Source organism: Mugil cephalus, chromosome 6, assembly GCF_022458985.1.
Source record: "Mugil cephalus isolate CIBA_MC_2020 chromosome 6, CIBA_Mcephalus_1.1, whole genome shotgun sequence".
Classification (NCBI taxonomy): Eukaryota; Metazoa; Chordata; class Actinopteri; order Mugiliformes; family Mugilidae; genus Mugil; species Mugil cephalus.
This window is the reverse complement of record NC_061775.1, coordinates 7,534,681-7,606,769: the sequence shown is the minus strand read 5'-3', so window position 1 is coordinate 7,606,769 and position 72,089 is coordinate 7,534,681. Positions and strand designations below refer to the sequence as shown.

Genomic DNA, 72,089 nt, shown 5'->3' with positions numbered 1-72,089 from the left:
ACAGAGAGGGGTGTCGGACTACAGGGTGGCAGAGGTGGAGACGGCGTCGTGCTTGTCTGAATGCAGCCAAGGTGTCGGTCCGCTGCCTCCTCGAGGCGGAGGGACGGTGAGGCTGCGGGGAAGGGGGAGGGAAGAGAGGGGGACGAGCGAGGAGCAGGGCAAGGAGGGCAATGATGTGATGAGTAATAGAAAGTAGGACCACCAGCTGTTCATCCCCACAAAGCAAAGTTTTCCATCTTTCTCGTGTAAAACGTGACTAACTAACAAAGAAGGTGCTTCTGAGTAAAGTCAAAGGATTTATAGACAATAACCAGCATGGGAATGTTTTTGGTAGTTTTGAGCTGATACACACAAATGCGTGCACGGTGTATAAACTCTCCCAACCACACACAGAGACTGCCAAGAAGATTTAAACAAATAGCCTCCCATTTGCAAGCCCTGCAAATGTACGTGCATGTGTGTGTGTGTGTTGCATCCACGGGAACGAGGGAGCATACTGTATGTGGGGGAGGGCGTGCCGCTGCTGCTGCTAGTGGGGATTTGATGCTGATGAGGTCTGTAATGGGAGTGAACAGAGAGCGTGAGGGGAATAGATTGGGACTTCATTGGCAGGCCCACTCTCCCTATGCACTGCAGTATGCTTGCCTATTTATTCCCCCATTTCTATGCGCCTTTGCTTTGACCTTTTCTCCAGCCAATGACAGTAAAATCACATTGCCACTAGAGAGCTACACATCAGCTACTGAGCACCCATATATGATTTCCTCATTTATTTTTTTTCCCCCATATCGTTCCCCGCAGACACACGGACCTGGACCGTCAGTGCTTTATCCAGGGGAGGGAGTGACTCTGTGCTGTCATGTAAATGGCCGCTGCTTTGGCTATGCAAATTCGGGGGTAGAGAGAATGAGACGCAGATGGAAGGTGAGGGTGATTAAAAGAAGACGTTCATTCATATGCAGTCACGTTCATTTACAGTATGTGGTGATGACGCTCCATCCACAACACGTGACCATGAGCAATCGAGTCACAAGAAAAATGAAAGATGAAAGATGAAAAGCTTTGTTTTTCTGTTATGTTCCGATATTTAAGTTTCCAAAAGGTCACATGACTGTTTCTGGGTTACGATTATGTGACTGCTGGATTTGGATGCTTTAGAATGTCTTGTAGTGAACATTAAAGCACATGTCTGCACTGAAAGACCATAATAAATTAATAAAAATCAGCGTTATATATAAACAGGCATTATAGTTTATTTTAAGACATCACCAAATACACTGTGTTGGTGAAAAATCTTTAATGCACACCTCCACAGGAAAGGTTGCACAGATCTGACAACCAGCAGGCAACTGTAGCCTGCTCCTGATCCCTGTTTCACCTCCTGACACCTGAGCTTTTGTTTGCTATGCATTTCAAATTTCTCCATTTGTCATTATTTGGGATTAGTAGGACCTAAGAACTATAACAGGAACAGAAAGTAGTTCTTGGAAAATATTGTGTCCTCATGTATGGACGCAGGGATCATTTCACTCGGTATTATAATAAAGTCACCAATATGTAAAAATATATTAAATATATAAACCTGTTGATTTTCATGTCTGAACATGGCTGTGCAAAAGCAGAATTGCAAATGCCTTCAATCGAGTACTTGCTAATTAGCGAAGTTACAGCTCGTTACTGCTAATGGAATGTGGGTGTCATATTAAACTAGAAAAGTTAATAATCATAAATAAACAAATTTCAACAGTATAATTTGATGAGGTTTTGAACCGGGTCCACTTTTGTTACGTGATCGGCTGTAGAATGGATCCATGTTCTTACACCAACTAGTTTCTAGTTATGAGGATAAAAGTTTAAATAAAGCAGAATAAGAGCTGACACAAACCTAAAACTTAATGTCCCCATATGAGGACGCAGGGCCTCAGGAGGTTAAGGCTAGAGGAATGAGGCTACATGCTGTGTGGCAATTTTGGAACAGTGGCCAGACTGTGTTTACTTCATCTTACTAATATAATACATATAATAAAATACATCCACTCTCAGTGTTTGTGGGTGTACTTCTTATGTTCTAACATTTCCATAAATTAGCAAATGGCCAACCTCCTGTGTGTGCTGTGTTACCCCCCAGTCATATGAGTAATAAAGAAGACGTCCATTTCACTCACACAAATGTAGCATAAACACAGACAAAGAAAGCATTCTGTTATAGGTAATGGCCCAGATGGTGAAACAACCATATTCAGAAACAAAACATGTTGCCCGGCATGATGGCCTCAAACGAAAAGAACGCATTAAGCTAAAAAAAAAAAAAAACAGATGGAAAACCCTCCCTCTGCCTCTTCTCCTCCCTCGTTGTCCTTCCTCTTGTCTCTCCTCCCCTCTTCCTAAGCCGTCTCTCTCAAACACAGACACACACACACGTTGCCACCATCCTCCCTTCTGGTTCTCCCATGTGGTTCTGTGGAGCAGATGCAGGCGGCACAACAGAAATAGACGAGGGTTAAGCAGTGCTCACCCACTAAGAAGAGACGGGAAGAATGAGACGACGCTAAAAATAAATGAATCCTCGGGTGAGAGAGAACTACCCAAAGGTCTTAAAATAGCCGGTCAAACAAAGGCACGAACGAACCACAATGAGTGCGAGGGATTTTATCATCATTTTTTCCTTTTTTCTAGAGGAAGCCCCTCTCCTCTTTCTCCCCTTTCCTCTCTTTCTCTCTTTCTCACTCCGTGCTCCCTCACGCAGCGACTTCCTGGTTGCTAGGTTACGACACTTGTGGCCGCCATCCATAGTCTGAAGGTGCTTTCTGCACTGGCACAAGGCAGCCTTCGTTTTCATCCGGCATTTGAAATTTAAAAGAGTAGCGATGGAAACATGTGCATTGTCAATTAGGGGAACACCAGGCACAGTATGAGGGACATCCGACGGATCAATTTGTACAAAGACAGCTTGTATTTCAGATGTACCATGGAAACAGAGACGACTCCAAATTACCTCAGCTAACAGCCTCAGCGGGAGGAATTGAAGGGAAGTGGAAAATTTATAATCCCACTTGTGCGTTTCTGTGTTGTCTTTTATTAATAGTGACTTTCAGTATCAATTTCAACTGCCATCCGTCACCGAGGCAGCACCAACGTTAGCATATATTACAATGTGAATCCATTCTACACTAAGTTATTACCAGTGGTGTATTTAGAAACAACATATTTTCCTGTAGCGAACGCGCAGAAGCTGCGTATCCATCTTCTGCTTTGTTGTGCTATTACCGCAAACTGGCAGCCTATTTTACAGAATGCTGAAATAAATGAAATGAGGGCTGACTTCGACATATGACTTCGTTGGACAAACTCGTGCGTGTAAAATGTCACAGTTCAAGCCCGTATAGGGCTGTTTCACAAGTCATACATGCTCCATTTAAAAAAAAAAAAAAAAGAGTGAAAAGCTGCTCTTCAGTTTGGTAAAGGTCGTTGTGCTTTGCTGATGGATCATGTGCCAAGTATCATATTGAATATGAATGAACAGACTAACCGGTATTACGCACAGGTCATTTCCGAGCACATTTATCAAAGCACCAGTGAGGCCTGTGTAAACATTTCTCTTAGCACCTCTCAACCTCCATTCACTCACTCATCCTGATACTTTTCCCGTTGGCTCGTGACGGCATAAATTCATAATTAACACATCGGAGGACAAAAGTAACATACGTTCTGTGAAATTCAATTATATTCCTTTGCTTCCAAAATCAATATGGTGTTTAACTATTTACTCTCACTCACAGACTGAAACCTAAACCATTCGAAGGCCATTATTTCAAATGATGCAGAACCACAGTCGGAGCGCATTTTTCTCAGCAAACATGTTATTCAGTAATTCACAGAGTCATTACTGTGAGTTATTTGCAATCACGTAACTGTATTCTGTAACTCCCCAATGCGCACAAGCAAAAAGGCACAATAAAAGCTGTACACCCAAACACACACACACACACACACACACTTCGTGCCCATTAGAGACTTGAGTTCAAACAAGTCTGCACCACAGGGCAGGGTCCATATTTCATCAGGGAGGAGGGGTCAAAGTTGAAGCCCCAAGGACTTGCCGTTTCCTCTCCCTCCCAGGGTTGCAGAGGGTGAGGCGGACATTGTTTACTAGACGCCAAGTCCCCCGGGTCTCCCCCTGGACAGGGGGGAGCTGGCTCTCCTTTTTAGAGCTCAGCTGGTCAAGGTGATTTAAACCACCTAAAACCCAAGCATTATGAAGCAGGCCTGGCTCCCCATTCCTTTAGTTCCTGCCTTTCATTCGTCCCCCAGTAAAAAAAAAAAAAAAAAAGATCACAGTCCTTGTGTTTCTGTGTTTTTCAGGAGGTTGTTATCGTGTCCTTGGGATCTGATTTACAGGGTAACCTTGTGCACGGGGAGGCAGCTTTCTTTGGTTTGTTCCTCTGTCTTAAATTGAGGACTGGGGTACGGCAGCCCTGAGATGCAAAGAACATTTCAAGGATAAAAAATGGAAAACACATTATTTCTCAAATTATTCCGTTTGATTCCAAACATAACAGCGCATAAAAAGTCGCAGCGATTTCTCTTTTCTTTTTTCAAACTAGGTGAAAGTTTGGAGGCTGAGCCGGTCGACCTACACATACAGTGGAGCTCTGACTTTGAGAAGGCGGAAGTTCTAAGATCGGTGATTGCCTAACATTGAGGGAGCGAAACTAACACCGCTGTTTGTTATTTGGACTTGTGTTCTAAACTTAACCGTACTGTAGTTTCCATTCACCAGCGCTGTAGAAAGTCACAGCATTAACCAGAGTCCTGTGACACTAATATCATCATCTGATGACAGAAGGCATGGTGCACCAGTTCTTTTGTGAACTTCTCACAGAAATTTCCAGAGTCGCCCCTATGTATATATTTATTTATTTCTCAATATTCAATTTATTGCAGCACATTTCAATGTCTTGTGCAGTACTGCAGCCTCCAGCAGTGTTGTAGTATACAGTAACTACTGTAACCCCTTGTTCACACATACAGACTTTTATGTAACTTCCTGTTGTCTCTCACGAGCCCTCACCCCGTGGGCATGTGGAGCGCAGAGTTGCTACACTGGGCAGTTATTTCTTTCCACTGTATCAGTGCACGACAAAGAAGTTCATTTCCCCTGCAATCTGTTCCCATGCATAGTTTCTACCATTCAAGTGATTTGTCAAAGTTGCATATCGCAAAGGATCTGGTAGAAAACAAACATCTGCGGCTTATTTTGTGTGTTTAGAATCAGAAGGGCACAGCATTGCCGCAAAATCTTAGCGATCCATGTGGGGGCGTGGCGCAGGTCGTCCATTTAAATGATTTTTAATTACACATCTGAAACACTTCTCATCTGAAATCTTTGTATTTTTCTTCAGTGTTTGCGTGTGCGCTTTGTAAAACGTGGTTGTGCTTTGCGTTCCGCAAGGCACACACACAAACACACACACACACGTGTACAGGGCTCAGTGCCGCTGGCGTGTAGGCAGGTAATGCGGGAGATGAAATGTCTTATTAGGGGGCGAATGGGAACCAGGCGGGCCTGAGCTGAGCCAGGTCCTCTATTAACCTGTCCTTCCAGGGGAGAGGCTCGTAAACAAGGCCGAGATGGCAGGAAGTGCTGAGGGAGCAGGGGAGGAGGCGGAGGGAGATGGAGAGGTAAAGCAGAGGCCTTTATGTGGAGAGGGGGACTGCAGGGACAGCACTTGTCCCTTCAAAGGGAAGAGAAGAGAGCATTGATCTGTGTGATCCCTCTGATGTTGAGGACATCAACACAAAAAGGTACTAACACATAGAGATGCTCCGGATGAGACGCTGTCATACTCTTTTAAGTTTCCACGTTCGGAGATGTATTGTTTGAGGGAGTGGAGATGAATCTAACCCATTAGCCTGTGGCTAGGACTTTTTAGGGCCTATAAAAATCGCTCCAACAAACCTGTGATTGATTTCAAGCGAGTGGAAATGGCAGCCGGGCAGTTCCTCTCGTCTTTTTTTGTCTGACTTCTTCTTCTCTGACGTGCCAAAACACGGACATGAACGCACTCTCATTCCGCCAACATGCAATGTAGCCTCGAGGCACTGGGTTAATATGTGGCACAGGCAGAGGAGGACATTTCAGTCTACATCGCTGACTTGACTTACAAAGGCGGAGGCACACATGTAAATAGCGCCGGGGCCATCGAACGCTAAACCGAGGCTTTCGCTCCTTTTGCTGTAAATTTGCAGATGGGAGAACAAATACGGTAGAGCCAGGAAACCTGGATGTGACGGATACACAGCGAGCCGGGAAGACTGGGACGGTGATGGAGACGAGGAGCAAAATGGAAAACAAAGGTCCTCTCCTCTCTCCTCTTTCCTCTTTCCTCTCGCCCCCGCAGCCTCCTGAGCACAGCTGTCTACATGGCTGGGCTGTTTTCACTGACAGGCTGTGAGAGCCATGAAACAGGAGGGCACCAGGGACCTGGGCCACCTCGACAACATGCGCCCCCACAATCTGCTGTTCACAGCGTACCCCAACCCCTCTCTCTTTCTTTCCCTCCACACTAACAATCTCCTCGACTATTTCAACTATTTCATCCCTCAGGCTCCCTCTCTTTCCCTCCTGCACATTTTTCTTTTTTTTTTTTTTTGCCTCGTCTTAGTTCTATCAGATTTTCTGTTTGTGCCTGTCATTTGCTCTCCCTTATACTCCCCCTTTTCTCTCTGCCCTCCAGTGGCCCTCTCATACTGTCACATCTGCATGTTTTCATGGGTTTGGCTGTCATGTCCCTTGCTTTCGCCTCAGCCACACATCACTTCTCACAAACCGAAAGATGAAAGGAGGGAGGGGAGGGGAGAGAGAGAAATGGAGAAACCAGAAAGTCCAGGCCGATTCGGAGGAGGTTAAGAAAGCATGTGGAATAAGAGGGAGGCAGGGTGAATAAACCAACAACAAACAATTTCTTATTTTGACTGGCTGCACAGCACAATTGTGAGGCTGCCTGGGATTTAATAAGCACTTCTTTGGCATTAGGAGTCGGCTTGTTTTCCTTGGTGCCGAGGCGCTGCGTGGTTTCCCCCATTTTCAGCTCCAGACGGGGGTTGAAAAGAACACGGCCAAGGGCTATAGGAGGAGAGTCACTCTCTTTTCATTTTTTTTTCTTTTCCTCTCCTCCACGCTGTCTTTTCTGGCTGGGTGGAGCTTAACTGGGACATTTAGCTGGAGGGTAGGTGCAGGAGCTGAGGTAGTGATGGGGACAAGCTCCCCTGGAAAGCCCTGGAGGGAGACATCTTCTTTGCAGTAAATAAACAGCCCACTCTCCCCAAATGGAACAACTCCTCCTTTCATGCATCTCAGACCCTCAAGGACAGCTACACATCCCTGCAAACCGTCCTCCCTCCAGTTCTTTCTGTCCCTTTCTCTCATGTACTTTGCTTCCTTTTCTTGATAAACTCATGCAAACACTGTCACTCCCCTACACACACACACACACACACACACACACACACATGCGCACACGCACACACGCACACCAACTCAACTTCCCTTAACACACCAGATCAAAGAAAATGAAAATGTGATCTTTGTAATTCCATTTTTTCCTCCCGATCCCGGCCCACACCATTGTGATGTGTTTTTTTTTCCCTCTCTGCTTTTCTTTTCAAGGAGAAGCAAATAACAATGAACAATGTGGGATCTGTCGCATTCTTCCCATGGGAGAAGACTTCTAACGGCATCTTCTATTAGGGATGGAGAGGAAAGAAGAGAAGAAAAGAGGAACACCCCCACTGTGCAAACAAAATCAAAGTGAGAGCCATAACTCAGAACTTAACTTCACTGCGGTATCATATTTGCTCAGTATTTACTGTATGTGAAACTCATTCTGTATCCAGTAAAAAGCAGCAATAAAAAAGGAAAAGAAAAAAAAAGAACAAGAATGTGCACTTTGTAACGCGCTAAGTCAATGCAGGCTATGTTACTTGAGCGTGAAGCGGGTTATTTTTAAGTATAAATAGATACAAAGCAAAGGACTTTTATTGCTTCATGAAACGTTCCTCAGTGTGATACATCAGTCTGTTGCTTAAAGGGCTCTTTCGCTCTCAACCCCTTGACTTGTCCTTCAGAACACGTCTAAATCAAGCCACATGTGACAAGTCGTCAAGTGCTGCGGCACGAAAGTGAGATTCAAGGTCAACGGCAGATTTCTCACATATTCCGTGAGCAGCCGCGCTTTCACTCGATACACATAACACATCTGATTAGCTCGCTGCTCAGTCCACCCACATAGGCAGCACGCAGCATGTACGCTGCACACGCTGTATGTGCCTAGCCGCCGCCTTGAATGCTGCGTGCGATGCTGCCTCTGATTCACACAGGCCTCCGCCCCTCCTCCTCCGCCTTCTCCTTGCCTCTCACAGACCTGTCACTGCTCGACTATCGGCACAGTGGGATTGACCCACTTCTTACACTGGTGGGCTCCAGTGAAAGCCCTCGGAAAGGGCCACAGCAGCCACAAACACATCACATTATACATGTCTGCGTACAAAAGATGACATACGGTGATGAATACCTTGGAATTCGTGAAGGGTTGAATCTGCCTGGATCATTCGTGTCCACAGAAGCTGGAAAACTCCCGGAAGGGATTAGCACACATGTAAACACACACATACACTTCTACTCAAAGGAAAGCAAGGGTCGGGTTACGGGATAATTCATATCTATTATAGTTGTCATTCCTAATAATTTAGTCATCATAATTTTGTCTAATTACAGGTTATTTAATTTATACATTCAATTTGAACAGTAGTTCAAAGTTTTAAAATAAAATAAAAAAAATCTCACACCTCAGCTATTACTTTGTTCCATTTTCTCAACTGATAAAAATAAAAATAATACCACACCATATTGACAGGTTATAAGCCCCACATATAATGTGTATTACAGCGTTGTATCTGGAAGAGCTCATTTCATGAAAAAAAGCCCGGTCGCATTTCTAATACACGTGGTGGAAAAACTTTCCTGCTTGTTGAACAAATTGTCCAATACTTGCGTTGTGCCTCCACCCTGTTTTTAACCAACTGTTGTGTTTAAAGTACTCCATGGATCCATTAGCTTAATGACACAGAGGTCTGGCTGAACGAGATTAGAATGGGACCCAAACTATTTCCTGCCCAGCGTCTACTACATCTCCAGCCCCTATACAAAGACCAAAGGGGGATGTTGGTTAAGGCGTGGTCAAACCAAACTGGCATGAAAAAAAGGACAAACGGCATTAAAGGACAATGGTGACGTCACCAGTGTCGACTGCGTCTGGACCTAAAAGTTGCCCTTAAATACACCCAAAAGACTATAGCCAGCTAACGTTCAGAACCAGGTAGCAGTAATCTTTATTCCTAATTGAAAAGGGAAAACAGGAATCCTCCCCTGAATCATGCTGATCACTTGGTCTACAGTATATTCATTCCATATGACCAAGTCTTTGTGTAATATGTTCATGTATTCAGCATGCTGAAGTGATTGTAAAGCCACACTGGTCAAAACTAGGACTCCAATGAACTGCCTGCTACCAGCGCACCGTTGGGTTGGGATCTTCACCCATGTATCCTGACCTGAATATATGCATGGGGAGCACCGAGGATACCTCCAGCTACCCTACACATGGCAGGGCTGGTATCTGGACAGGATCTTTGATGTCAAAATGATGAGAGCAATCTGAGAGAATAGATAAACAAGTAGACAGCATAAAAGAGTCAGATCTACACAGGAGTAGGCCCGAGCAGAAGAGTCCCCCCTGGTTTAACTTATTCATCAGATGCACTGGGAATACTCAAAGCCACCGATGGTGATTCAGTGATTCAGAAGAGGAATGTGGTTGTGAGAGGGTGTGCTGTGGTACACTGCAGATTTTGGGATCAAAGGAAACATATGGCTTGCATATGGTAGACTCACACTACTGTTATTTTGTCTCAGTGGTGTGCACCCAGCATCAAATCTCTTTTTGTTTTCAACAAGATTAGCAATTATGGCTTAGGTACTATTCAAAACAAAGAGTTGGTTAGTTCATTCATGTTGCACCAAACCAGTTTTACTGGGAACTAAACTAAATGTCACAACTGACGTTAGCTTGCTAATCATCTTTATCCACCCATCCATTAGCAATGTTGGGCCAATGTCAGGCCATGTGGAGGCACCGTCAGTTAGCTGAGCATGTTGAATTGGTGGTGGCCTGTTGAGATCACTCAGACTGGTAGCATTGAAAGAAAGTAAAAAGCCAGGTTATAGAAGCCTCCTCGCGTTTTTCATGTTCAATTTGAACAACTGTACTTACAAAACTGAAAACTACCTTATGAGCATGATTTAGGAGAGGCCACATCCGCACGACAGTTTGTGTACCTGCAGTTGTAGCTCTTCCTTTCTCACTTTTTGGAAAACAAACACAAAATGCTGCCATGCTGGCATGGCAAAAAAAGTATGTGCTACTTAACCGTGGCCTTGTGTCTTTTGTATCTGAGCCTTTACCTTGCTATTAGCTCACTGATACTGTGTATATGATGAGGTGAAATCATCTGACCTGAAACTTGATCACAATGCTGTTCGATTATAAAGCACTTATTACCCCTTTCCCTTTCCCGAACATGACGTATAATTAACCTATTCCATTAACGATCGTGTAACAACAAATCTTGAATTGTTTGATTGAAAAAATGGAAAGAAATCTCTGCCCTTCAGAGAACGGCCTCTTATGGGAGTAGACCAAAGCAGCCCTGGAGCTTCTACAATGACACAGTCTGATAGACTATCCAGCGGCAAAATCCGAATGTGACAGACAGGTACATCAATGTCTTTGTGTAAATTAGTGGCTCGACGCTACATTCCCTCACATCAAGGCTGAACCGATAAAATCCAGGGTCGATTTTTCCTTACAACTTTTACATGTTTGTATATCTGTATAGTATAGTATAGTATAGTATTACTATGCAAGAGACATTTTTGATGGTTTAATCTTCCACGTATCAAAGCTACAGCGATAGTTTAGACCCCTACACAGACCCTAGAACGTAACTATGCGCAGCGGTGATGCAGAGCACAAGAGCTGTGATTGGTCCACTTGATTGTTGTTGTTGTTTCTAATTGATTGATTTGGATCAATACAGATGGAACACATCAAGGAAAGGTTAACTGAGGAGGTTCGGAGATAGAAACAACTGAACGACTCGTCTTCTGCGAAAATTCACCAAAATTTTCAGTCAACATTGTTGAAAGTAAAGCAGAAAGTGGAAACAAAAATTTCACAGGCTGCATCCATAAGTCAGAGCATCTAGGTCCCACAGTACCCTGAATGAGCCTTCAGGGCTTATTATTAACCAGTGTAACTCAGTCCTGATCAGGGTCTATTAACACTCCATAATGTCATATTACTTTTACACCACATGTAAAAGCCAGTCTTTTTCACGTAATTAAAGGCTACTGTATGTTTACAATTTTTTAAAAAAGTTTTGTTGATTGTTCTTATTGAATTTTCTTAAATGTAATATTTCATTGTCAATTAAAAAAAAATGAATATTGTGATTGTTGTTGATTGCTGCCTGAAATGTAATGAAACTGATTTCCTTTGTGCTGACACATGATACACTGTTCACACAATGTTTGCATGAAGCACGACAGCAGGCTGATGCAGGGATGCTCAGAAAGAGGTCATGGTTCAGTGGTAGCGTACCATGCCTGTAAAAAATAGAAATCCCGGCAGCATTGCTCAGCATGTCATCATTAGTACGTGGAAGTGAAACCCTTCTGTTCTTCCTGAGTGAACTAGCGGCTACGGATCAGCGTGAAGGTTCACTACAAACACAAACACTTAACAGTGCAGGACTAACTCCATCCTACGAGTTTCCTATAAGAGCTTCACAAGGCAAACAAGAAGAAAGGCTCGTGAGGGTCACACAACAAAGACAGGAGTGACAGAATAGCAGAAGGAGCTGAGGAGTGGGAGGAATCGAGGACGCAGGAAATGGAGTGAGAAAAACAGGGCATTGCTAAAACAATAATGACTTCCAGTAATTGTGTTTCCTATGGCCAGTGTGAGTGTGGTGACATTTCAGTTCTGTGTTTGTCGGTCAGAGGATGAGCTAATTAATATGATAATTTAGCCCCCAACGCCTCCAGTGACAACCACACCCCCTCGTTATCAGCCACAAGGACAAGGGTCGGATGCACCGGGGGGAGAGAGAGAGAGAACCCGAGAGGTCTTTTTCTGTCGTTGCCTTCTCAGCAGCCCCAGAGTCACACGACTCTGTCTCTGTAACGGGAACAAGTGATTATTTCTGAAAAATGGGGAACTTTGTCAAAATGTATCCCACCCACACACTATCTCTCGCTCTCTCTCTTTCTCAGCCGGGCTTTCACACACACACTGACACACACACACACACACACACACACAAGCACGCACAAACTCATGTAGAGCAAGCGTGGGCACACACATGCACTGCTGGGTATAAACACACACAGCTGTGCAAATATGCAAACACACACACAGAGACACACACTAACACTAACACACGCGCAGGAGTTACACTCAGAGGCATGTTGTTTGATTGATCCCACCAAGCCAAGGGCATCTCTCCTAGTGAGGAGTCATGTGGCATTCAGCATTATCCTGCCAGTAAATTGAGCATCAGGGATGGAGTCCAACTGTGCTGTGTTTACTTTAAAAGGCATTATAGAAACTCTACTGTACAGCAGAGTGCACGCCGTACCTGCCCTGCATTTGATATATATCACACAATGATATGGAGCAAGATAAAGCATTTACACCCTCAAAGCTGCAAAACAAATTTTGCAAAGTTTGTGGTTTGTAGTCCTATTAGTGTTTAATTCAATCCAGTTTAACAGCACTGAAAAAAAATAATCTGCAAAATGACCACACAGCTGAAATGCCACCTTAATTTACGCACCTTTAACATAAACTGAACATTGTGACAGCCTTGAAGGGAGATCTTGGTTTTTGTCAGCGTGCCTAATGAGCTTGCAAGTGTGTGTATTTTATTTCAGTAAATGTACTGTATCCATATCCCATCCTAAGTTGGGTCACCGTGGTAATAAGCTAAGCATGGCATTCCAGGCGTCTCCCCAGCAGGGTTTTCTCCTAAGCCTTACCCTAAGCCAGAGCCTGACGTGTGCCTCCTCAGAAACAAAGCTACACATCATAGTGACAGTGGCGCCATATGGGGGTGAAAAGTTAAAAGGGCCCCCAAAAGAGGGGTAAAAAAAGAGAGAGAGAAAATTATTGAACCATCATCAAAATATATATTTTGTAATATAATCATAAAATACAGTAGTAAACTAAGTGATCTTTTTGGCAGGAAGAGTTAAATATCCACTAACCAAAAGGTAAATAATATTGACCAACCACCCCCGTTATTCTGCATGAAATGGTTTGGTCCTGCCTTAGGTTGCGCAGGTAGCGGGTAGCGGTCTGTAGTTGCTAGATCCATAGACATAATAAATTATTACTATGGCTACATCAGTCACAATGCTGCCCAGTAAGGTTGTTAAATAAGGAAAGAGGGAAAGGAGAGAGAGAGGGGAGTGAGCCAGTTCTTCTGCAAGAAAAGTGTGTACCCTCTATAGTTTGCGAGTGGCACAAATTACCCTGTTGTTCATAGTGAAATAAGCTAGCTAGCTACAGGCTAGAGTTAGGCTACCATTCATTCATTTGAATTTCAATTCAGACCAGAAAACAATAAAATGGAAAACAGTTATTGTTATTTCATTATTTGAGTTTCAATGCAAAACAAAACTTCAATCTCTATTTCCAAAATTCAGTTGACTACATTGAAATCCCTTCACTGTACCTCATGAGGTACTCTGGCCCTGAAGTAGTTAGGCCTATCATGGATCAAATCTCTCCCTGTGTCCGCATGGGTTTTCTCCGGGTACTCTGGCTTCCTCCCACCTCCAAAGACATGCTCGTGAAGCTAATTAATGACCCTAAATTGACCCTAGGTGTGCATGTGAATGGTTGTTTTCTCTCTGTGTTAGCCCTGCAATACGCTGGCGACCTGTCCAGGGTGCACCCCGCCTCTCACCCGATGCCAGCTGGGATAGGCTCCAGCAACCATGGAAGATGAGAGATATCAAATCTATTTGTACACGACACAGAAGGATTGAAATGGTCATCTTCATTTATGAGGGAATTGCTGAGCTTCCAGCTGTTGAAGACTACTGGCCCATGGAGACCAGTGTCCAAGTTGTCAACCTGGTCTGAGATCTGAGGTTCAGATGACATTATCAGGTCAAATGTGATCTGCAGTGTCTGCAGGGTCCACCTCTACATGAACACTGAACATAACCGCTTCATGCAATACCACAGGCAGTGGTCTAATGTATATATTTGCATAATGTGTAAACAATGTTGCCATAATGTTTACAAGTATTCTAATTTAAAAAGTTTTAATAGTATACAATACAATTACTTTCATCTTCTATGTGTGTTTCTTGTATTTCTGATACATAGACTTCTTGGATGTAGTTTTACCAGATAAGGGCAAATTACCATATATGGTCCCTTCATTGACCTTGATTTTCTATATGAAAATGAAAATTTTAGAAAGTTTTCACAACAGTAAAAAAAAGTCTTGATATGTCCATTGTATTGATTTTCTGGTCTGAATTGAAATTCAAATGAATGAATGGTACACGATCTGACCCTTCAGTGTTTACAACGAGGGGGTGGGGCCCAAGTGTTTTTTTTTTCACAGGGCCCAAAATTCCTGGCGGCGCCCCTGCATAGTGACGCAGACCCTCCTTCTTCCTCACTCAGGTCATTTCACATACCCTCTAGTCTGGCATCTTCTCTCTTTTTTGAGTCATAGTCTTTTTTTAAAAGTTTACTATGACATCATGAGCAATTCATTTCAAGTCCCCCCATTATCTGAAGAAAAACACAGGAATCCCTCCACCAACTATAAGTATAAATACTCACATACGTACGTCAACATGCGTGGCCTTACGTGGCTGCCCACTGGTGGGTTAAATGCGGGGAGAGAACTCTCTGTATGCGTGTAAATGCATGTCTAGTAAAGCTGATTTGATTTGACATAGGCTGCGATGGAGGCTCCAAGTGAACGCGGCGCATCCAAGCATACTTCTGTTTTAAAGTTTGGAGGGGAGGCACCCAGGAGGCATCTTCGCCGGATGTCTAAACCAGCTCGACTGCTTTGAATGAAAAAGAACAGAAGCTTGACTCGGAAATCCCTCCTGCTCTTTGGGTAGATGCTCAAAGAATGGCATCACGTATACAGGAACTCCAAAGGAGTACCAATATTATATACCAAAATAGCCCATTAAAAGCCAGTTAAGTACACAATATTAAATGTGGTCGAAGCAGCATCCAAAGAAATACTGCTACCTCAGAATTGTTCTTATTTAGTTGTATATTCAACAGGCGTTTTCTGTAAAAGTATAGCCAAACATATTATTCTGGGGTGATTGAGCTGTCATGTTGTCATCGCTGTCATTGAGATGGATTTCTTGGATGTGCAGTTCGAGTCTCTCTCTAGCAGCTTTTGGGCTCCTGCCTCGGAGACAGAGGAGCAGGAGCCCGAATGTTGCCAAAAAACACTCAAGCATTCACTAATGCAAACAAGATGAGAAGGCCCAGCACTAGAAATCTGAAGAATCGCCTAAATGTTTGCACGTATACGTTCCAAACAGACGTTGCCGAAACACGGACTGTCATTTTGGAAATGTTATGTAAATGTCGTAAGGGGGAAAAATTTGTTTTGGAAACTTGTCAAACAAAGGCAGTCCAGAATCAATGTTTCATATTCAGATAGCTGTCTACCGTGACTTTTTCTTTTTACACAGATGTGTTTATGTTTCTGATTCCTTCCATATTACTTTGTCTCTTGTGTCCCTATTTATCTTGAGCGCCGAGAGTTTTGTTATTTTTGTGGCTGCATAAGTCGGAAAACGAACAATAACTCTTTGGTTGACATTCACGCAGATTCGCAGCCAGTAAACGAACTTCCAGCAGCTATGATGAGTATTTCTTTTATATCGCTAATGGAATTTGAGAGAATGTAAGAATTTATCCCCAGAGGCTGCACCTCCCCCTCGGATATTTTTAGCATCTTTACACTCCAGGAACCTGCCTCATATTTAAATATGACCAGCCATGTGATCTAATTCTTAAAATATTTAATTTTTAAATCGAGCAATGCATCAAAAGACAGTCCTCTAGGGGACAAGCTCCGGCACAAGCTCAATTTACTGTAAGTCAAAAAAATAAAATACAAAAAGAGCGGCCTGTCTGTCTGCGCCTCAGTGGCTATTTTAATGAGCAGACCCCTTCCTCTGCCACCCACCACATCATTCCTCTTTACCTCCCCTCTGTTCTCTCACCCCACCCTAACACACCTATCACGCAGCAGACACACACACACACAAACATTTGCTCGGCTCATTAATTAACAGCGCAAACAATTTACCAGAGCCAGCTCCTCCAGCTTCCAGAGGTAGAGCTTGTGTTTTTTTTTTCCCTCCTTCTTTGCCTGTTAATGGGGGAATGTTTGGGTGATCTGAGCTTTCTTGTTAATGTAAATAATTTACCTTTACCTCTATCCTGAAGGAATCTTAATTGCGCTTTCCCGGCTCGCCTCGCAGCAATTCATCAACGTCCTCCTTGACCAGAAAAAAAAAGATGCGCCGGCCGCCTCTGAGGAAGAAAGAAAATAAAATGTAGTGCTTTGAAATAAAAAAAAAGAAGAAGAAGAGACAATGAGAGGCGCACACACACATATATACACACATATATACACACGCAACGCACGAGGAGCACACACACACCGGTGAGGATTAATGACAACTCTCCACCAATTAAATGAGTCTTTGCTGTTTTCATCTGATGCTGCTGGTCATCTATTGTCTCTGATATTGATCTATATTTCAATGGAGCAAATGCAACAGAGAACAATAAGAGCATTAGGGGCTGGGGCCATGTTAGCTCAAGATCATTCGGAGCGTTATTGGCGAATCCATTCATTCCAGCGCGAGGTATTCTTTATTCTGTGAGACTGATAAATGTAGAAATGAGCTGCATACACATATAGAGCTGGAAGCCATTCAGAAGGCAAGATACTGGCAGTTTGTGTAAGTGTGTGTGTGTGTGTGTTTTTGTGCGTAAAAGGAGATTCAGAGTGGTGGAGGGGGTAGTGAGGGAGAAGGGGCCGGCTCTTTATTTTTCATTCTTGGCATATCAGCCTTGGAGGGCCTCTGTGGTGCAGTAAAAAGCCATGCATCTCGGTCATGTGACCCACAGAGTGTAATTGCTAGCCTCTCGGCTCGAAATGAAAGCAGCGTTCGGCCATTTCTCAACACGAAGGGCTAAGACGAGACCACAAAACCCCACCACTTCCCTTAGCGAGAAATGTCCCTGCACTCCCACAGCCGGCGCTCTTTACCAGAAGCAGCAGCAGCTGACAAGGCAACAGTAGCTCTGTGTGTGTGCGTGCGCATGAGTGTGTGTTCGAAGCCTGGGCCTACGCTGGTCTCTGCTGATTTATCTGTGCTTAATTATGTTGCGCTGCGGAGTCACGAGCCAATTATTTGCCCTTTCAAATCTTAAGAACACACTCAGAAAGAAAAGTACACGAGAGGCATATTTTAGCTGAAGTACACAGATGTGCTGTCGCCGGTGTGCGTTTGCACCACAAGTGTTACATTTCATTCTTGGTGGGATTTTATAGGTATGACTGGCTCCAGAGTAGAGAAAGTAGAGCAGCCATTACAGTTATGTGTAAAAGGGTGTATTTACCCCACCTCCTCCCCTCATCGATGCGTCGAAGCACGGGACTGTTAGAAGGAAAAGAGATGTTGTCAGCCTGCGTGGTAATAAACCAGCGAGGTGAAAGGTCGGTTTGCGTGCGTGCGTGTGTACCTGAGCGAGTGTGAGTCTGCGAGACAGGTGACAAAGTGAGCGTGTGTCCCGGTGATGAAGGGTCAGCTGAGGGTCACAGCGATCCAGTTACACCCACCTCTCCTCTCCATTGATCCCTTTGATTCCTCTGATACACTGCTGTTTCTATATTGACATTTAAACATACAGACAGATGCTGCGAGGCATACAGTCTTCCAGCGTCTGAGCTCTTTATTGAGCTGCGCGAGAGGCGCTAATGACCGAGGTAGCTTCCAGCGAAGCTTGCGTGCTGTTTTTTTTTTTTTTTTTTTTTTCCACATACTTTGACCTCTGTTCCCCTCTCGGTGGCATGGGTCTGTTTTTCAGTCTTTTTTCATCAATACTCACCTCTGCGCGTCTGCAGTTTGTCTTTTCTCCTCTTTTTCGTGCCTACAACAGTTTCCATTTCCCTGACTGCCCCTCCTCCCCTTTGTGTTCCTCCACCCTGCACACCTGCTCGGGGACCCGGCCCCGTGCCTCCCAGCCCAGGCAGGGTGGAGAACAGACGGCCCCTGTGTTTTTCTGATAATCATCACATAGCTTGCATGCCTGCTCCTCTTCTGTGTCTCTCTCTGTTCTTTCTCCTCTGCTCTGTGCCCCGCCTGCCAGCTTACCTCAGACAAGCCTGTAGCTACCCCCCGCCCCCCTCCACATCTGCCCCGCCATGCATCAGCCCCGTGACAGGCTCGCTCAGCACCCACAATGCCTCGGTTTCATTCTTTTCACCTTTCGTCATCAATTTCATAGATTGCAGCTGTCAATGGCAAAGCGGACACGGGGGATAAGCGTTCTCTCCGGGAAGTGAGAGCAAACAAGTGCATTTACGCGAACAGCTCAACTTTGTGAAACATGCTTGTTTACTATTCTCGCCCAGATTTGCAAAGGAGGATGTTTTATCGCTAATCTCTATTAACTATCAGGTTACAGCAAGGGACTGTTCAGCTTAGTTTAGCTAAAAAATAAAAACGGAACTAATTAGCATGGGGTTTTTTTATTACTACTATTATTACTACTGTTGCTACTAGTGAACTCGGCACAGAGTCAAGCCAGCTGTTTCCTCTTGTTAGCAGTCTTTGTGCTAGCTGAGCTAACTAGCTACTTCCTGTAGCCTTGAATCTGCTGGACAGAAATATACCGTATGTGAACATGCACTGCGCATCGATTGTCTTTCTCTTGGCAGGAAAGCAAATGTCTTTCTCTGTTTCTTTCGTTTACCTTGTGACCCCGCGTCATCACCTATTTCCACCGCCTAACCTTGACACTCTTATTTCCTCTATATCCACCCCCCCACCCACCACGCCTGCCTCTCGGTGCAGGTGTTCCCATTGCCAGGGGTGAAAAGCAAAGAAGCGCGGGGAGACTGAGCTGTGGTTCATTCAGCTATTGAGTTAATGGTTCCTCATTCACCACCCACACTGCTTATTAGGCCCGCTCTAAATAACCGAAAAAAGAAACAGAGAAGCGGCAGTCTGTTGCCTCCCAAATGCTATTCATAGATCCCACACTGTGTGTTACACCGACGGCTACATGAGTGAGGACATCAGCTCTTGGTGTCATTATGTGATCAAGTGGTTCTCCATCGTCCAGCGGCCTGTGAAGCTAGTACTTGAGGGAATGAACACCCCGGTGGGCCCCTCTAAGTGTCTATTGTGTCTGTGTAAAGAAAACCCAGATGGAACAGGGGCCCTTGTTGTAGAAGAAATTGTTCATTTATTAATTCATGCTATCAGGTTGCTGGGTTTCATGTTTTACAAAAAAGCTCCAGCAATGGGCAGATTAGCTATCAACACCAGCTGTCCAGACTAGACTGGCTGGACTCTCTCTGTGTGTCCCCTCCTACAGCTCCTGATGTACCATCCTGTCTGTGTTCATATCTGTTTATCTTCTCTTTGCTATGCTTTTCCACCCACCCCGTGTCTGTACTCTGCGGCATTAAGGTCTGGATCAAGCAGATGGACAGAGCCCCTAAATCAATCAGGGAGATCAATACTTCCCAGACTGGCTGAGAAGATCTGCGCAGACTGACAGACATCTGACGGCTCTGATCCGGTGCGGCCTGCGCTAGTTTCCTCTTGCTGACTTAGTTTAGCTTGGTTTGGTTTAAACACTACTGGTTTTGTTCACCTCTGACGTGTTTAGATTTCAGTCTGAAATGTTGCAGTTATGGAACGAGTGAGGTCTCCAATCCCTCAATCAATATTTAAAAAAGAACTGACTACAACTCTGCTTTTCTGTCTCGTTTTTTTTTTGCACCGTCCCTACTAATTCATTCTTCACGTGTCTGTTCGAAACATAGAAATCAGCAACTAAATGATAGAGACCTGCATGAATTGGACAAATGTAGGAACAATCACACACTGGCTCTCCTCTCCCTCCGTTCACAAGTCATTAAGTCGAAAGACAGCTCTGCTAAATGTCAAAAAGCTGCAGGGGGAAACCACAGAGAGAACCGGGTTTCATTGTTATGCACTTTGATTATACACAGGTCAAGTGGAAAGTCTATCTTCATCCTCTGAAAATAACCTTTTCCCTCAGAAAATTGGCATGTACTACATTTTGTAATTGCCCTGCTCTAAGAGAATGGACTGCAGATGAATGAGGATACTAGCCGGTGCCACTTGACATCGACTCTGATATTCTCATTTTCTCTCCCTTTTTATCCCTCTCTCTCTCTTTTTTTTTTTTTTAAGACAAGGCTGAACAGAAGAACAAGCTGACAAAAAACAGGCTGTATGTTGGCTTACATCCCTCCCCACCTGCACGACACCCCCATCTGTGCAGCACTGCTCGTTCTAGGTCAGTATTTTGATGATAGACAGTGACAGAGCCGAGCAGAGCTTCACGGGTTCCTGCCTGTCTTCCGGCTGCAGCGTCTGGTGTGCGTTTGATGTAGTCCAGGCTCACCGCCGGGGCCCGTCTCTGACTGCTGGCCGATGACACCAAACTCAGACAGAGCTGAAATCTGGAGGGGAGGAAGGAAGGAAGTACACTTCCAAGACAGGCAACTCAGAAAGAAAAACAACAGCCAGTCATCACTCAGTCAGCGCTTATGCGCTGTGGCGCGGTTGAAGGACTTGGCATGGTAGTTCTCAGTGGATTCTTAAAGGAGGAAAGAAGAGTAACAATTATTAGACTCTTTTAATCACACTAGCAGCAGGGTGGCAGTCAGAAGTGTAGCTACATGTCGCTATGGTGGGTCAAAAATCCTGTTTTGCCTCTCTCAACGACTGGTCAAGGACCTGAAATTCTCTTTCCTTCTGCCTCTTACAAACCATCTTCTCACAACCTCTGTCTGTAGCTGTCGTTCACCTTTTATTAACTTAACTCAAACAGTCAACCAGACACCAGTTAGCTAATGGTTTGCAACACACAAGCACGCAAGTATAAATGCTCACACCTAGCATCTAGGTTCTACCTAGATCTCTTCTTGGATAAAAGCACAAGTTTGAGCTGTCTTCCTCTCACTAAGAGAGACAGTTCCCCCCTCATTCTGTCTCTTTTCACGCAGAATGGCGAGACAGGATATGCGGTCTGTCTTCAACACGCTACACGAGAGGGGCTAATCATCGCTTAATCTCAAAGTTAAATAAGTGCCAAAGCATATGTACCTAACTACAACCACTTGGATTTAACCATCCTAAACCAACAAGACCATCACTCCAATACTCAACAGACACCAGAGGACACTGAATTATTTCAGTTTTTAATGAAGGCCAAACCAGCTCTAAATTGCCGCGATTGGGGGCATCACGGAGAAGTAATATTCAAGGAAGTGAAACAGATTACCCGTCCCTAATAATATTTTTCTAACGTGAATAACAAGAAATTAGTAAGAAATTATGTTTTAATGCTTGCCTTCGGCTCGTGAATCTACATATGCAGATATTGGAGAGAGACTAAGTTTTTCATTAGGTCCTTAATGAGCTGCATACGTCTGAGCTGCCTGTAGCAGTAACTTTCATAAGAAAGTCAGCGCTCTCTCTCAACGTGCCTTTTACTGCGCATCCGGCGAACTTCCTGCACAGATTTCTGAAATTCACATCGCTTGTGGAAATGTTTTGCTAATAGAGGATTCATTTGAGTTTTTTTTTTTAAAGTGACATTTCTCCATGTCCGGATGTTGGTGTAATGTCAGCTTGTACTTACATGATGCCTTTCCTTTTGATAATTTTCTAATACTTTGATGCACCAACAAGATCTAACATTATTTATCTGACTTTCAAGGTCTTGTTATGCAGATGTTTTGTTGACCTTTTGACAGCCCCAGGCTAGCTGTTTCCCCCTGTGTCTAGTATTTATGCTAAGCTTTGCTAGTCTTGTGACGGCTGAAGCTTCAAATTGACTCCCTTGCTTTGAGTATCTCGGGCCAAGGAAGTGAATGACCATTAACCAGGGCTCACGTGCGTCTTTTAGGTGGTCAAATTGATGCAGAAGCCTATTAGGAAGTTGTACAGGGTAAACCTACAGTAACACACAGTACGATTAGCTATATGTTAAGAGGAGTGGTATGCAGATGCTAATCCCTGCATGTCAAGCCTGTATGTATTATTTCAAATGGCTGTACATTTAACAGTGGATACTCCATTTTTGGAACTACGTTTGTTTTTAATTAGAACAGAAAACTAAACTCACAGCTATGATAGCCATGATCTAATAAAGTGTATGTCCCCATTCAATGTTGAGTGAGTTGACAAAAAACTCAAATGCAGTAAACAGACACGTATTATGTGCGGGCGCCTTAAGCAACACAATTTTTTACATAAAATAGCAGCGCACTTCAAGCACATGGAAAAACATAAATGCAATCTGGTACAGTCTACAACCGTCTTACACATTTAAGGCAGTGATTTCCTGTATGAAATGGTCAAATGACCATGAGACATCGACACTAATTACATTTCTACACTGTGCCATTGTTCAAACGGCCTTGGAAAAAAAAAAACAACAAAAAAAAACACTGCACAGAATTTAAATACACCGTCGACAAGCATATTTGTATTCTTAGCGCATTTAAATTTCTCCTTGGGCACTTCCAAAAGAGTCACGTGACGAGGTTTTGGCTGGAGGTCGCAGTGAGTCACAAAGCGGAGCCGACTTGTGTTTCCTGCCAGGGGAGCCAGAGAGTGTTTCATGCTTCCTTGCTGGGACAGGAAGTTAAGTGGTAAACAGAGGGAATCCCACACGCTGATGAGGAAACTCCACAGTGCCTTCCTTCACTCACCCCGCAGGGACTCTAGTGACTACCTCCTATCTTTCTCCGTCTCTGTCTGTCTCCCACACACACACACACACACACCCACACACACACATGCATGCATGAATGCCTTGATACCCTCTTAAGTACACATATGCGAGCACAGGGTCCCTCATATCCTCAGTTTGAGACAAAGGATTTCTGTGCAAGGTCTGCTGGAGAGAAGAATGTAAATCACATTTGTTCTGTGCGGGTTTTTGCTTAGTTCCATTCGGTAACTTCGGCAGTTACCCACTTTTCGAGCTGCGTTTTGGAATTCAGAGCATGAAGCGCGCTAATTTAGATGTGTGCACTTTGTAGGGCGGCTTATGTGTGTTTGACAAGAAACGTTACATGGCACATTTAAAATGAAAAATCGGGAGAAAAGAGTGATGGGCTTTGAACACGATCACCAACGTGATGCAATAATGTGCAACGTGCCCTTTATAAATTTTCTGGGGAATTAGCCCAGTTTGTGAAATGTCATAGCCATTGCTCACCTTGGCGTAGCGCTTTCTCCCCTGTTAGCACATGACCTTATTTCTCTTATCTGTGGCAGCCATGCAAGACCTCTGCTCATCCGTTTAGGTGTCAGTCGTTTGTGGTGCATCGTGATGTTTTTCCATTGGACCTGGGTCTGAGCTATTTTCGTGCCGACGTGTGGTTACCGCTTTGTTTATACGACACCGTATATCCCGCGATCTGCCTAATGGGAAAGTGATCCTGAGCCTCCTGAATATTTGATGTAAATGTAATAGGAAAGTCATAAAAGCTTTGCAGACCTCAATTTATCCAGTCAAAGCGCCCATTGATTTAACCTGCAAATTTATAGACGGACCCTTCCTGCCCTCCCGGTTCACGCGAGTGAATGTTATGCCCGTAAATTGCCCATCCGAATCACAACGAGGATTTTTTTTCCCCCCACAATTTATATTCCAAGGGGTTTCACTATCTCATTTGAATTATTTATTTGCGGGTTTGATTGAGAGACTGGGGAGCAGCTATTGATCTGAAAGATTTAAAGCCTGTTGGCTAAGCTAAATGGCAGCGAGAGATGGGAAGCAATGGGTGGTCTGGTTACCCCTCAAAAAGTAAGAGAAAACAAATTCACAATAGAGGGAAAAATTAAGTAATTTCTCACAATTGTATTTTACCAACCGCCAAAATCAGCTACTACTTCTGATTCAACCAAACATTTCACGCTGTCAAAATGTCATAAAAGACAGAGCATGAGCATTGACAAAGCTGTCACAACAGATTGTAGGTTTGCGTTTCCTTCGCCAGCAGAGTTAGGTTGCAGTCGTTGGGCGAAGAATCAGGTGTTGATTAGCAAATGTAACAGAGGGCCTCCAATAAAAGCTTAAGGTGACCTGCTCTAATACCGGCTCAGACTGCCAACACTTCTGTGATGATGATGATCTTAAGAAATCGTGCATGTGGGTCAATGAGCGCCCGCCAGGGCTTCACAGAGGGCTGGGAGGGGGACAGGAGGGAGCACGGGGATCAATACATAATATCTTACAAATTGAATTCGACCTGGATCGACCCAGAGGGCGTGTGTGACCGGCTGAGAACTGTGGACGAGTGCACAGTAAATCCTACTGATCAGGGAGGGCGAGGGGAGGGAGTGTAGGAGGGGTGTAAGGAGGGCGGGGGCGTCCTCGCGGAGGGGTGTCTGCTCAGGGGAAGGAGGCGTGAAGAGTCGGGCTTTAGAGGGGGTGATGGAGAGCCGCGGATATGGAGCTGGAGGGGTTGTATTGTGAGGGGAAGAGACGGAGGTAGTATCGGTTTATAACCTCCAGTCATGGGGTCACCCACTTCTCTCTGTCATTATCTTCAAGAGGCTTCACCCCCAATCTATCTCTCTAATGGCGGCCTTGTTTGGACAACATCAGTTTTATAGTCCCGCCCGTGCTCTTCAAACGTTTAGTCCACGCGTGCCCATGCGTGTGCGTTCACACGCAGCGGAGAACCGGTCTCGGATTCCAGAGTAGGTTTAAAACTCGAAACATTTTGGAAAATATACTGAGAGAAATAGAGCGATACCACATTCACATCTCTGTATGATAACTATGCTGTAGGTCCAGAGTCAGTTAGCTGACTGGGAAACGCATTTTTAACATTAAGGATATTTAACTGAAACTACTCATGAGCAAAAATTGCCTTAAAAATAGTGCGGCACATAGCAATGGTCCTACACATTTTTTAACAATACTCTTGTAAACAAACATAGTACAAACTGTTCTATATTTACCATTGACAAGAAAGAGTACGACGCCAAAGGATTTCTCAGTAAGTGCAGTGCATAGTTTAAATTTGACCTTTGCGGTTTTTCATTAAAAACACGTCTGTGGGCTTTTTCTGCGACGCTATTGAAAGTTTTTACAGGGCAAACAACTTTTCTGTCATTCTGCAGATCATCTTTCTTTCTTTTTTCTTTTTTTTTTTTTCTCTACCAAAATAAAAACAGCCTGCCTCGCTTTCACTTTTGCAAGTGGCAGACGCGTTTTCAGAGAAGCCAAAAGCAAAGAGAGAGCCCTCAGAGGTAAATCACCTGCATGATGTCTGCAGCGTCACATGCGTTTGTCTCGCTGCTCCGGAGCAGAGGCCCGGGGTCAAAGTGAAAAACAATCTGTGCGACGGAAAAGCTCTCGGTCAATTCTAACCCAGAAGGCCCTTCGGTATCGCCCCGGCTCCGGTGACACGAGATTTGGTGCGTGGGTGTCGTTTACATGGGAGTCTCTGCGCATGGCTCTCTGAGGTGGAGGGCACATTTATTTGAGTCTGTGTAATTGACATGTTGGGATCGATGGGGGGAACAGAAAGCCTCTCTGCGAAGTCCGCCAATACAGAGACGGTCCCCTGGGCCCCCCACACGCTGGGGCCCACCACCCTATCAGTCACAGCCATAGCACTGAACTAAAAGACACCGCTTCCTTTCCGACCTCCCCCCTCCCCACCTCTTAGTATCACTTAAACTTTCACACAGATGGAAACACACACACACACACAAACACAGACTGGAAAACAGAAACCAAGCGACCACCGCAGACACACATACACAGACAGACAATCAAACACACAAAATCCCTATTGATCATCGCCCCCCTGTCGTACCAGAGGCCCCACACTGTTTTGGCTGAGGGGGAGAAGGAGGGCAGCATAGCAGGGGGGTCCCGGATGATCCACTGATCCCACCATGGACAATTGGATCACACTCTGTGGTATCTAATGGAAGGCTGGTGATGTGTCACTCATGGCTGTGTGGTTATCAGACAACCCTGACTCACAAACTACATCACAGGGGATAGAAATCAGATTGCCTATATGTCACACAAACATGTGGGTTCGGTGCGAGGCACAAATAATAGAGAGGAGACGCAATGATGTTTTTTTTTTATACTTTTATTAAATGCTGAAAAGTGGATTTTGAAATCTTACGTATCCATGTATTCCTGGATATGGAGAATAAAAAAACCCATCATCTTTTATATAATCATCACATCAGAAACACTAATCAGACAAATTTAGTGTTTATATGTACCTACTGATGTCTCTAATTCACTGCGGTTTACATGGGTTTCTAAGAATTAACCAGGGGTTTCCAGGAATATAACTCACAAGGAAGTCGTTCTGAGCCAAGTCTGCCGTGTCCTCAGTGATGGCCCTTTCTAGATTCCACTTGCATTTAAGTTACTAGCGACCTGACAGATTTGTTAGAATGTTTCCAACATAGCGGCAATTTGGCAATTCAACTCCTGACATCCCAGGACACTAAGAACTGCACAGATGTTTCTTCTGAGAGATTTACCTCCATAAATCATAACCGCTGACATACATGGAATAACAATCCAGCATTTCAGTCATTGTGTGCATGTGTGTGCGTGTGTGTGGGGGGCTAATGACAATTTCTAAGGAGCTGAAAACCCACGAGGCACCAGCACCTGTCCCTAGCCTTTCAGAGTGCTATAGAGAGGGAGAGAAGGGGGGTCCAAACAAAAAAAAAAGCAGATGTTTGTCAGTAGGTGTGCATGTGTGTGAAACACGAGCCGAGGCTCCCTCCGTGTAAGCCACAAGGTCAGCGTGGGTGACGGTGGACCCAGGGCTTACCCGATTTGCATTCACACTCCTCCTCTTAAGCATCCCTGTAACCATCTCTGTAACCATCCCCCCAGCGTTATGCGCAGACACACATGCTCGTACCCGCCCCCATGCTTCACCTTTTTAAAATAGGTTAGTCATCTGTGGCTTCAGCCTTGAAGGCCGAGCGAATGCGTCACTTCAAACCTACCATACATCAGCAGCGTTAAGAGGCAGCAGCTAATTACAAAGGATAAGGCAGAGGCTGGGTTGTATAGACGGAGCTGGGTAAACGTGTGTGGTTGCACGGCTTTCAGTTAAGGGAGGAGAAAGGCGACGTAGTGGTTTCTGGAGACGCGGAACTACTACCAACCTTTCACCTGCTTCAACAGCGGGTGGTCACTTTGTTAGCGTGAAATGTCTCCATTTTTCAGCCACAACATTAAAACCACTGACAGGAGAAGTCAATAATATCGATCATCTTGTGACAATACAATGTTCAGCTGGGAAACTTTTGGACCTGGCATTTATGTGGAAGTTACTTAAACATGTAGCACCCACCTAGACCAGAACAGTCACCCCCCCCCACCCCATAGCAGTGACACTCCTTGATGGTTCGAAAAAAACAAGATTTTGACCCGGCCTCTAAATTCGCTAAATCTCAAACTCAAGTATCTGTGGAATGATCTGGAATAAGCCTGGCCCACAGAGGCCCCTCCCCTAAAGCCATAGGACCCAAAGATCGAGCAGCCGCAATGACTGCTCAACCTAAATGGGCCAGCAGTGTGTGCGATTTAGCTCAGAAAACAAAGGCTACTTTCTAGGTAGTTACTGCTATAAATAATTTCAAAGAAGCTCTCCGGTGGAGATAGTTGAAGGAATAAGTTAAATGTTTCAGGGCTGGGGGGCACTGAGTGCTGACATACTCTGTTTGTGCAATGACCTAAAAATCTGACAGCGTGACATGTGTGCTACTGGCAAATTGTTTTCTTCGTTTTTATTCTCTGCTCCATCTCTAATGCGTGCACGCATCCATGCCCGCTGTCCTCCATTTCCCAGTGACAACAATAGCTTTGTCTTCTATGAAGCCGCACGACGTAATTTCATGAAACGATCTGACAGGTTTTTATCTAGGTTTTCTCACCGTTATTGTTCTCGGACAGAAGTGAGGGACACAGATTTCCTTATTCGGTGGCTGCACAAACAGTAAAACTACTTTCACACACTGCACACCGCAGCCACTGTGCTGTGAGCTCGCATATCCATCAGGCACACTTTGTGCTGCTACAGTCAATGCTGCCTTTAAATAAGTAAATCGAATAAAGCAAATGGGGATTTTTTTACAGCGCAATGATTTTCTAGAAAAGGGTGAAACCGGGGCAAGCTAAAAAAAAACAAACATATATTCAGTCTCTCGTCGTTTCTCTGTAAGAATTTGAAAGTTCCCTCAATCTTTGTTTTCTCTGCATGTGCGCCGCAGCTGCTGCCCTTTAGTTGTAGTGTACTAGAAATGACGTCAAGACAGCGAGAAAGCCGAGGCTCCCTCGTTGCTTCGGGTTTCAGTTTGTTACCATGGCAACAGCTGCCACTTCCTGCCAGAGTGAGCCTTCCTGTGTTCATTCATTTTTGTGTGCACGCTCCAGAGGAGTTACGAAGCGCTGTGTTTACATTACCATATATGGGGGTTTCTTGAACAATGGGCACAGGGCTTCCCCCAAAAGTTAAATAAACACCATTAACGGTATACACACACACACACACAACGTCAGTGCACGTGTGCATGCTCAACCCCATGCATGCACAACCACACACACACACACACACACACACTCACAGACACACTCACACCAATTAGCCCTGTGCATGCTCCTTATCAGGCATTCAAAACTGCACCCATTTGCACACAATTATCTCCACTCACAGTTAAATGGAATGTAAATGTGTGTCCTACTTGACATGGGAGGTTTTTAAGGGACAGTGGAACAAAAATAAAGCAGCGGAGGTCAGGTCGGAGTCTGTTATTTGATCTAAATGCTAATTATTGGAGAGGTTTTTTTTTTAAAGAGAGCAAACGATTTTTCTGCTGCTAACAGGATATCTTCCAGCAAACGTCTCCTGAGCATTTCTCCTTCGCCATTTTTTTTGTTTTCTGCCGTTCTTCTTTCAGTTGAGTTTGTCTGTCTCCTTGGGGGAGGTTTGAAATTCACCTTTTCTCAGTGGAAACTATGCCGAGCCCACGCATATAACCGGTGTTTCCTCGCTACGTGCTCTGCAAGGCAAACAAAAAGAGAAGGGCTGGGAGAGATGGCTGCCAAAGAGGATGTCTGGCTTTTTCTAAATACTGACTACTGTCCCACATACTCGGGGCTGATTACCGGTATCCCCTCCTTGCCTGGTGTCTCAGAGGAAGGAGCAGACAAGATCAGGCAGCTCTCTGCTTAGCTCCTGGCTGGAGAGAGGCCAGCTCATTTACATTCAGAACACGAGGCAGCGTGCACTCTGTCTGTATCCATGACCTCAGCTGTTTCAGCACACTGTAAAGCCATTCCATAACTCACAGCACCACATTCACTAATGGGGGCCAAAGGTGGATGGATGCAAGGGTGGCTGAATAAGTGGGGCGAGAGGGATCGCGGAGGTGAGGAAGAGGAAGGTGCAAAAAAAGCCCCCCCCCCCATCCCGTCTGCCCTGGCTGCCGTGAATACCTGTTGGAGGACGTCCAAAATCTGCAGCCTGCCCTTTTTCATTGAGCGCTTAGCACGAGAAACCACGTCGGCACTGGGAGCGTGGTCAGCACGGGGCTGCAGCAGTACACCTATCACAATTAACCCAGACGCAGAACTAATTAGGCAACACAGTTGAGTGTCTTCAGCAGCTTCAGCGGAGCTCTGGAGACTCCAAAGTGTGCCAGGCTGAAGAAGAGACCCAGTTTGTACTTTGTGAAAGTTGCACAGGTCAGTAGCACATCCACAACCCAGGCTTATTTTTTATGTTTTTATTTTTTTAATTTTTTTTTTTTTTACACACTCTATAATTCTGTGTTATATTTGACAGGGTTAAAGTTTCAGGCAATTTTTTTTTTTTTTTTTTTACAGTCTGTTCTGTTTTATGCAGAACAGATAAGGGAAGTATACATGCTATTACTTAACAGGACAAAGGTCAGTTTTTAGTGTATTGCTTTACTGACATTCAAGCTGAGTAATCTTCTCCAATGCAAATGCTGCAAATTAGTGACATGACGGCTCTGTAATTCAGGGCGTGTGTATTTATACAATAGATAAAGGAGGGGACCTAAAAGGAGCAAGAAAACTACAGGTTCAGCCAATTTCACCCGCACAGCTGCTAAAGGTCACTGGAGCAACTGCTGAAAGGTACCCGATCTCCTACTCAGAAGAAAGAGAGGAGGAGGACACAGACAAAAAGAGCATTTGACATATGGCAGCTGCCAGAAAGTGCTAAATCTGCAAGTAGCAGCAACAGAGAGAGAGACACTTAGAGCTCACACCGCTCGCACCGCTTCTTCTTCGGCAGATGAGTGCAGTTTTTACAGCAACCATCTAGGGTACTATGAGAAATCCCCCATTCTGGGCATGATTCATTCGCTTGATTCAACCGCTGCCTTTGATGCCGCGCTTGCTGATGGTTGTTTATTTAGGAGGGCAAATGAGCTACAAAGCTACACCCAAGAACAAAGGGGATGAGAAATTTAGGATTAACTGCATGGAGTCTCTGTGTTAGCACAGCTTTCATGGTCGATCAAGTAGCTGCAAAATTAATAAACAATGTGTCTTCTTTTCAACTAGAAATGAGGTAAAATGAATCGAACGTAAGTTCACAAACAAGCTGTTTGTTGGGAACTGTTCCCCCATGCTCATTTCTACACAGATTACTTCATTCTTCTGCCAGGCTGCTGCTTAGAGTGGGTAGAAATATGAAATCTAGGTTAGTGTTGTTGTAAAGCCTACCAGTGCATGAACTTCCAGTAGGCTGCCTCTGAGGAGGGATTTGAGAGCTACAGTCTCCTCATAACTCCAACAGTTCCAACCCAAAGTTTGTTGTATTTGAAGTAGTTAAGTGGCCATGTGAGGAGCTGTTAGGGTTTTTAACATCGGGACAGATTTGCCAAGACAGCAGTTAAATAATAAGTCTTACATTCTATTCGTTCCTATTTAGTTTGACAACCTATTTAGCCCTAGATAGTCATTGTGGCTTTTAAATCACAGTTGAATCAATCGCCCTCTCAGTTATTTTTTCCGAATGCCAAAAACTGTAACCTTCATGGAGCTGTGAGTAAGTGCAGGATTGTTACATTAGAATACAGTAATTCGGTGCACATGGCTGACCAGCGACCGAGACCTCTGTTTGCACCGTCTCATTATCCATCACGGCCGTCTGTGACTGACGATTGGAAACTCCAATCTGCCCGCGTAATACCTTGACATTCACTCCCAACACGCCCTCTTTTAGTCTTAAAATAAATTACAGTACATTTGATGAGAGAAAATCCTCTCTGAGCTCCAGAGGCTGGTTTTGTTGCTAAGCAGCTTGATCCATCATATCACAGTACCGTACGTTCGTGCTAATGCCGCGCCGCGCTGCTCAGAGGCCTTCCACGGAGACCGTCCGCTCTCCTCTTCCTCCCAGATCAGTGGTGTTTCATTAGCGAGGGCCATATGCCCGGGTGAGTGCGCGCATCCTGTTTACCCGGTTTCCAGAGTTTATTTTAACCATGACCTCTCTGCCACTTCCCCCAGGGTCACAAGGTCCCACACAGAGGTCGACGCGACGCCGATGAGGATCGACAGCTGAACACCTCTGAGCGCAACTCGTGCATGTGTGTCTTGTCCTGCAGTGGCCCAATAATGACTTGTTCAGTGTTTCGCAGAGGAATTGTGTCCAAGTGTGTGTGCGTGTGTGTGTGCAGAGTCTGAGAAAGATATCAAAGGGTCTCTTCACAGCCTCACAGCTGCATAAATATCCATCAGGTAATGTTTCAAACAGAAAGCCATTCTTCTCTTTCAACTGTGCAGGGAACAAACAAAAATAGACAAAAAACAACAGGGTCCCTGCTGACCAAGCAAACAGCCCTGGGTCTGACAGGGGATGAGGCTGGAAGGCCCAGCTCTGATGTTTATGCCCTGACCTGAAGAAAATGCATCTTCAGTGTGTTCGCTCCATTACGCCCATGTGCAGATGGGGCTTTCATCAGAGCAAAGAGGCTGTTTGTTTTCCTTATGTAAAACGATAAAAGCATGCACTTAAACAAGAGAACGAAGTGCACGAGAACAAACCGTGCAAAGAGCCGAAAAAGAGGAGGCTTTTTGGGGGGCGGCTAGGTTTCTGTTTCATTTCAGATATATAGGTGGACGTATAAGGATTACAAGAGCGCGTCTGTCTAATAACAGTTTTAACATCTCGAAGTGGTCCACTGTCGAACGAATTCACCTTTCAACATGTGCAGCTTAATGGCGGGAGGTAACGTGCTGTGAACTTTCGTTACTGCAGCGAGAGACACTCGCTCCCTCGCTGCGTGACATCCTGGAATATTTTCCGTTATGCTTATGCGTGAGTGTTTTAAGTGAAGGGAGGAGGATACAGCTGAGCCGCTCTTATCTTAGATCACACAACAACGTGTGAAACCCCAACTCTGACGGAACTCCTCTCAATCCTGGAGCCACAGGGTTTCAGTTTGCGGTGGCAGCTGAGCCTCTCTCTGTCTTTCGCTCTCTCTGTTCTCCCCTGCCTCTAAAGGCAGTCACAAACAGAGACAGCAAGCTTGCAGAAAGCAGCAGAGAGGTGTGGAGGCTGAGACTGACAGTCAGATGCAGTCAGAAATAGGCAGTGACTTCTCAGAAGAGGCTCTCGATGGTTGCAGTATGACTGGAAGCCATGAGAATGTATCAGTGCATCGCTGCACTTCTTGCTCATGTTGTATCCCGTCAAACGTAGCAGTAAACAGCCCGGCAGGAGAGAATCGGAATGAGGAGTCTGTTAGCTACACCTGCAATATCCACTGTAAATATGTGTCAGCCTTCTCACATGTGGTTTGTTTTGTGTGAGTCTCACCCAACTGACAGATGGAGGGGTAACCTTCTCTTCAAAGCGACTCAAGCAGCCATTATAAGGTTTGGTTAGTTCTATTTTCTGATTGTCTTTGTTTCAAATTTCACACATCAAGGCAGGGGGGCAGAGACATCTCAACTAAAATAACACCGGGTTTCAGGTTTGATACATATATAAATATATATATATATGTTTATCGTCAAGCAGTCCCATAAAACCCAGAAAACAACACCACACTGAACCCATTAATAGGAAATGCCTGTGAAAGTATATATATAAAAAAAAAACGCATTGATGAGCCACACTGGCCCCATTCAGAAGTGGCTATTTAAATCCATCCTGAGCCGCGTAGTCAAGTAGCTGCTGCAGTTGAAAATACTTATGTTCACACCAGACGTTTTAAATGCATCTCGAAATGCGTCAAGAGATAATATCATATTTTTCCACTCTGTATGCTAATGACCGGCTTTATAATTTGAGGCATAGTAGCACCTGTCTGTACTACCTATCGTGGTATCAGAACATTCAGCTGTGTGTGTGTGTGTGCTCCATGACTTGGAGGAATGGTACATATTGTGGAACAAGCTGGACATATGTTAAGTTAACAAAGCTCAGATTATAGACTACTTTGATGCACTCTTTGTTCCTCACCACAAACATAAATAGGGGCGCTGTGTTCGTGTTATGTTAAAAGCTATGCTCTCCAGCCAATCGGAATCAGCGTGGCCACGATCGAGCCACTTGATACTGTAAATTCCCGCAAAACTCTATAAACAAACCTTCTCAGACTATTTACTAGCGTTTGAGATATTTAAATGCATCTTAACGTGAAGCTGTATATCTCTCGCCAAGCACTTATTAGAACGACTGTGCTAATAATGGCTATGACTCAAACAGTGTCAGTTCTTGGTGCTCAGATCTAAAATTTCCTGCACTGTGAGGACTGCAACACATGACTCTCTGCAGATTCGTCAGCTGCATTTTAATGCAGTGAATCTTATTTATTCCTTGGCGTTCAACCCAGCATGAGACCCTACTGCTGTTTGGTGTTTAATTGTTTGTTTTGTGCATTGTGTTCTTATTTTGCCCATGCACAGCACTTTGTTTCAGCTGTGGCCGTTTTTAAAGTGCTCTATTAATGAAGTTGAGTTGAGAATCTGGATTCTGGATTGAAGAGCAAGAAGTAGAGAAGATGGTACAGGGATGCCCATGCTATATTCGTAGTTGGATGTCTTGCTTCTCGCTGTAATCGCCACATACCAATACTTAGTATTGGCGCAGACTACCGGTGTTTGACTACGACGCAGTAGCTTTAGTTGTGTGATCTCAATAGAATCCTCACTGCCTTGCAAAGTTTAAGAGCACTACTGTCGAATTCAAGCAAGCATTTCCCTTCCGCTCAACTATGTTTTTTTTTTTTTTTTTTTTTTTTCTTTTATATGTGCAGCTTCTGAGTAAACTCAGACGGTTGTGGTGAATATCTGAGATCAGCAGTTTCAAAAATACTCAAACCAAACCGACAGCCGTGCTCTTAGCTGAAGCTCCAGATCTGAATCTGCAGGACAGCGCGTACTGATTGGATAATTGCATGAATAAGTAGTCGTTCGCGTATTCCCAATAAGTGCTCGGTGAGTGGATCCCTGAGTGTCGTGGACTTGGCAGAGGAGTGAGAATGTGCTGAGAGACACGGCGAGTGCTTTGCCGGATTTGGCCAAGAATTACAGCCTTATCCTGTCAAAAGTGTGGGTGGGCGGAGGGGGAATCTCCCCATTAAATTCATATCATAATTAAAGTGTTAATATTACGATGAGTAATGGCTTGCGGTATGTTCCTGATTTGGACACCTGCAAATTGAGACGAGGGTAATTTTAGTATTATTGCAAGCAGTGTTGTGCAATGTGGACGTGTCGACACGGATGTATGAAACCAGGGGATGGGATGTCAGAAGTGTGCATCCTCCATCTGTGTTACTGTGGAGGTACCCAATGAAGGCTTTAATTTTATGTGCACGAAAGAACAAATTCCACAGATTATCGGGAGGAGATTGTGGAAACATGCTTGACCCCCTCTCACACTGTGATATAAGACCGTTGCGTTATCTTTTGTCTGGGCAGTCATAAATAGCACCGTCCGCTGTATATCTGGCTTAACGTAGCTGTTCTTTTTGTACAAAAGGGATATATTACAAACTTGCGTTTTCCTGCAGCCTCTGCCTTTGTCTCCTCAGATTATTTATATCTAACCTTCACATTTCAGTATTTCAGTCTGTATCTGCGTAACGATTCTACTTCAGATATGCTTGTGTAGCTCAATGCCAAAAAAGCTTTCAATGTTAAAAATAATTGAGGTAGCTGTGGAAAGAAACCCAGGTTGAATAACAAAGTGACAGTTAAATCAACTGGAGACTTTGGCTTTATCTTACCGGCATGAGGCTGATAAAACAGCTTACTTTGCTCTATATTTAGAGTTTTTATCCATCTGTCCTCATGGTTTTAGGGCACGGCGTGGACAGGGGGCTATTGATGAGCCAATCAATGAGCGCGCTCTCATTGATATTCGCCTTTCATCGGGCCTCTCACGCTGGCCCCGCATTCTGCACAGGCCGGGGGCAGAGAGGAGGTGCGCGCGCTCGCCTTCGGAGGGTCACTAAGTAGGAGGCTTTCCTCAACAGAATCACTTCTGCAGAAAGAGGAAGGAAGTTCAGGCATGAAAAAAATATGAGAACGGACACATTTCTAGTTCTTTGTCATTATCAGAGCGAAGGTGTAAACGACACGGGGCAGCTCTTACTGGAACTGGCGGCATTTTAAGGTGAAGCCTCGGAGACAAAAGTCATATTTTTAGACGACGTTACATCCCTTTTACCTTATTAAATGTGCGTGGGAAGCACATTTTAAAACAAGTATCGTTTTGGCTCATTATCACACATGAGATCACCACAGCAACTCAAAACAGAAGCTGCCATCTTGCTATGTCGCATCTTGTCACAGCGTGTATGGAGTGTTATTGGCGCCCCGTCTGAGCCCTGCTTTGACACGCAGTAGGTTCATCCTTTCATGTTCCTCTCCTCTTTTAACTTCTTCTTAATGCTCCAAGTCGAGCTCTGTTCTCAGCCTGGCTTCTTACAAAAGCGGAGAGCCACAAGTGCCGCTTTCAAAACACCTTTCGCTGTTAAGTACATGTGTCAGGAAGCAGGCTTCACACGAGGCGCTGCTCTTTCTCCTTCTCCAGTCTGTCACTCCACTTCCATATTCTGTCTCACCTCGAGCCGGGGCCGCGCTCACAGATGCGGGCAGAAAGCAATGCCGGCTCTACCACCGAGCCGCCTCCCACCTTCGGCCTCTTTCCACCCGCGCAAGCCCTTGGTCCCTGCGTCTTTTCAGCAGGTTAACTAAAAAGTCTGAAAGGCTGTTGCTGCTTTAAAATGGCATCACGTCCGGCATCAGACTTTAAAAAACTCGCACAAAAGATTTAGAAATGAGCGTGCTTATTGTGCGCAGTAATCTATTCACGCACCCTGTCCACCCCCAGCCGGCAGAGACGGTTCGGTCCAGACGTCAATTCCATTAGCATTGAGTTTGATATAGGATAAGGCAATATGTTGTCAATGCAATTCAGAGCTTCTCTGAATTTTCATATGCCGCACTTATCAAGTTACATCATGAAACAGATCTCACATGAAACTTTAGACTCAATAGCAGGTTTCACTCGATGTTATTGGATTGGTTAATAATGAATACTCGTGGACACAACCTGATGTACTCATTTTGTTTTTTTATTTATTTATTACCTAAAAAAAGAAAATGTTCTATCACAAGTCACACTGAAATGTATTGCTTAAGAAAAAAAAAATATATTCATATATTTTTTTGTTTTTGTTTTGTTATTTTTTTTTTTTTTTACATTTTTTTCTTTTTTGGAAACGTGTTTCGTTTCCATTATACTCCACCAAAAACAAAACAAACGAACAAACAAAAATAAAATAAAAAAAAAAACGTTTTTTCGGACACGAGCGTCAGCTGCTGCCGCGTCCCAACAACCCAGCTCTCCCCCACCGTTTTTTCTTTAAAAAAAAAAATGCACAGAAAGAAAATACATAATTCACAGTTACCATTTTGGTTTCATAAATTAATACAGTCACACATGTGCTACACCGGTCTAGAGCTAGAACATTGTAAATTGTATTCTTGAATCCTGTTATTTTCAATAGTTGGCTACAAGAAAGAACAGGCAACTTAAATGACGTGATCAGAAGTCCACCAACATACTGTTTTTTTTAATCCTCTCTGTAATGCTTTTGTCATCTTTTTTGTTACGTTTCATCTTTTTTTGAGTTTCACACAGAAGTGAGGCACACACAGAGTATATTTCATACATATACAAAAGAAAATTAAATAAAATTTGGGCGGGGCAGGGGTTCAATCGTCCTTAAATAAAGGTGTATCCAAGGAAACGGGAAGTGCATGTAGTCTGGAGTCCTCACAGGACTTTTCTTATTCTGAATCAGGGCTGTTTCTTGCCATCTAAGTACTGTGGCATGAACTTCCTCAGCTAACAGAAAGTACACAGATTTGTAGCTTTTTGCAGCTTGTTGGTGGGAGGGACTAAGTTCAGAGGGACGTGAGGTTTGAATAACAGAGACCAACAAGCATGGCAACACAATGAAGAAATGGGACAAAGGCAATATTTGAGGAACAACACCTACTCGTGAATAGTCTTTGTTTCGCTCAAACAAGCCTCACCCCTAAAATCTACGACTCTCATGGCTGTGAATAATACAGTCGTGTGTATCAACCAACGAAAAACAAGCTTAAGTCTGACACCGACACTGCGAGGGCAACATTTTTAAGGCACAGAAGCCTTGACATAATAGAGACTCCACCAGCTAAAAGCACTAAACAACAGATGCCCAGTGTCCTCAGTGACAAAAAATGGCGCCGTGATGACAAGTCCGACATCGATACGCACGGAGAGATTAAAAAAAAAAAAAAAAAAAAAAACCAGAACAGAACAAAAAAACAACAACATTCCCGTCCCCATTGTCCCGAAGTGTCTCATTTTTTTTAGTGAAAGGTAAGGCCACTTAAAAAAAAGATGAGGTTCACCAAAAAGGTAATCTCTCACTGCAATCTCTGGGAGTGCAATCGTGGTAGGGTGGTCGATCAGACGGACAGACAGACAGATAAAAAGACAGACCAGATGCTTCTCTCGAGTAGGTTTGACGGACAGTACAGTAAATCCACTGGTCTGTTGGTTCCCTGCAGGAATACGTCCACATGAGCCTCTTTTGGGAGTTCAGGCTGGGAGGAGAAAAGGGGATGGGAGGGGGGAGGGTTTAACAGTTTGTAGGCTGTCTGGGTCCTTGAGACATATGGGGGGTGGGGGCAGGCGGGGGGGTTGAAACCAGTGTTTGGGGAGTAAAGAGAGTCAGTTGCTCATCATCATCATCATCTTCATTGTCACACAACAGGAATGTTCAGCGCTGAGCAACAACGTCCAGAGTCCACACTTCACTTCATCTGTTTTGGTTTTTACGTCGTAATACTTTTAGCAGTTGTTCTAAAACATTTAGAAACAAAAGTTACAAAAAAAAAAAAAAAAAAAACCTAACCAACAAAAGCAGCATTGTTTATTTTCTTCACAAATTCATGCATGTTGTTAACCTTCATTCCCACAGCAACGGTTTCTTGTTTTTTTTTTTCTTCCATCAATAGAAAAAGATCTGTATAATTTCACACTTCTGCATGCAAAGAAAAGTCACTTTTCCCCTCTGCCTTTTTTTTTTTTTTTTCCATTGTAAGCCCCCTTGTGTAGCAGCAAAACTGTGAAAGGCCTAACCTGATATGTCAATGGATGTACTGGTGGAGGCACTAGATAATGATGCTGGATAAAGATCCCACTTCTTCTCCCTCTTTGCCAGTAAAAAAATAGAGTCATCGTTAAGAGGGCTTGTGATTAGGATACACATCAAACGGGCCTAGAACTGGGAACCAACTTTGAATTTGCCTTTTTATTCTTTTGCGGTGACCCACGCGTTCACTGTAGTCGATATTCATGAAACTTTTTATTTATTTATTTTTTTTAGGGAGAAGACAACCGGACAAATGAAGAACATGGAATATTCTAAATCAATTTACAGTAAAATTCAAACACACCCTCATAAACATTCGCCAATTGTCAAATGTATGTACACAAACTCGAAATCCCCCAACAAGTCCATTCAGGTCTGTAAGACACGAGGCGGGCTGGATGAAAATGATCTTTCCATATCATTTGTTGTAGCTAGACGAAATAATTCATGAATGAGCGAATAAATGATTGAATGGATGCACATATTTGTTGGTAGTCAAGGACTTGACTAAAGCCACAGAGGGCTGCTGTTTTTTGAAAACAGCAGATAGGAAGAGAAATAAAAATAGATTTTTTTTTTCCATATACATTTTAAAGATTTTAAAATCCTCTAAAGCACTTTCTGTTAATATTAATTTATTTTGTTTATTCATTAATCATTCCTATCGATACCCTATGTCACTGAGGTTGATATCAATACTTCCATATTCATTTTTTATTCCATTTCAGGCCCCACCTCCTCCGCGCACATTTTGACCAGCTGTTATGAATCAAGAAAATGTGCAAATCAACAACTACTTTGAACTGTTATATGAAAACCTGAATGCTTTGTGAACAATGCTACATATTTTTTTTCGTTTATAAAATATAATAATATGTTTAAAAGTGGAAAAAGAAAAAAAGTTTAACCACCCCGTAACAGGTAAAAACTGGACTCTGGTTGGTGAGTTTTGAGATCAATAAGAATGCCCGTAGGAATAATCCATAGTCCGGCAGTTCTGCCTTTCTTGTGAAACACTGAAGCTTCTGGTGCTTCTGTCCTGTTCATAAGTCCAGTGTGGGTCTCTTCATTTCTGCCCAGAGTGCACTTAAAAAAACAAACAAACAAACAAATAAAACTTAGAAAAAAAAAAATCTGACGAATACCACCACCACTACCCACTGAATTCTGCTATGCTCACGTTCATGTCTCTGTAATCAAACCCTCAAACGGTCTTACACACTGTTAAGTCCAGTTGTTGCCCGTGCGATTCAAGCATCACAACAAGGTTCTTTTGCCATTGTTGCCGTTTTTCACAAGGTCAACTGTGAAGGGCAGAATAAAGTCTGCTGGGAGTCTTTTTTTTTTTTTCGTGTGCCAGACAGTCTCAAGGATAACTTCGACTTCCTTTCCGCACAGCTATGTGTCACCTCCTGCGTCCACTCCCTCAAAATATATTTCTAAGTAAATCTCGAGCAGAGTTTCGCACAATCTTTGAATCTGTGAGAGCAGGGCGGCTCAGGCCATGACGTACTCGGACTTCAAGTCGGCCTTGACGTCGGGCTTCCACACCGAGTCGTCAAAGTCCAGGTCCAGGGAGCCCTCGCTGGACATGCTGCTGTTGCTGTTGCTGCGTCCGGCCTTGCGGTTGGGCAGCCACTGATAAGGGGCGCGTTGGTCCCGCCTGGCCTTCCTGCGCAGACGCTTCTGCTGCATCAGCAGCTGCAGACGCTCCACCTTACAGCGAGTTGCACGGTTCTCGGTCTGACGGATGCGGTCACCTGGACAAAGGAGGAGAGAGAGCGGAGAGATCGTCAGTCAGATATTTCTCTTTGTGTATCGCTTTGCATTTGTTTGCAATTAACAAACAAATGCAAAGCTAGTTTGCACTAACTGGTTTGAAAAGGATGTTAATTCAATGAGTGTGTTTGTGTGTAGGAGGCAGTAGATAAAGCCCCAAAGCCTTGATGATAATGCAAGGACATGATAATTCCCTTGGCCCTGACAGACAACGCGCAACATGCACACGGCGCAACACTGGAATCTGGTGGTTAACCTCCCCCACTGAGCATCATTACCCTCCTCAATGCAATTTCATCTCCTTATCACTGGGAGGGGAGACGCAAATCTCCTTGAGAACCAATAGCAGGGTCAAAATGATACAAACACAAGCCAGAGACAACACATTCTGAGAGCTGCCTATGATATCTTCAAACGTAATTACGAATGACATACCTCAGTGACTGAATGTGCTCTTAAGTGCATTTCTAGCTGTTGATGTGCCTATAGGGGAGTTCAGTCTCGAGGGAGAGACCTTGCATTTCACTGTGAATGCTTTCCTGCCCTGGCCAAGTCGGGGCCTAATTCCATTTATGCGTATATTCAGGGCCGTGGAAGGAAAGGAAGGCAACCGCAATCTATTAGCCAGCTCCATTAGTATCTGTCTGGGAATTAAATAATTAAATAATGGGCTAGAATGTCAATAAACCGGAGCACAGTGGCCATCTCTGCCTCTGCTGCACACCAGAATGCACACAAGTGCACAAAGACACTGGATTCCGCATTAAAGTACATCATGTATTCACACAAACACACGCACGCAGGCAATGCGCGCCGCTCGCAGCTGCACGCGCTCACAGGTGCACGGACGCACACACACACACAGCAGCAGCAACAGCCGCAGTAGCTTTTAACGTGGATCGATGGCAAATTAAAAAGACCTATTGATTAAACCTTAGCTCTAGTGCAGCCATCCATCTCAGGCCCAGGACAACGCTATTGGCTTTCAATAGAAAATGCAAGCGAATGGAAATTGTAAGCGGAGAGAGGGACAGGCAAAGATTGGGTATTTTTCTTCTATTTTTTTTCTTTATTATGGCTTTGGCTTCCTACTCTCATCTCACAGACCTAACCCCCTCCACAGCCTATTCAACCCCTCCCTCTCCAGCCCCTCCCTCTCCAGCTCTTGCCCCATAGCTCCCCAGAGACGGTTAGGTGGGGCAGCGTGAAGAAGGGGAACGAGGAGGCTGGGAGAGGGGATGGCGGTGTGGGTTAAGGAATTCCTCCCCCAGGGGCGAGGAGGAGGTAGAGAAAAGAACGAAGGAAGAGGGTGGAGGGTAAAGGATCAGCCGTAGGTGTCAGTTTTCCAAATCGATTGCGCCCTCCCCTGTGCTTCTCCCCCCATCGGAATGAATTCCGGACTCTGTGTGGGCTTAATTTACCTCTTTCCCTGATTTGCCTATCGGACCAAGCGGCACAGAGCCTTTTCTCCAGCTATAAATATTCACCAGTGTCTGGCCGTGCATACTAAAGTAAACTGCCTTCAAGCAGCCTCGGTGCTGCTTTTTGTAAACAGAAAGGATGTGAACTGTGGCACGACAGAAAAGAGCATGTCTTCACATTACACGCTGCCACACACAGAGTTTTTTTGTTCCATTTCCTGCCATTATGTTTCAGACCTGATACAAATGTCTGTGTGTATCCAGATGCTGTGTGTGAGGGCAGTATGTCATCTCTAGAGAACTGGGGGGGGGGGGGGGGGGGGGGGGGGGGGTTCTCCTACATTACAGCCATTGTTCCGCTGCCTCAGCTCCATGTGACATGTATATATACGCTGCCGCGAGGCTTTGTTTCCCCTCTGGTCCCCTCTTATCCCCATATCCAAAAGTGAAACCGCCCCTTGGCTGGTTCGGAATATCGCCGTGCACAATGTAAAGGCAAGAAGCCAACACACACAGTTAAGGGTAGTTTGGTGGTGCAGCAGGAGGTCTTGGCCTTTGGCTTAGCAAGAGCTCTGGGAATGTGCTTGGAGCTACACCAACCATGTGTGTGTCTGTGTGTCTGTGTGTGTGTGTGTGTGTGTGTGTGTGTGTGTGTGTGTGTAGCCATTCATCAGCGTCACTACCGGAGCCCTGGGCGGCTGGGCCGGACACAGCTGGCCGCAGGGATCTCCAGACTATGTTTATGACAGTAGGGCTATTATTAGGGTTGGCTAAGAAGGACAGACTATACACACACACACACACACACACACACACACACACAACACACACAGGCTGGCCTGGGGCCTGGCTGCAGAGACTAGGGTTTACGTGATCACAATAACCTTGGAGGACCCAGAGAGAGCTGACTAAGAGACATGGAGATTGAACGAGAGAGAGAACCCGTGTTCAAATTCAACCCTGCTTTACAAAGAAAAGACCGATGAGGAAGCAACAACAGATCTTTTCTTAGAAATGTACAGTGTAAGATATCAAACAGGAGACAGATCAAGGGTACAGAGAGGAAGGAAATGCCAGTCTCTCTTTCCCTTTCTCTCTTTTTACAACTCCAATATCTGCCCGTCACGAGCAGCGCGTGCTTCCCTCCGCAAACTATCGCCACCGAAGACTTTAACGCAGGCCTTGTAAATACACTGGGCACTGCAGAGAAAACCAGAGAAATACAGAAAGAGAGAGAGAGCAAGAAAGAAGGGGTGATCTATGAATAATCGATGCGTCAGTCAGTTTTTCCTTGCCTTTGAGCCCAGCCCAGCAACACAGCAAGGACTGAGATAGGAAGCACATGGGATGGTGGGTGGGAGGAGTGGGTGGCTGGAGGAGGATAGGCAGAGGATGGAGGTAGAGAAAAGGGAGGAGAGCTGCAGTGTGCAGGACGCAGAGGTAGATTAAAGAAGCTTCTCCTTTTATTGATTGTATAAAGATTGGCCTTCATTTGCAGTTGTCTTAGTGCTGTTGTTTGTTTGTTTGTCTTGATAAGTGTTGTGATCTTGCAGTGAGAACATTGTGTTTGCTCAGCATCCAGGGAACCAGGAGGGAGAGGGAGAGGGAGGGGTGGACAGAGACGGAAAGAATGGAAGGAAGAAAAAGAGAGGAGGGAGGGAAGAGTAAGAGGAAAGAAAAATCACACTGCAGCAAAGTCAGCCTCGGTTTCCTTCATTACGACTGTCTGCTTGTTTGAAGCTCCGCTAAGGGAGAAAGAAAACTGTCAAAATGAATCTGTCAAATCGCTGTAGTACTTGAACTTGTAATAAAGGTTTTGTGACCATGAGAATGGATGAAAAGAGACATTTTACTAATCCAGGATTATTACATTAATAGAATATAAATAATATTAAACTGATATCCAGCCCAAAATCTCAAGTGATCGCGTTCAAAGCTTTCAACTAATATCCAAATATTAATCGAAATTTTTAGCCAGTAAGTACAAACTGAAGATTCATCTTGTACTGACTCAAACTCAAAATAGAGCAAACGCTCCACGTATCTCTGACCAAATAGCTCAAAATGTCAGGTGCAGAGGTTAGCTATAAACAAAGGAAACAAAACTGAAAGCAACTGATCAGGCTGATATTGAAGAAACCAATCAAATCAGAGTCAATATGAGCATTCTGACAAGTGGTGAAAGGACATTGACAGCCCTGCAGGGACACAAGCTCTTCAATGACTTTTAAACTTCATTTGCATTCTCTCTCTCTCTCTCCCTCTTGCTCTCCTCGTCACCAATGAAAGGGCACCTGATGTGCTTGGCTGGCTCTGCTAGATAGCTCTGTGCTGTGCTGTGCTGCGTCGCTGGGGTATTTGTGGAGTTAGCGGTGCACGTGTGTCCCAGCAAATGTCTGTGTGTGTTAGTGTGTGTGTGACGAAAGAGGAGCGAAGCCAACTGGTGGATAATGTGGCGTGCCTTGGCCAAGCAGGTCAGGGTTTAAATACAGGACTCAGTGAGGTTGAGGGCAAAGGATCTTTCTCCGTGCCTGTCTCTTCCTTGTCACCCTCCCTCCTCGTTTGGCTTGCACAGTCCCAGCCTGCAAGAAGCTAACGTGACCTGACAAATCAAAAGAGGACAGGGTGGGGAAGGGATGCGGAAAAGGACACGAGAGGGGAAGGGGGCACTGGTGAAGCTTCGGAGCTAGCTTCGCCCCTGGTTTGCACTCCTCTGTGTGCCGGTGTTGAACTAAGGCAGCTGCAGTGGTAGTGGGACTAAAAGGCAGCCAATAATCCCACAGCCCCCCCTCCGCTCTGCCCTACAATGGCTCAGCCTGGTGCCCAGTATACAGCCCCTGTCCGTGGCCTCCACACAATGGGTTCGGCCGGGCAGGGGGCTAGAGGGCTGGAGGGGGTGCTGGGGGGGGTCCACGCTACTCAGCAAAGGAATTTTGGCTAACAATCAGCCTGCCAGGCCAACCTAAAGCCCTGTTGTTCGAATTCAGCTTGCTCCTTGAGCTGACAAATCCCCACAACTCAGCAACACGGTGCAACAAAACCATGAAACCAAGCTAGTTGTATAACCTTTAACCAGGCATTTGTGGTCGAGAGCGTGTTCATGTGTGTATGTTCCAGGCTTTTATTTACGCTCGTCTTCTCCACTTCGCACATGAACTTGTAGCGGAAAGGGTAAAGGCTCTCAGGAGGCACCAGAGCTGTGTGACATTTTCAAGAGGTTGTCTCAACCTAAGTTTGACTGCGCGCACATATTTAGGCAGATGAGAAGCGCATTTTTTTTTCTTTTTTTTTCTCCTTGTAGCTGAATGAAGGCAGGTTTCTGTGAAGCAGAGTTAAGCTGCAGAGTTAAGTCCAGTAAGTCTTCCATCAGGTGCTGGCTGATAAGACTGCATGAGAGCGCTTAGTCACAGACTTCCTTAGGACACCATGTGAAACAGGATACAAATAGGCACATAGCGTCTGTCCATACCAACACCACTACATTAATTGTCTCACTGAGATCAACTGTGCTTAGTTGGGGAGGTTACCCATTCACACTCTCTGGAAATATATGGTGGGCAGGAAGTTGGATCTGGGCAGTTAAATTGCAAAAGGGCATTAGACAGACAATTCTTTCACCCTTTTCCTTTTAATGAGTGGACAGTTGGTAGGCTGATGGACAGGATATCAACACCCATACGATGAATGCAGGCTTAGTGTTGCGGTTTTAACCGCCCCCGCCTTCCGTGTCCTCCTCCTCCTGTCACTGCCCTCGACTTCACAAAGCATATTCTTTTCAAAGCTGTATTTTGGAATACATCTATTTAAAGGCCAAGTGAGCACAGACAATGTATTGATGCACAACACAGACATGGAAAGAGAAGGGGATGATTAGAAGACAGACAGAGATGGATTTTACAGACAAGGCTGTTTTTGGACAGCGGTGGGGGTGGGGTGGGGGGGGGGAGCTCGGACTGTTGAGTGCAGACGAAAAGAGAGAGATGACGAGAGTGGGAGAACAGGGGAAGGGCGGGGTGAGTGTGAAGGAGGGGGCAGTAAAGGAAAGGTCTTTCCTGAGTTAGGAAAATAAGCCTGTGTTATTCCAACTGTTCACTGAACACTTGTAAGGGCACTCAGGGTGATGCAGTGGAATAGTGGACATTCCCAGTGAGTCTGTGTTCAGTCGCTACAACTAAAACATTTCATTCTGCTTGTAGTAGAAGGTCAAAAAACAGAGGACAAAGACAGATTACTACAACAATGGAATGTGTGTTCTTGCTTTTTCCCAAACAAAGAAAACATTAAACATTAATTGCTGCATTCAAAGAACCTCCCAAAACACTATTCCACAGCTGCTTGCGAATTTTCACATAGATTCACCAGCAGTTCACCAAAGACTAGCTTGATTTCCTCAGGAGATAAGGAGGCAGCAGAGGACAATGCTGTTTTCCCAACACACACAGTCAAACTTTACAGATCTGACTGAATGTTATCTGTCCTGGACATCTGTCTGACACTCAACATCCCCTGTCGCTCCAAGGAAAGGAGGTTTTAGAACATCCAAACACAGTCCCAGAATGGTATCATCTGAACCCTAGCACCTGCCCTGGCCCAACCCTCAAGCATGGGTATGTTGAGGTTTGTCCTACCCCAGGTCACACATGCCCCAGCTGCAGCCTTTCTTTTGGAGATAGGTTATTTACTCAAAGCCTAATCTAATCTAAACATAGCCCAGCCCAGGCTTGAAGGGGTAAACCTATCTCCTTGGCGCACAAAAACAAAGCCAACTCTGCTGCCTGACAAGTGAAGCCTGACTGAACAGGTCTGGAGAAGCTTGTGTAGCGTTACTAAGGGAACCTCCCTCCTCTCATCTGTTTCAAAACCCAAGAGACACATATGCATGACTGTTTTTGTTCTTCAATTGAAAATTTCTGTTCTTACATTGTCAGTATTTTCCAAGATGAAAATGAGCACTTGAAGACAGAGAAGCAAAATCATCCCAACGTCACTGAGCTAACCATGATGTGCTACGAGAACAGAACCAGTAACATAAAGACGACAACGAATTCTTCAGTACGCTTCACATACACAGACGCACACTCTTCTAAAGCTGTGGCGGGAACATCTGCTTCATAAGGGCTTCAAGGGTGCACAGTAACTTAATGTGTGAGGGGGTGTTTCGGTTTGTGTTCATGACACGCTTCCATGAACAGAGGGGGTATGAAGTAGAGACACTCACCAGAGGGTTTGCACATGCGGATCTGACTCTGGCACTGCACCAGTGGATGAAGAGTCGGTGGAGGGCTGCTGGGGCTGCTGGCGGGCACAGAGGTAGCTTTGGCAGAGAGGCCCGTCATTCCAGCAACCGGGGGCGAAGGAGGAGGAGAGGGGGATGGTGAGGTGGGCGAACCACACTGGGCCTGGTAGCGGAGCTGGGTGAGGGAAGGGGGCATGCCCTGGTAGTGGCGTGTGGCGCTCAGGAGGTCATTGAGGATTTGCAGGATGGTACCAATATCTCGTCTGGGACGGCCATTGCTGTCCTGGCAGTTAGGGTGCAAAGTGCCTGAAAGAGGGAGCAAGATGCAACGGAACAGTTTTACAATATGTGTATATTTAGTTTACAATTTTAAAAAAATGACCGCAAAGCTATGGATATATGCACATTTCAGCTGGATCTCACTGTGCGCATGGTTAGTGCTTATAGCAGCCGTAAATCTAGTGGAAGGTCAGTGTCCTCTCACCTGAAAAGGTCCCTGAGAAGACTCCGGGAGCATGGTTCACAAAGCTCTCAATGATGGCACCGGGTTTGCGGGAGCGAGACGAGGAACTTGTACCACTGTTCGGACTATTGGTGCTGCAATTAGCCTGGAAGAAAAAAAAAAGGAGCATTAACTGGCTGAAATCATATTCTGACCTACACACTCTATATCTGTGACCTTTAGCGAGGGTGCAGTAACTACTATTAACACTGTGTAAGAGGACTGTACAGTAAAGACTAATGGTTCTAAGAAACCACAGAAAACATAAGACTCAAAAGATCCAGGATATCTGGTTAGTTAAAAATGTGAGCAGACCACACTTGGCCACTTGCACATTTGCATTAGTTTGACTTGGATTAGTCAACTGACTTCCGAAAGTGAAATCGAAACCCAGGCAAAGGTCTCTGTGTTTGTGTGTCATGTATACGAAAGCCTGATGAGTAGCCATTTCTGTTTTCTCACCAGTAAACAGGCAAGTCTTTCTCTCTCAGTGCTGTAGCTCAGGGAAGTAGAGAAAGTATAAAGCAAATGCGTGTGTCTGGAGCCGATATGTATTTTATGAAAATTAAATAAATGGAAAATAAGTCAGATTCTTTGACTCTGCCCTTCTTTAGCCGACCCCCTTTACCCTCTCCAGCTAACTGAGAACATTAGGACATATCAATGCTGTGCTCACATTTCTATTGTGAGTGTTGGCCTGTTTGTGTGTATTTGGGAAGCAGACTGCACACTGGTGATGACTAAATGCACTGTGGTTTGGAAACACACACACACAACATGAGCAAACCTTCTCCAGATCAGACTAAACCACAAGATTCCCCTCGTGCTGCAGGGATATCCCATAATGTAATTAATTTAATGGATGTGATTTAGTCCTGAGCAATGCTCTTGGGTCAGACGGTCATTTCCCAACCTTTTCATCATTCATTAATGAGAGAGCTAAATGCCTATGATGATGATATCACTGCACTGCCTTATGCAAGTACATTTTCAAGTCAAGTTATTTTAGCGCAGGCTTTGTTTTGATTGTAGCACCTTTATCACAAGACAAAAATACAGGATAATATTTCATACATTTTTCATGTTTTTTCTTCTTAGAAACTACAGCTGAGAATAAAGATGTAGCAGTGTCACAAAAAAACATAAACAGCGTGGAGAATATTTTTTATGTTTCTTACCTCAGGGCAGAGGACCGGGGCTACAGGGCTGACCTGGGCGACGTCGGGGCTGGGTTGGCTTGAGGAAGGCTGGTAGTGGTGGTGGTGGTGGTGGTGATGGTGATGGGCCGGAGAGCGGAAAAGACTCGCAGGGATGTGGGACGGGCGAGGGGAGTGGGGCTGCGGAGGAGGAGTAGGGGGGCTACAGTGAGCAGAGGGCGACTGGTGGTACATGGGCGGGAGAGGCTGGTGGTGCGTGGAGGGCAGGGGGAAGGAAGGGGAGCCTGGGGAGGAGGGGGAGGACGGGACAGGGTGAGGCTGGGACAAGTGGGAGCTGGGGTGACTGTGTGGATGATGGTGGGAGTGTGCGTGAGGGTGGGGAACACGGGGCTGCCCGGTGTGCTGTCCCATGGCGGCCTCTGCGTTGCCCCGGGTGATGAGGTGCCTGTGCTGGAGCTGGGGACCACCAGACTGCTGCGCTGCCAGCTGTAGCTGGACAAACATCATGTGATCACCTACACGCAGGGCCAGGGTGAGGGGGGATCGGCCAGACAGGAAGTCACTGACCTGCAGACAGAGGAACAAGGACAAAACGAACGTGAGTAATTCATCAACACAACGTTGCCAAATGACAAAATCCAAATAAATTAACATTGGTACATAGGTTTAATCATATGTAATGGTACTTTCAACTGTCTGTGTGCAACTGCTTGATTTCCATCCTTGTAAATGGACAGTCTACACTACGAATGGATACAAACAACAGTGCTTTGAATTCCCCTGAACATGGACACACACATTCCACATTAGCCCATCATGCAATCAATCGCTATTCTATAACAGTGGCCTATTTAGTACTGCTGGAGAGTGGTGAATAAGGAGACTTATTGGAAAACACAAATAGAGCCCACTTTAGCTTGCTTCCCACTGCCCCTTAGTCCGTTCTTAGTCAGCAGTGTCATTCAGCTCAGAGACAAAGGCCACCCTTCTGTCTGGCCCGTGGCCTGAAAAATCAGTCCCACGTTCAGGAAATACACCCCGCCTGCCTCTCAAACACAGAATAGTCAATTGTATGTGGATCTGTGGCGGATCTGGAAGGGCTACCCATTTTTGGAGCTCTGGCAACGACTAACAGGGGCCAAGTGTGGAGGCCTCCACTGACCCACCCATGGCCCGGATGGACACACACAAATAGACACAGGATAGCAGAATTGTCACGACTTGGCTGAAGGATTCACACTAAATAACAAAAGTTCTCTTGTCCTCCTCCTGCATCCCTGCAACACTGTTTCTGTGTATTGCCACCAACTGCTTAAGCGTGTGTGTGTGTGTGTGTGTGTGTGTGTGTGTGTGTGTGTGTGTGTGTGTGTGTGTGTGTGTGTTTTAGTGAGTGTCATTCAGGGGCCAGAAAGCTTCTTTGGGTATTGAAGACTCAGCAGTAATGACATCTCAGGTTCTCCCCAAATAGAAACAAACAGAAACAAGCAGCACTGGCAAATACAAAGTGACGCCTCTGTCCAAAAAGGTTTCAACAACCTCTACTGCCTGTGTGCTTTTAGTCCCCGGAGAGGGAAAGAGGGAGAAACAGGAAGACAGAAGAAGCACTGAAAAGCAACATGAGGACAGGAAAGTCAAAGAGACTGCAGATGAAAAGAATAATGGCAAAGCACAGAAAACAAGTTACAAATACATATATACAAAGGTGTCTAAAGAGAGCATGGGCTGTATTCCCATCTGACCGTGCAGCTTTTGGAGGATGCTTCTAAGATGATGGCCTGTAGTTAACCCTGTGAATCACCAGGCTCTACCCTCCATCACTTCTCTCCCTTTTCTTCTGCTTATTTATTTCTCTATCGACCGCTGCCTCTCTGTTGCCAGGGTGACCTTTGCACATTGGTATTGACATGGTGTGGAAAAGCGGATGGAGGGAGAGGAGAGGCAGGTGAAAGGATGGGGGGGTTGGGATGATCTCATGGCTGCTGTTCAAAATGTAAATAATCTACAGCAGCAAATATCAGCATGAAGCAGACTGCAGGATAGACAGAAACTTAGCTTTTTCACAATGTAAACTCAGCTACTAATGGCTTGTTGATATAGTCCACACCCGCCATGATTACCCCATCGCGGTAAGGCAATAAACTCAGCAGGCGCAAGGCAGGGTGTGAAGTGAGGAGGAGGAGGAGGAGGAGGAGAACAGGGCAGGGTGCTACATGAGGTGGCTCTAGGAAACTCCTTACGTAAAAGGTCGAAGATGTGTGTGTCTGGATCTGAGACCTTGGGGAGAGGCAAAAGTCAAAGGGTGGGTGGGGGGAGATAGAAACAAAAGGGATAAGGGGGGGGCAGGAGACGCTGACTGTGGCTGTGACTGACAGCTGTCGAGAGGATGCGTCGACAGTTTGAAAACCCACAACACACACAGAAACTCAAATTCAGAGGCCCCCCGAGGGAGACTATCAACCCAATGTTTAAACGAAGGGAGGAAGGAAAACGCGAGGAAACACCCCGAGGACTGTATATCAGTTTGTCCATAGTTCCGTTCGGATCCTGTATGCACATACATCAAGACTCAAGAGTCAACGTGTGGTGTAGTTATATAAGTTACATTTCACACATGGCCTCAGAATCTGTCTAGAGTAACCACTTGGAATCACGTTCTGCTTCCTTGCACACATTTGATTTTATCTGCAGAGAATTTGCAACTGTTGCTTAACTGAAGTATGTGCTCAATTTGTTGTTCAAATTTGTGTCCAGTCATTGAGGGAGAAGAGAGGACCACAGTGCTTCATCACCTTGTCGGAGCATGTGTCAGAGTGTTGCAATTGTATGTTGAGTTGCAGAGAGAGTGCGCCTTGATAGCTGTAGCTTCCCTGAAAGGATCATTTCAAAAGCCATTTAAAACCAACTTTGAAAGGGCCTTTGCTTTATAGCTCTATTTTTCTGTGTGTGTGTGTGTGTGTGTGTGTGTGTGTGTGTGTGTGTGTGTGTGTGTGTGTGTGTGTGTGCACAAGCACATGCAAGAGAAAGTGAGGGAAAAAAGGCTGACAGTGAGTGACAGCAGGAGAAACAGAGAGGAGGCTTGATTATCCTTATAATGACTAGTGTGGATTATTCAAAACCACTGAGATGAAATTCATGTACTCCTACTGAGCTCCCAACACCACATGGCAGGCTTCAAATTAGCCTGCATGAGAAGCAAGGTTTCTGCCTCACACCTCTTTTTTTTCCCCCCGTCTCTTTCCTCCTCCAGTCGATTTTTGTCACTCCAGGTCTCGGAGCCTGAGTCGTTGACTCATAAAGTCAATTTAGAAGTTGCTCACACAAGCCCTGCTAAATCTCACATGCATGAGAACTAAAAATGTGTGCAACTGCGCATGTGACTCATATGGGGTCTCGGTACATACACACACCACCCACCACAACCTCATCTTCAGGCAAGAAATTAAAAGGCCACAAACCCACATAAACACAGACATCTCATTTGCAGGGAAAATGAGAGGGGACATCTCAACAACTATAATCTGATCGGTCACTTTCATAGCTTTGCGGTCATCTTTCATGTCTCCCAGAAGATAAACACGGAGAGTAAACGTTAACCTTCAGGTGTGGAATTCTACTCCTTCAAATTAATAGCTACATCATTTTTCGACTGACATGCTGTTTCACAGACAATCCTTAACAGCCAGAAAAAGAGGGCGAACAGCTTGTGTTGCTGGAAGCCGGGAGCTGTGGAGTGGAACACCTGAAATAGGGCCCGTTTCCTGAGGGAAGGGAGGAGGCGGAGGATGATACAGCGCGGCCTGCCTGCCAGAGGCTAGATTGGCAAGAGTGATCGTGTAACAACAAGCCTCTTCCAGACGGACAGAGACTAAGAGAGAAACAAGGGGAGGGAGTGTGTTATAGAGTGTGTGTGTATGGGGGGAAGGGGATCTCTAGTGCTGGAGAGCTGGCTAGCAAATGATTCCCAGAGGTCTCGGCTAGCAGCTCAGCTCCAGTCCAAACATGCCTGTCTGCTCTCAGGAGCACAGCCAAGACAGTCAACGTGGCTGGCTACCATTGACGTCAGGACAAACAGCAGATAGAGCTTTCTGGAACATCACAGGCAAACAAAAGAGAGCTTCGTTGCTTGTCTTCAAGTCCCAAAAATCTCCTCATTGTCCTCCGTTTCTTTTTCCACCTTGTTCTTCTCAACACATTTCAAACCTTTACAGAAACCAACTTGCATCTGGCTGCAGCGGTGTTACGAAAGCCACGGAACCAGGACAGTGAACAGCCCCACTTTTGTTGTGTTAAGGGAGGCAGAAAGAAACCAGCCCTTCATTGTTCTCTCCATAATGCAGCAGTGGTATGCAAAGAGAGGAGGAAGAAGGTGAGACATTCACGTAGTGAAAAAAGAGCTGTTCCGCTGAAAAACCGTAACCACCTCTCTTTGTAAACTGACCCCACAGCCAGTGCCATCGACCATTTTGTTGTAGCTGTTTGTGTCCGTGAGGTGGTATTTTGTCAAGCAAGAGGCTTTGGTTGCTATGCAGTAATGGGGGAGAATATGATAAGGGGCAGCGGGGGGAGGAGGGATGGAGACGAGATGGAGGCAGAGGGGGGAAGGATGGCATGAGAGAGGGAGGGAAGTAGGATGGTGAAGGGGGGATGGGGGGATGCGGGCAATGGGGGTAGGGTGTCAGAGTGGTGGTGGGTGATGAAATATTCAGTGAGAGTGTGCCTCTGGCTCCTTCCCTCTTTTTTTCTTTCGACATCTCTGGCTGACAGTTTTATTTATTGGGGTCCCTGTGGTTCAAGGAACTCATTTGCAGTCGTTCTTCCTTTGCACACTAAGCGAACTAAGGGAGGGAGATAAGGAGTGAGGGAGGAAGAGAGAGTCTGAGAGATTGAGGGAGGGTAAGAGGGAGAGGGAGGGTAAGATAGAGCGTGCTGGCAGCACTGAGCTGACATTCATGAACAACTGAGCAGCTTTGTGCCGGAGAAAAGAGGATAGAGGATTGGAAGGCGGGACAGTTGGGTGGAGACTGGGAACGCGAGAGAGAAGTCGTCTCCTCCAGCCATATTCTGGTTTCAGTGCAGCTGTTCACCTGTCAGTCCGCTAGGTGAAAGGTGCGGTTCAAAAAGCTGCTTATTAACCCGCTCATCGACCTAGATGTTTTGATCACACCAGGACACGACTGATGGTTTCTGTGCAGAAACACACCTGCTAAAGATGCAATAATAGTTTCTAAAAAGAGAAGGAAAAAAAAAAAAATCAATGACTTGCATCATGCCCCAAATCCTAAAGGCAGCTGGGGGGCTCTTCAAAGGCCCCATTAGAAAGATAGGTGTCTGCAATGCTGCCTGATAAGAAACGGGGGGTTATGAGCAGAAGAAAAGAGGACCAGCTGGTCACCACGGAATTTGATTGACTGAGTAAAAAGAGAGATCAGAGTGGCAAAGTTCAGGATGATCAGGTTGCTGCAAAAGCCGCTCCTCACACTCCCAACTGTGCCAACAACTGGCCGGCCACACAGAGCAGCTTTACATACACATACACGCCTCTCAACCCCCAGCCCTCACACACTGCCTCCAATTCAAGTTAAGCAAGCAATAGCCTAGAAATCCTCACCCTATTTGGTTCCCTGCTGCTCCCACTCCTCTCACCCCGCTGAATGCCTTATGCACCGGCTGATCATTACAATTGATTCAGGATTTTATGCTCGGGGCTTCAGAGCATTTTCTGGACCCACAAAGACAGTTTTGTAGATACTTAAGTGTGCCTGGGTAAATGAGAAGGCAGCGGAGGTACAGGGATTATATGACAGATCTGAGTGAAGATAACAGTCCGAGAGGCAGAGAAATTGCCGGGTGATGATGCAAAGAAGACCGTGCGCTTCTCCTTTCTCCATAGTGTTTTTGTTTGACCTGCAAAAACGACCTGGGCCTTTTAACCCCTGCCTTGCTGCTTTAACAGTAGCATATGTCTAATTGACTTCATTAGACTTGGTGGTGGCTATCAGATGTGATATTCCTGGCCTCCATCCTCCCACACAGCAGTCACGATGCCTGCTACTTGAATCACAAAGCACCGTGTCGCCGGGGAATGGAAAACAATGACGGTCACGACTCAAATATGGAGAAATAAGACTCCCCTGGACGCTCGGTGAGGCAACACACAAAGACACACACATTAAAAATGGATGTTGGCACATGCACAGACCCACATGTGACCACATATATATGCACAATAGGACAATGAAATCCCTTGCAAAATCCATCTCTTTCTTGATTGCCCCACAACACACCTTGATTCCCTGCGCCCATCCCAGCATCCCCCTCCCACTGTGCGTTTAAGCATCACAAAAGGGATTACACAGGTGCAAAAATACTGCGTGATCAGCCTATTAATGCAATTTTCAAGGCCTGGATTTACATGAGCAGGGACTGAATGGGCCTTTAGATCAGTATTGTCTTTTATTCCATACACAATTTGATTTACACATTCAGCAACAAATTAATTCCTGTAGCTTTCATTTAGGCAACAAAAAAGCAAATTACCATTCTAAAGAGCAAAGACTCCATTTCTTAAGCTCCATGTATATAAAAGCCTTCATTTCAATGGCAGTGAGAAGGACAGAGGGAAACTGTGCACTATAAAAAGGGATGGATCGCCTTATATTGACCAACAGACTGAGTCATTTTTCAATTCCTTGCACTCCCAAATCCTCAATACAATTACTCTCCAATGATTTCCAGTAGTGTCAATCCTACTGATTAATAGCATCTAGATACGGTGGTGTACAGGGTGCACCTGCATTGAGCTCTTCTACTCATAATCGTGTACAGTGATGCAGACATGCAGAGACAGTTCATTGTCTTGAAAGAAACACGATTCTCCAAAATCTGTTTTTTTTTCTAGTTGTCTTCTCTTCTTCTATTTTGTTTTTCGTCAGACTGTACCCAATATTTCGTCATCTGTGAGTGATGTGTACACATCCTCCCGACTAGCTCCACTTCACAACTGAACGCCGCTGAATGACTCGTTCAAAGCTCTCCCCTTATTTTTCTCCTCCACCTGACACGCTCTTTGTGACACCCCAAGGAAGGCAGAGCAGAGGAAACTAGATCAGGGCAACCCAGAGGCGACTCTCCACAGATTGTTAAGATGCTACCAGTTTGCACCTATCTGGTGCAATGACAAACCTCTGCCACACTCAGGCCTGTTGTTCCTAGGATAAGAGGAAGGTGAGGAGAAAGAGAGGAGTGCATGAGGACATGAGGTGCTTGTTGGCAGGAGAGAGAAAAGTGGAGTGGATGTATAACAGTGTATTCCACCGGGACATGTGGAATGGCAACACACAGCTTCCACCCAAAGCAATCTGTGTTAGTGTTCAAAGCAAAATTTGTCAATCTGCAGCCTGCTGAACGCTGCTCCAGCTGGGCCACGCATTGATTTTGAAACCCGTATGCACCACTGTAGCTGCGTTCAACTGGGTATCGCTGATGCGTATGGATGCATGGAGGATAAATCAGGATATGGAGGACAGCCTCAATTATTGTTGTGTTTGAGGGTTTGTTGGCTGGGCAGGTTTGGTGCTCATGCTTTAAGACAGGAACAAAGAGGTGGCTGCATGGGGGGAGGGTAATGGGGGGATGGTAAGGGTGATGCCTGCCTGGTTGGCTTTTATTCTAGCATCAATGTGCATCAATGAGCAAATAGTCCCAGTGGTCTGAGAGGGACATATAATCTTTCTCTTTCTATTAAATACGAAGATCAATAGATGAGGAGCTACATGTATCCAGAAATAGTAAATATTGCTTTCATTTAATTGTCACCACCTGTCATGAAGTATACATTTGTTTTACTGCTAGGACCAGACCTTTTCTACTCTCGTCGGGATCAGAAATCCTCTTAAATATATCCTTTCAATTCTGGTGAGTGTGTGTGTGTCCATGTATGAGTGCAAATGTAAGCCGTACACACAGCCTCTATTTAGCAGACAGAATGAATAGAGAGTAGAGCAGGCAACTGTATGTTGATGGGCTGTCAGGAGGCAGTGGCTTAATACAGCTTAGTTGTCATGCAAAAAGTCTAGTGAGATGCTAGAGGAGGAATTAAGGCAGCCAGGATTGTCCTTGCTAAGAAACCAGCCAGAACGGTCAAACACAGGCAGCTAGTTGGACTTGCAAACCACAGCACATTTAAATTGCAGTGCCCTGGGAGAGCTGTTAAACAGAAACAAGGGGGAGAAGGAGGACAAGGGGGAGTCAGAGCAAAGGGAAAAAAATCCCATTTCGATAATTGCCTGTACTCAATTTCCATAAAACATTTTCTCTCTAACTTAAGCCACAAAAGTCTGAAAGAATCCTGAGAACTGTTATGATCCTGTTCCTCCAGAAACTTGATAAAGAAGGAGACATGAGGTGGTCCACTCATCCCAGTCTTCCATGAATACACACTTCCTGGAAAAATGAGACCTCACATGAGTAAAATACACAGAGGGGTGAGTGGTTATAGGGTTCAGGTTTTTAAACCCCTTCTTGTGAACCACCCCATGTCTCCCTGAGGCTATTTTTGGGTATATGTGCATATCAGTTTTCGTGTTAGACACTTTTAAGAGCTAAGTGCATCGATTGATTTTTGATAGCCCCCGAGTTAGGGGCAGAGAGGAAATGAGGGAAAGCTTATGTGTTCCCATTTTCTAATCTTACTCAGATCAGTAATCTCTCCACAATCTATACCATCCCATTTTGCTTCATGAATTATAAAGAGGAATCAATTGCTCTGGATATAAACACACTAAAGCAGCCTCATGCCTTTATTTTAACCTTTCATTCTTACCGTGGGCTTTACTCTTTCAATCTCTAACTGTAGGACTGTGATTAACATCAAAATGCATCCGAATGCAAATTCAATGTATATGGTAAAATGCGGTAAGAAGTTCTTGAGAAAAAAGAGAGGATCTGACTCATATTGAACCTAAAGAAATAAGGTTATGTGACTAGACAAACGCAGGAAGAAAGACGGTGAAAAGTTTGCTCTTCTGGGTCGGTGGTTGAATTATCATCCGCCTCTGGTGAAAATGACTGTCACTCTTGGCTGCCCAGCAGAGGCGTGCCACATGATGGGCAAGACTTGCTTCCAGCCCACCGACACTGTGACATACACACACATCCAGTAAGAGACACGCACACGTCCAGTTACACACACCTACACACACGCAGCTATCTGCTGTCAGTGCTACGAGACGCATGCTGAGTTCACACACACAACAAGGCCAGGATTTCCACCATTAAATTATCAGCAGGGAGAGAAGCCGTATCAAACCACACTCTGTTATCGCCCATCGGCCCATGTCTTCTGATAATAAAAAATAAAAAAGTCTATGTTCACAGCATCGGTCACCAAACACAGCCGTTCGGATGTAACTTCCGCATCTCTGACACACTTCACTCCTTACATCAGAATTCAGTTTCGCCATCTAGAGCTGTTTTGACATCAATCAGTGGTGCATCATTGATGCAGTTACGTATATCTCAGTGTTACCCAACGCTACAAAAGGAAGTTGCTCTGAGTCAGTCAGTCAGCTGCAGAGTGTCTCATACGTCACACTGTTGTCTGTGTGCATTCAGCCTTATCACCTCTCTCCTTCACTCAGTTTCTCTCTGTGGCAAGCATGAAGAACTCTTTGCCTTTTCGTGCTTCACTCTCACTATTGATCACTTTGGTGAGTCATGCAACACTGACTCAAATACATACTGTATTTCAGCAGGCCTACAGTGTTGTTTCACTGGGTGTATATATGCATGTTAGGCTTCCAGGAACCCTATGCTAATACTGAGTGAGAAGGCTGTCATCTGATGATCCAGCACTCTGTTTATGAGTGAGTGAGACTACACTCAATCTCCATGCAGCCACAGCACACTTCCTGGAAACTTGCCTGTGCGTGTGTGCCTGTTAGAGTGTGAAATACAGAAGGAGTGGAGAGAGATTATAGATAAAGGTATAAACAGAAAGGTGGAAGCGAGTGCTGCTTCTCTGAGCAGCTCACAAATAAGCCTTTCTCGTGTGGTGTTCAACGTGGCTTCCTGCAATTGCGTGCACGTACGTACACACACACACAGTATCGCAGATGTTACTAGGATACAGAAGGGTGTTGGTGCTTATTATATCCTAACAGCTCACACTGGATGTCTAGCTTGGCTTGGCTTGTTTAAGAGGCAGAGATTAGACAAGCAAAGAGGCTTGTGCTTGTGCAGCCTGCTCATTTCATCTCATCTTTGTATCCGTTATATTTGGGTGTTGCTCTGTTTTTAACCAGCCGTTTTGACCCAACATGCAGATTTGCACACACCGGGTCCAAAGCTCAGGTCAGACTGAGTACCGATTTTACTACTTCCACATTATTTCAGTTGTCAACATATGCAAACACGTTCTTACCTGAGTTTCTGTTAGGCTCTCCAGGGCCTGCATTACTGACTGTTCTGGTCTTGATGCTTGAGACTACACACACACACACACACACACACACACAAAAACATTAATCATCCATTTGAAAGGACCTGGGGTTGGCAAATAAAAATTTTTTGTATTTATGTTTGTAATTAAAAGTAAAACAGAATCTCAGTAAGTAGAACCTTACCATTAATCCTGCTTCAACTGTTGGTACAAGTGTTAACTTGCTCCCATCAGAGATGCCCAGATCCTGGAGTTTGCCTGAACTTAAACGCCTGCAGGGGTAGAGAACAAGATAATTAGACTGCGCTGACAATATCTTCTCTCTTCAGACACACAAACACCCTTCAGCTAGGGGGCAGACAGACTTCAAAACTAGTTTGGAAAAGAGCCGTGGGTGAAAAGCTCCATAAAAGAGAAGTATTGATTGGGCTGTCATATTTCAATTTCGAGTATAGTGGAGCTTGACAACTGCTCGCAGTGGATATTTGGCACAACTGTCACTTGCCTAAGTGGAGGTAAGTATTTTCTTTTAGCATTTTCAGTTGTACAAATTAGGAACAGAAACCCAAGCTGAAACTAAAACCACAATCAAACTGTTGTGTAGCTATATAGTATGTATAAAAAAAATGAACAGCCTGACAATAAAGTGATATTGGGATTAGATGCAGATTGTTCTTAGCTGACCTGCAGAACAACTCTATCTGCAATTCTGAATAAAGATTAGAAATGTGATGCAGAATGCATTTCCATGCATTTACTACTTAATGTTTGCTGGAGAACGCGTGTATCTGACCTACACTATAAACATTCACATCCGCGTCTGGTTCTCTGCTTCATTTAGGTTAGTGAAGGATGTTTAAGACAAGCTGCTCCACAGACATGACCCAAATCTCACCCCATGCAGCTGAACAAAGGCCCTTAGCTCTGACTTGCTGTAGGTCTACAGTTCGAGGCGCAGGAGGGGATTAAAAAGAGGGTTTCAGGTTTTAAAGGATGATGTGATTTATTGGACGATTACAATGGGTGGGAGGAGAAGGGGGCTGATAAACAATGCTGACTGTTTGCATGTACTAAAGCCCCCCCTTTCTTTTTTGCATAACGCCACCTGCACTGCTGTTAGGTCATTTAACCTGGACCTGATTCATTTGGGAGTTGCCTCAGGCTGAGGGTTTGGGTTAGTTTTTTTAATAATAAAGGGTTTAACTATTTCCACTCCAGCCAGCCAAGTATTCAAAAAACTGACCAGCCTCCCATTCACACTAAAGAAATAATAATAATAAAAAAACACCGAAACCATTGAGGAGCTATTATGCGTCTAAAGCTGCTGAGTATTAAATGAATAACACACCTAAGACAAACAATGTAAAGGGCTGCATTCTGCAGGAGCATAATAAATAAATGATTGGCCACCAAGTCTGTGTGACTTCACTCATTAGTGTGTAATATGTTTGATTCGCATAGCATTAGTTATTCAGTCAGGCTTCGGTATTTATAAGAAGGAGGAATAAATCGATGCAAGTCTGCGGATTGCCTCGTCAATACGGCTCCAATGACCGGTGCGTCCCCTATGCATAATTCCAATACCGCGCGTCCTGATGGTCAGTAGTTTCCTTGAATGTATTGATGACCAAAGCAGGCAAGGTTGCCCGTGAAGCACCCGAAAGCTCAACCAGCCATAGATCCAAAGTATGGATTAAAAAATATCACCTCGGGCTCGGGTGGTCAACGCAACTAAAGTGGGTTTGTGCACATTTAAACTGCGGAATAGCCTCGACGTTACAGCGAATGATGTCCGCATAGTACAGATACTCTCAAACACCGACCGTCCCCATAAACTAAAACCTATTCCTTTTTTCTGTATACGGTGACTACACCACATTTAGAGAAGCCGTTTCAGTAAAGGTTTACTCACGTTTCTTTGTGTAGCAGAGCGAGTCTCTCTTTTGGTACTTTGAGTCTTTGCGACAGCCTCCTCTTCAGTCCCTCCACGGTCTCCTCCAGGGGCAGTGAGAGCTCGTAGCGTGTGCCGGTGGTGGAGTGGATGTAAAGATTCATGGAGGGTTCGGTCGGGACGGCCTCGCAGGACGAAGCCCCGCGACTGGTGCAGCTCCGGGCGCTGGGATGCTGGTCCATCCGATAACCTGTGGTCAGAGAAGGGGGAGACAAGGCGTGCAGAGCCGGGGGTGAAGAGGGTTGTGAAGGATGGTGAAGCGGTTCCGTCGCTTCGACTACCGTCCCTTGTTCTGCTTGCAAATCAGAGGCAGCATTCAGAGAGCTTTCTGTCTTACTCTCTCTAGCTCTATGTGCCGCTTCTCTCTCTCGCCCTCCGAGAGTCAGAATAAAACCAAGTCCGTCCTCTCTCCGGTCGATATCACGAGAATATCCCCGCAGGAAGATCAACTACACGAGACTCGTTTTCCCCTTTGTTTGATTGCTTTCTTTGTTGCGTTTCCCAGCGTGCAAGCAAGTCTTCCGAAGTGCTACATACGTGGGCAAATGCCAGACAGAAACGCAAGTATGTTGTCAGCAGAAAATGCCATGGACGATCGCTTACGCAGGCGGTTCCCTTTAAAACAAAAACTGCGATGTCTGGTAAAAAAATAATACAAATTCCCCTCGGATGTTTTTATGAGCTTGTTTAAGCTTTAGATGACAGAACACTCGGTCCGGAGCTGCAAAGCCTCATTCGGCTAGTAGAGAGAGGCTCTCCGCTGCGCACTCATAACCGCGGCAGCTCCAGTGAAATATCGACAATGAACATTGTCACAAAGTATCCCACTTCCACCATCGATAAAATACGCCCACAGCCCGGAGGCCGCTCGACCAATCACAGGACAGCTCCTTCAGGACGCTGTTGGTTTCACCCAATAGAAAGAGGAGATCCACACCCACGTGGAGGGCAAGCGAGTTTAGGCCATTCATAATAAATTACACCATATAATAAAATATGTGCCCATACCACACCAGTCTAAATCAGCGGTTCCTAAACTGAGGTCCGTGTAGGGTTTGAAGAAAACTCTCATACAAATGTCCTATTGTTTACTTTTTTCTGTACTGATTAATTGCTGCCTAGTCGATAATCCTTCGTGTTTATTTAATTTTATCCAAAGTTGCCATGCCCCCCCCTCACACACCACACACACACACACACACACACACACACACACACACACACACACACTGCAGTGTGTGCTAGGTCGCTTCTAAAAGTGATGTGTTTGAAGTTCCTCTCCTCTTGTGTGCGAACTGTGCAACAGGCTCAAAATAGCATTCATCACTAACCCTACTGTAAAATAAATAAATAGATACAAGTATATTCGGAGGAGATATTCAAGAAAGCCAAAGTCCTGAAACAGATTTGAATTTAAAAATACGCATGTATTTTCAGCGTTTTTATCGAGCTTCAGTGTGTCTCTTCTTAGAGGAGACTATGAACCAGCTGCACCACTGTTGACGTATTTAAACACTATAGACCGGATCACTCTGCGCAGTAAACCCAACTTATCAGATGGACAGTAATGGCTTTAATGCTGCTGACGCCATCCTATTTCCCCTAACCCCAGCGACGTCCAGAGACCATTAAAATGTTCGCGAATACTATGCAAATTACACAATGAACAGGAAAGGCTATTCTCTTCAGGAAGAAGGATTCCGAATAACTCGCAGTACATACGATAAAATGCAGAGTGGGACACCAATGTAATGGGACTCCAGATTTTCCTACATTAAGCTGCATCAGTGACTGCTGCTGCTGCTGCTGCTGCTGCAAGTTTTCCAGTCTGAGGTAACCGATGAATGTCATGCGCAATATCTCTAACAAATATAAACTGAGTCGGGGGCAGACAGCCCGAGGTACACAAAACGAGTTCACCTCTGAAGACAGCACAAAACTTGAACAGTCGCTTCACCACAAAACAAGATACTCGGTCGCCACCGTGTGGTCAAGAAATACACGTTTGAGAAGCACGCGAGTGACTCATAGTTTGCTCACATTCTACTGTTTTAACTTTACGGTGTGTATTTATTAGTCAAACGGATACTCTAGTTTTCTTCAGGTTCCATCACAAAACGTGCTCATTATCCACCGCACACGAATGTCACTGGCACGGCATCGTTTAATGAGGTTGCTATTGAGCTTTTAAACAGACATTATCAACAATGACTTACTGTCAGCTGGCTACTAATTATAAGTTACAGTAACAATGGCATTCTGTTGCAGTCGATAAGGCCCGTATGACGTTAATCTTGTCCACCGGAATGCACAAGTAAGTCGGCCCAGACGAGCAGCTGACACGCTTTTATCGATCCGCGATTGATTCCAATCAATTCCTTGGCCACCGACGAGTCCAGCTCTACAACCGCCGTCTCCGGGGTCGCGCGGAAGACGTGTTAGGATAAAAGGTGAAAATTCAAAGCGAACTTACCAATTATCGTGGCGAAAACTGTAAAGCTTCGCGAAAAAGTCCGTTGTGTTCCAGTCTGTTGCCCCAGCTTTGGCATGTAAAGTAAACCCGGGCAGTGGTAAAGCTCTTAAATAGATCCAAACACTTGGTTATCCGCAGATATTGTTCTCAGTAAAGTCCCTGGCAGGCACGTGCGTGTCCAGCGCGCAACGTTACGCACCGAACCGGCGACTCCTTGCCAATAAGGAGCAACGGTGAAGTCCCGAGATACCTGCGCGTGTGTAGGCGCACCGGTGTCTCTCTCGGTGATAAGAGCCTGGGAAGGTGAGACTCCTCTTAACAGACTCCTTTCGGATATGGGTGGAGAGTAGCGGTCTTGTTATGTCAGCATGTGATTTAAGGTCGCGTCGCTTCACTGTTACCGCCTCCAAGTCCACCGCGTCGCTCCCGGTGGGAAAGTATGCGAGCGTGCAAAACCATAACAGATAAAGATATCAAACCGTGTCAGCGCTGCCGCCCTATGAGCGACGCAAGCGACTTTAAATGGAGGTGGGCAACTGCGGAGAAACAAAACACCACCAGCAGTCTCTGTGGGGTGCCACCTTAACAAAAAGTCAATGAAACGACTGTTTTGGTGATAGCAGGGGCGTAGTCAGCCTTTGACGACACAGAGAAAAATGTCACCTGGCAACGGAGCAGGTAAACAGGCTGCTAGGAAACAAGGCACGTACACGGGTAAATAAAAATATAACTGGGACTATTAAGTTCAAGGAAACAATGCACCTCCGATAAGAACCCTATGACGATTTTCATTAGCATTTGTTTACTATTTGAACGCTTTGGTATTAGTATCGTATTATATTGTTGGCAAAGCTACAATAACTTTTCATGTCCAGCATTCTTTGGTCAAAATCAGTAGAGGAATGATTATCATTATTATTATTATTTTTAATTATAGTCAACCTGTTCTTAAAGATCTAAAATAAAGTACAGCAAATAAATGAATGCAAACGGATTATATTACTGTTTGTTATTGCTGATCATCTAATTGTAGTAGGGATTTGTATTTTTCTATATTGTCCAGTAGAAAATAAATTGAACACCTAATAAATAATTGAATTAATTGTATAACGTTGCTTGTTAGCTTTTAAATTTTATTTCCTTATATTTTTATTGCACTGAAATGTAGTTAATTACAAGTACTTGGGTAAATATTTAAGTATTTTCCTCATGTGAATGTTGGCATCTGTTAGTGTGGTTGAGGAATACATTACTGTAATATGCAGTGAGCATTACAGCATTACATCCATGTATTTCTGAAATGTCATAATCGTCATTGTGAGGTTCACCTCAAGTACAAAGCGAAATGTTGTGTAATGTGTCACAGTAAAAAAAAAAAAAAAAAGAAACAAACAAAATGCTAACCAAGAACTGTCCCTCCTTCCCGCCTCAGGACCAGCACGGACTGCCTGTCTGATTACAGAGACACATTCCTCCCCACTGTGCAGGGAACGCTGTGCCCCACCAGCATATTATCACACTGTCTGAAAACTGAATCATTCCTGTGTGTGTGTGTGTGTGTGTGTGTGTGTGTGTGTGTGTGTGTAAGAGATAGAGAAGGCAGTGTGTGTGTGTGTTTAAAAGAAACACCGGCGTGATCTCTCAGAGGCTCCGAGAGCAGACAAAGGTGCCTGTGTTTGCTTAGCCACAACCATCTCCCACCTTATCTGTCCCCATCTCTGAGATGCTGACGCAGTGGATCAAAGTGAAAGAGGTTAGTTAAACTCCCCCAATAACTTGAAACATGATCCTTTGTTTGAGTCAAACGCCGCACTCCGCGGCCTGTTTTGACGCTCGTCATGCTGGCAGGCCACACTGCACGATCCGTACATATACTTCAGTGCGGAGAGGGAGCTAATGTGCGCCAGTGTTTGTCACTCGGGCTGCTTGAGAGTCAAGTTCTCCTTTCAGGCAGAACTTGGCTTGGCTGTCCTCATCAGCAGGTCTGGCTGTCAACACAACTCAGGTCACGCAGAACACTCTGGCCTCGTTTGCCCAAATTAGACCTTGCAGTTGAGCTAACAACCTTTGTGAGGTGCAGTTGGCGCTGCATAATATAATTTGGATCGGGGCATTGTCTTGTAAAGTTTCTCTTTCTTCATGAAAGTAAAGTGTATTTTCTTAGGCTACTCCTCCCAGCGTGCCATTTGTTTTAATCTACATGAGCTGGTGCAGTACGTTCCCTCATTCTGTCTGTGCTAATGTGACGAATCACAATGTGATTAGGTTAAAAAGAAAAAGGCATTAATCAACAAATTTATCATCGTGCAGCCTAAAAGCCCAGTGCGTTTCCCTGTGCGCTGCATGCTGCTCTAGGATGCACATGGACAAGCCTGTGATGAAGGATGCAGGCGCAACCCCCACATGCAGCCATCTACATGATAATTCATCACACATACTTCTGGGAAGAGCTTATTGACAAGGGAGGAAGGCCGCGTGGGCGGGTCATAAACATTTCACGTTGAATATCAGATCTGGAGGGACAGAGCAGCCTGCGCGCCGATTGTGTGTGAACCCGTCGACGAGGTTGTGTACGCTCGTCCGTGTGCGAGCATCCTCGCGTGAGCTGTTGTGTGGGACTTGTGTGGGCGTGTGTGTGTTTGTGGGCGAGCAACATTCCTATCCATCAAAGTCACCAGTGGGCCGCCCTCTGCCTCGGGAGAAAAATGAACCATACCCGACGCGCTCGGCCCGCTGCAGCTGCTCTTCTGCCACCATTTCCTCCTGATTCACCCCTGAGTGACTGTGAGTGGGATAGACACACCTCGCAAGCCAACACCGCACTGCATTCACAACACTGCCACAGGGAGCTGACACATACATTAAAAGACGCCGGCGTAGCTTGCTGATGCAGATTGTGTGAAAACAATGATTATTCAAGGAGTGTCTTCCTCTGACTGATGGCTTCATGCTGAAAAACTGAGTGCATCCTGTGAGCAATGAGATTCCGTAACCATCAATGCCACATATTTCATTGGTGAACATGCAGAATGTTTTGGTTGCTTGGCCTGTGTTGGAACAGTTGTCCCATGGGTCCAGACAACAGAGGTAGATAGAGAGGGTGAGATAAAAACTGTATACCTCTCCTGGGCAGTGTGACATAACTCGACAATAGGACAGAGAGAAAGAGACAATAGATAAAAGAGACTAGTGTAAGTATGTGTTCAATGCGGACACGACTAAGGAATTACTCTGGATCTTATTGTTACCTATCCAGCTTTTCCGGCAGATAGAAGGAAATCAGACTGGCAACTAAGTTTATTAACAACAAATGGTGCCGCCCCGGTGCATTTGTAGGAACGTCTCTGCAGCCCACATACTCAACTGTTAGCTGTAGGGTTTTATCCACGCTCAGTACCCAGGGAGTTTTCACATGCCATCTTGGTTGTTGTTTACCTCCCTCCCGCCACTAAACCAGCAAACGCGTGGGATGCCATCCATTCTGTTACTACGAGACTCCAGACTACGTACTCCAGTTCTTTCTTATTTTCATGTCTTCTGTTCCTTCTATTTCTTACAGCGTCCTCTTGTCTGAGCAACTGTTGAAAAGCTGCTTGGAGTCTGATGCAGATATATAAAGTGTCCGTTCTTCTTTCATTGCCTGTCATATATTATTACTTGTCTCTAATCTGACTGACATGTTATCTTTGAGATGGTATTGACTACAGCCAAAAGCCGACTGTAAGTGGATAAAGCCTCTAAGCTGAAAACCTTGAGTTTTTTTGTTTCAAAATCTCACAGCGCTTGTTCAGTTGACTTGGTATTAGTGGGAAAAAAGTAAATGCCTGAACTACGGAGACTCAAGGACCTTAATATTAAAGCTTATATTGTGGGACTTTTGTGTGCCCTTTGAGGCAGTGAGACTAATTACACAAACACACGGAGGTACACCTGCAGCGGGCAGTAAGTCAGTCCCTTTCCTTCTTTCTCTCAGTTTTTGATTTAGAGTGTGTTGGACACTGTCTTGAGCTCTTTCTCAATCCTGTTTCATTCTTCCTGATCTTCGTAGAACTTTGTTTTCTCACCGTAGGTTCCGCTGCACTGTCACTGCGGTTGCTCCCTCTTTCAGCCTTGCCCAACTGTCGTTGCTATAACGCATCCATTGCGGCACTAAAAAATGTCGTCACAGACAGCAGTTTTAAAACACTGGCATATTGCATAACACAGACATTGTGCTGATTAGCTTCTGCATTGTGCAAACTCATTTGGCAGGGGCTTGACTGCAAGAGATGTTCAATTATGTGTAAAAGTCATTATATAATGCGTAGGGCATTATATTTCAAAATCTATAGCATATTCATGACTGACAAACATATTTTTCCATCTTCTTTGACGGTACAGTCATATGTAATTTTTCCAAAACTTTCTACATTTCAGTGTCTAAATATCAGTTTTGTTTTAGGCACCACGGTCTTTTTCAAATCAAGGCAAATAGGGCAGAAGCAGTTACATAACTGCCTGCTGATTTCGGTCAGAATGACACAGAGCCTCCTACACTACATATCACACGTATGACAGCATGTATCGACACGTGATGACCTGCAACATGTATGAGTTTCCGCTCAGGAATGGAAAGATTCACGAGCGCAGTTTTGAGTCAGTCGCTGCAGTGAACAAAGTGCTCAGGGATACGGCTATAAACACACCTGGTCATAGCAGTGGCAAACATGGAGTGAGATAAGAGTTCAATTCTGGGAGACAGTAAAAAACAACAATAAAAAAAATAAAAAAACAAGATAGCGTGTAGGTTTTAAAAAACAAAAGTTATCGGTGGGGTGAGGAGTTGAGTGGGAAGGGTTTCAGTGCAAGCAGGGCCTCTGATTCCACACCTGCAGAAGGAGCCGTGTTTGAAGTGCTGCTCGCTCGTCCTCCCAGGCTCACAGCACAGATGATTGATGACACATATCGGGCTCTGCGGGCTTTACACACTGAAGCAGACAACGTGCCAAAGAGGGTGTCAGAAAAAGAAAGAAAGGGAGAAATTGTGCAAAGCATGCACTGACAGGGGACAAGAAAAGAAAGTGTCACTTCAGTCTACGATTTAGTCACAGTCACAGCTTACAGTAACTGCTGAACATCCAAGCCAGGGACATTACAACCAGACCCCTCATTTCCACAACTGCGAGTCACGACATTCCCCCGACTTGTGTCCAGAAAAGTTTATTTATTGAAAACTTTTTTTGGGAAGCTGAAACGTCGTGTATCAGTTTCCAAATGTGGACGTAGAGGCGGATGAAAGAGGCCCGATATCAACTTGGGCGTGTGCAGTAAAGTATATGTTTTTCACTCATGTGAGTGATGGCTCAGTGCAACATCTGTAGACTGAACATCGCCCAGAGGCACACTGGATACGCTCCAAACATTTCACAATCGAGCTCCCAGCGTTCATTCTCTACAGACCGCAACTTCACAGTTCAGTACAGTATGGGGTGTATGTGTGTGCATACATATGCGCGCGCACAGCGATGAGTAATATGTACTGAATGTGAGTTACATTTAGGACGTGTTAGTCATTTCATCCTTAGTCAACACATTCCCAAGTGGAAGATAAAGTTGATGAGGTATACTTTGTGTACCCAGCGCGTAGTTATTTCTCATATCTTGGCACATGAAAGTTTTCATGCTACAGTGTGTCGATCAGTGAGATTCTGATAACTTTATTGCCGAAAGAATGAAATATTTGTCTGCTTTTGCTGGCAAATTAACTTTTTTAACAACACTGAAATTGGTTGCCGTGTCTTGTCTTCCCTAAAGGATGAAGTTCTTTCTTAATTCAGCATTTACAGTTAAAACCGTTGCCTCGTAGCATCATAGTAATGTGACTCAGCACAGCGCTGTGATACTGTGAGAATACTATGTACCGATAAGGCTTAGCCTATCACGTTTGTAACGGGACACTTCACGCTGTGTTCCATATTCTGTCCATGTGTGGCGAAACATTTGTCTCATTCACAGTCTCTCTTGAGTCGTGGTGCCGCATGACTCTCAGGATGCTAGCAGCGTTGCGCTGTGCTCCCGAAGCTCGGATTTGGGCCTTTCAGCCGCGCACCGCGCAGCCTCATCCAAGCGGTGCAACTTTCGACACCCCCGCAAAGTAGACCTGATAATTGCTGCCTTTTACAGAGCCGGTCAGTTCGCGCTAAAAAGGCCCACAATAGGACAGCCTGGAACCCGGCTGAATGTGCTAAATAAGCTAATGAATTCCACCCACAGGACGCAAGCTGGGCACGATAAGAACCTTTATAGCTGTGAAACTTGGCCAAGCTGGGAGGGTGTTAACTCTATCTGTTTGTTTATTTGTCTGTTTGACAGCCCACGGCATAGCGCTAGTGGGACTGGTGGTCCGACAAAGGTTAGGTGTCAGCGCGGAGTGAAAAATAGAAGCTAGAACAGAGAAGAACGAAGGAGGAAGAGAGAGACTGGAGAAATCAGGAGCGAGCGAGAGTAGAGGAGAGAGAGAGAGAGAGAGAGACTCGAGGCAGGAAGTGTGGGTGGCTGGGTAGGTGGTTTTGGCAACGCAGGGTGGACTTCTTGCGTATTACTTCTGGTAAAACAAAGATATGACTTTTGCAGCGGCTCTGCCCATTCACTGAGTAGTAGTAGTAGTTGTAAATATTCTGCTCTGTGAGGTCAGCGTGTGGAGATAGGACCCCACATCAGTTTAAAGAGCTGCATGTTATGATGTACACGAGTACTCCCAGCACTTTTTCACTGAAATGAAACAGATAGGAGATAATGGCGGTAAATGTGTGTGTGTGTATGGTACACACTACTGATGAATACCAGATGCAGGCATTTCCTTTGTTGGTGCAAGCAAGTTCAGAACTTGCCAAAACGCCCTGCTCTCCACCCACACGGTTGAAACTTCCACACACTCCCACACATGCTCTAGAATCCCAGCCCACTAATCCTCCTCCATCCTAGGCTTAGGGGTAGCCAAAGCTGCAGGCTAATTCAATCTTGGCTGGTGCTCCGCTGTTTTATATCTCTCTTGTTGTCTTTCTGTTCCCCACCCTTGGTCCTTGCACTCACACTCTTGCTAATTAGTTTTTTTTTCTCTCTTCTTCTTCTTCTTCTTCTTCTTCTTCTGCTTTTACCCCCTGCTTCTTCTCTCGTGAGAAGGGCTTAGGATTCTCATAGATTTAGTTTTTCTTTACTTTCTCCAGCCGTATTTGTTGCAACAGCATGCCTGCTCCCTACAGCAGCCTAGTGCTCTGTGGTCGACACGCGGTAATCTAATCACTGATAGCAAAGGTCATTACGGGTCACATGATCGGCCTGGCGAGAGAGAGTTGATCTCATCTGTGACGTCAGCCCAGAGGAGTGCACAGCAGCCGTCTCCCCATTACATTCTTAAAATAGCCCTCCGTCCCCACCATCGACGTCATCCGTCCCGTCCCTGCCTCTTGCTCCGCTGCCCCCCTTCCCTCTTTGCTCTCTCTCAACTTACTCAACCCCCTGACTACACTTTCCACCCCCAACTTTCCAGGCTTTCTCGCCCCCCACTTTGCCCCTTTTCCTTCGTCGTCCTCGCCGTCTCACTCTCTGCGTCTCATGACAACAGCAGCAGCAATTGTGCAGTTCACTGCGCTCTGTGCTGATGACTCTCTGGCTAGCTGCTACTGTATGTGTGACTGCAGGCTTGAAATTTATAACATGTTCCGTCACAGTCTCAGTCAAAAAAAAAAACCCAAAAAACCCTCCATTCAGGGTTTCTTCAGAAAAATGACAACAACAACATGCAAATGTACGCAGCTTTCCGCAACTGGCCAATTTCCCAGCAGCAGAGTGAAATTCAAGGATTATTGTTGAAATTGATGAAACGCCACCCTCATTTGGAAAAGAGGCGTATTTGGACACTGAATGAAGAGTGCCACTAATGACATGTAGTTAAATATTTACTGTG

The 72,089-nt window shown here is 45.0% G+C and overlaps 1 protein-coding gene across 1 annotated transcript; it reads right to left on the bottom strand.

Moving 5' to 3' along the window:
• Nucleotides 1-37,090: 37,090 nt before the first annotated feature.
• midn (midnolin) lies at nucleotides 37,091-64,575 on the bottom strand. The gene is made up of 8 exons (XM_047586678.1): nucleotides 64,145-64,575; nucleotides 61,633-61,861; nucleotides 59,905-59,992; nucleotides 59,703-59,765; nucleotides 49,304-49,849; nucleotides 48,108-48,231; nucleotides 47,606-47,929; nucleotides 37,091-40,947 (listed from the first exon to the last, which is right to left on the bottom strand). Exons 1-8 carry the CDS (start codon nucleotides 64,218-64,220, stop codon nucleotides 40,685-40,687), a joined length of 1,713 nt encoding a protein of 570 aa, XP_047442634.1. The 5' UTR covers nucleotides 64,221-64,575; the 3' UTR covers nucleotides 37,091-40,684.
• Between the last annotated feature and the right edge of the window lie 7,514 nt (nucleotides 64,576-72,089).

Bases quoted from the DNA above. Each gene is read 5' to 3' on its own strand.
- midn (XM_047586678.1), bottom strand. From the start codon at position 64,220: ATGCCAAAGCTGGGGCAACAGACTGGAACACAACGGACTTTTTCGCGA. The intron at 59,993-61,632 runs GTGAGTAAACCT...CTACCCCTGCAG, and splicing joins GCTCTGCTACACAAAGAAAC to GCGTTTAAGTTCAGGCAAAC. The intron at 49,850-59,702 runs GTAAGAACGTGT...CTCTGTCTGCAG, and splicing joins AGAGCCTAACAGAAACTCAG to GTCAGTGACTTCCTGTCTGG.